The sequence below is a fragment of the Oncorhynchus keta genome, chromosome 32 (assembly GCF_023373465.1).
Source record: "Oncorhynchus keta strain PuntledgeMale-10-30-2019 chromosome 32, Oket_V2, whole genome shotgun sequence".
Taxonomy (NCBI): domain Eukaryota; kingdom Metazoa; phylum Chordata; class Actinopteri; order Salmoniformes; family Salmonidae; genus Oncorhynchus; species Oncorhynchus keta.
The window spans coordinates 25,073,533-25,144,778 of NC_068452.1; the positions used below are offsets into that span (position 1 = coordinate 25,073,533).

Sequence of the window (71,246 nt, forward strand, 5' to 3'; positions counted from 1 at the left end):
CGTTATTTTACCAGGTAAGTTGACTGAGAACACGTTCTCATTTGCAGCAACGACCTGGGGAATAGTTACAGGAGGGGGATGAATGAGCCAATTGTAAACTGGGGATTATTAGGTGACAGTGATGGTTTGAGGGCCAGATTGGGAATTTAGCCAGGACACCGGGGTTAACACCCCTACTCTTACGATAAGTGCCATGGGATCTTTTAATGACCTCAGAGAGTCAGGACACCCATTTAACGTCCCATCCGAAAGACGGCACTCTACACAGGGCAATCACTGCCCTGGGGCATTGGGATATTTTTTTTTAGACCAGAGGAAAGAGTGCCTCCTACTGGCCCTCCAACACTACATCCAGCAGCATCTGGTCTTCCATTCAGGAACTGACTAGGACCAACCCTGCTTAGCTTCAGATCCAAGCCAGCAGTGGTATGCAGGGTGCTATGCTGCTGGCAAAATCAACTGCAAGATAGGGGTGGTATATAGAAGATAGCCCTATTTGGTAAAAGACCAAGTCCATATTATGGCAAGAACAGCTCAAATAAGCAAAGAGAAACGACAGTCTGTCATTACTTTAATACATGAAGGTCGGTCAATCCGGAAAATGTCAAGAAACTTTAAACTGTCTTCAAGGGCATTCGCAAAAACCAGGCCATGGTGAAACTGGCTCTCATGATGACCACCACAGGAAAGGAAGACCCATAGTTACATCTGCTGTAGAGGATAAGTTCATTAGAGTTACCAGCCTCAGAAATTGCAGCCCAAATAAATGCTTCACAAAGTAACAGACATATCTCAACATCAACTGTTCAGAGGAGACTGCATGAATCAGGTCTTTATGGTCGGATTACTGCCAAGAAACCACTCCTAAAGTACACCAATAAGAAGAAGAGACTTGCTTGGGCCAAGAAACACGAGCAGTGAACAAGACCGGTCGCAAATCTGTCCTTTGGTCTGATGAGTCCAAATTGGAGATTTTTGGTTCCAACCGCTGTGTCTTTGTGAGACGCAGAGTAGGTGAACGGATGATCTGTGCATGTGTGGTTCCCACCGTGAAGCCTGGAGGGGGAGGTGTGATGGTGTGGGGTGCTTTGCTGGTGACACTGCCAGTGATTTATTTAGAATTCAAGGCGCACTTAACCAGCATGGCTACCACAGCATTCTGCAGCGATACGCCAACCCATCTGGTTTGCGCTTAGTGGGGACTATCATTTGTTTTTCAACAGGACAATGACCCCATAAAAAGATATTTGTATTCGTAGAAAAAAGGTTTGTACCCGTAGAAAGCGATTTCCATAAATCGCTGGCAGCCTCTCATTCGGCCATGTTGATGCCTGCCTTACAAGGCTGCAGAAATTATAGTAAGTAACCACCATCGCTTTCTAGGGGTACTACAAATCGCTTTCTACACGTGAGAACTTTTAGTCTTTTTCTTGTTGTCAAAACCCTGCCAAAAGTCAGGTGACCTTAGCGCTTCCAAATATGGAGTTGCAGGTCTGCCATATCTGTCAACGTTCTAATGCAATATATTGATTTACAAATACAAATCAAAAGGTGTTTGTTTGTGGATAATGAATTGCATTTGTGGACAGTGATTTACATTTGTGGATAGTGATTTACATTTGTGGATAGTGATTTACATTTGTGGATAGTGATTTACATTTGTGGATAGTGATTTACATTTGTGGATAGTGATTTACATTTGTGGAAAGGGATTTACATTTGTGGAAAGGGATTTACATTTGTGGAAAGGGATTTACATTTGTGGAAAGGGATTTACATTTGTGGATTGGTACTTATTTGTACAGATCATGATACACGAATACAAAATGCATGCTGTGTGTTCACAATACATTTGGCATGATATTGATCCCGTACTGCTGAGTCAAGGAGACAGTGCAGCAAGCGTGCACATTGTGACAACATTTGACCAGTTGTAGGTAGGCTATTTAATATGTTTTCCATAAAACATATTAATGCACTAGAACTGATATAATGGCGACAAAGCATCGGAAAATAACTTTATGTGCTCTAGAGCTCTTTAGATAAATTCGCCCAGAGCTGGATTAAAGTAAACTGCATTCAAATGTCAACTTTTCCTATGGATAACCGTATCAAGCGAAGGGTTTTACTCATGCTCAGTTCCAGAGTAGCCTAGAATGGCATAGAAATGAATAGCCAACTTGATGGCCAACATATGCAAATGTAACCTATCATTCTCCACATTTAATGTCAGTTTCATAGAAGACAGTTTCACCATAAATTCCATTTCAAATTTCCACTCGGGCAGCACTCTCGAGTCCAGACTCTATACCCTAGAGTCTCATAGAGTCCAGGCACTATACCCTAGAGTCTCATAGAGTCCAGACTCTATACCTGCGCGGGTGGACATTTGAAATGGAAGTTATGGGGAAAAAGTCCACTATGAAACTGACATTAAATGTGGAGAATGATAGGTTACATTTGCATATGTTGGCCCTCAAGTAGGCTATTCATTTCTATGCCATTCTAGGCTACTGTGACCTACCATTTGACACAGTACAATAAATATTTTGAAATGACGATCACTGGAGTCATTGCAAATCAATTTGTGCCACATGTGTAGCCTACCTGGAGCTGGCAAATGGATTTAATAAATATAACTGCATTTTTTGTTGTAGCCTTGTGTTATTATGCTAATCTTAATGGCCATGTTTAGTTAATTAAATTGGAAGTTATCAATTGTGATCATGGTCACAGCTCTATCGCGTAGGTATCATTCTCCACATTTAATGTCAGTTTCATTGTGGACTTTCCCCTGAAATTAGATGATGGCCTTTCAGGGGCCGTAGGATACCTGCATCTAGCTCAGCAAACAATGGCAAAGTTGAATTGCAACTTTAAACCGAGATTTTAGTCAGTAGCCTATGTCTATTGAAAGAACAAGTCAATCTTGCAAGTAGGCCATTTATTTGTAGTCTTAACATCTGGCACATAAAGAAGGCACAATTATCAGAAAATAGCCTAACATTAGTTTTTTGAAGTTCGTCCAAGTGTTTCTTGCACATATTGAGATCATCTGTCCAACTTTCATCCCTCAAACTCTCTTGTCGGATATATCTATAGTTATGCACATGCACAAATGGGATTTTTTAAAGAAAATAAGGCCCGAGGGTGGTGTCGTATATGGCCAACATACCATGGCTAAGGGCTGTTCTATTGCACCACGCAATGCAGAGTGCTAGAAAACAGTCCCTGTGGTAATTAGAGCAGTACAAATAAATGTTTTGTCATACCCATTGTATACGGTCTGATACATACAGTTAAAGTCGGAAGTTTACATACACCTTAGCCAAATACATTTAAACTCAGTTTTTCACAATTCCTGACATTTAATCCTAGTAAAAATTCCCTGTTTTAGGTCAGTTAGGATCACCACTTTATTTTAAGACTATGAAATGTCAGAATAATAGTAGAGAGAATGATTTGATTCAAATTTTATTTTTTTCATCACATTCCCAGTGGGTCAGAAGTTTACATACACTCAATTAATATTTGGTAGCATTGCCTTTAAATTGTTTAACTTGGGTCGAACGTTTCGGGTAGCCTTCCACAACCTTCCCACAATAAGTTGGGTGAATTTTGGCCCATTCCTCCTGACAGAGCTGGTGTAACTGAGTCAGGTTTGTAAGCCTCCTTGCTCGCACACGCTTTTTCAGTTCTGCCCACAACTTTTCTATAGGCTTGAGGTCAGGGCTTTGTGATGGCCACTCCAATACCTTGACTTTGTTGTCCTTAAGCCATTTTGCCTCAACTTTGGAAGTATGCTTGGGGTCATTGTCCATAGACTGCTGCGCCAGTAGGAGCCAATTAGCATTCAGGGCTCGACCCACCCACTTTACAATTATTAATTTTACTAACAAAATGTTTGTTTGAAATTTAAACTGATATGACACATACATGTCAAAATAACATGCAAAACGTATATATATATATATATATATATATATTTTTTTTTTTACTAAACAGGTGGGGCTACTTGTCTGAATGACAGGTCGCCACTGCACCTACGATACTTCGCTCTGATTCACTTCTATTTCTCCTTCCGTCTTCGATCCTGCATACAGCTCACTCTACCATTCTTATTTAACAAACCATCACCCTTTCCCCCGCCATTTTAACCGATTCAAGCTCACTCTATTTCTTCCTCTCTCTTAATACCTCCTCTGCCTCACTTTTTCCCTCCTTATAATACTGCACTTCTCCTCACATACATCTTGTTCTTGCCCTCTCGAGGGATGACATTTATCCGGCTGTCACAATCTCCATACAACCAGCACGAACCCCTCGGGATGTACCGCTCAACAGTGCATCCCACTTCTAAAGCAGCTGCATCGTCTTGATGTTCCTCTTTATCAATAGCTACAGGGACTCTTTTTCATGTCTAACTAGCGCGTTTTTCCATCCACCGTCTCCTAGGGCACGAAATGGCGGTTATATTAACTTTTATCCTGTGCTTTTGGTGTTCACGTTTTTCTCCTGTTCTGTAAGCTCATCAGGTGAAAACTGTAAGCAATGTAGGAATGTAGCTACATTTGAAATAGCTATTTTTTACATTTTTTTTTTTTTCAATTTCTATTATCCGATACTGTAATAATGAATATAGGAGAGGGCATAGTTTAGACTTTATGAAAGGAAACATGACGATCAGAACATTGGAAGGAAGTGCATATAGCTGCAGTTATTTACAGATAAGTCATCAACTGTGTGTAACACTTGCTTATCAGAAACACCATAAGTGCAAAGCTTCCAAGGATCAGAGAGAGCATCATTTAATTCATGTATTATTCATTGCCATATCAGCTGAGCTCCTTCCACAGCAGGCCACTCTGATGTTATCAAACACAGCCATGTAGAGCAGTGGATGGATGCACATGTTCAGTGTAGCCAGTCCCTTGGACACTTGGTAGGCCTTGTACACCCAGTCGCAGACCGAGCCAAGTTTGTGAACCTTCTGGTAGAAATAGTAGCTCTGGAGGAGGTGATAAGGCACAAAGGAAATGGCATACAGCACAACCACTGCAAACACCATCAGGGCCACCTTCCGTTTCTCCAGGGAGGTTATATTCACATTCCTCCACACCACCCTCAACACTGCGCAGTATGATGCAAATGTGACCAGGAAGGGAATAAAACACCCAACCACAGACAGAAAGACTTTGTAAAACAAGTGAGTGTATGCAACTGCATCACTGTTGGTGCAATAGGAGTAGGATACGCAACAGGTTTTGTTGCTTCCCTCTGGACATGTGGAGGCAAACTTCAACACAGGAGAGGAGATGGCTGTCACAAAGATCCAGATGGCGACACTGGCAGCCTTGGCTTTGTCTGGGTTCACATGGTTCCGGCTGAAGAAGGGATACACAATGGCCACATAGCGGTTCACACTGATACACATGATGAAGTAGATACTGACATACAGGTTGCAGGTGAAGAGGAAGCGTTCTATCTTACAGACCGCCACCCCAAACAGCCAGTTCTTGTCCTGCATGTAGTAGACTATGAGCAGGGGCAGGGTGAGGACATAGAGCAGGTCACTGATGGCCAGGTTACAGGACAGCACCACACCAGTGTGCCAGCTGTTCCTATCCCTGGTAGACAGGAGTCTCAGGGCAAACAGGTTACCAACCAACGCCACGCAGAACTCAACACCGTACACTGAAGGCAATAGTTGCACTTGGAACTTGTCACCATGACAAGAAGAGTTGTAATCCATCATGTTTGTTGTGTATTGATTTCTGTGGGAGATTAGAAAATAGGAGGGGAAAAGGCTGTGCAAACTGGCTCCCAAAAGTGGTATTTGTTCATCTCTGTGGAAGAAAAAGGATAAAGATATGAATTATATTCTGTTCTGAAGTGGAGAACCATTCTTTTACGCAGTTCATCCTGATCCCCTAACAGGAACTTTGCATTGTGCCAGCCAATACAGTCACAACAGTTCATAAAATCAATCAGTATCATTCTGTCACAATACATGTAATAAATTGATAGTATTAGTATTAGGTTTAAGATATCTTCAGAGCTGTTGTCTTATCAGAAATATACATCTGTGGTCAAAAATAAATAAAAACACACTGCAGTTCTCCATACTAATGTTGTGCAATGGATAGCAAATAATAATCTAAAGTACCATGGACCAAGGTGGTGTAAATCTTAAACCAACAGAATGTCTGTACAAAACACCCCACGGAGCCAAAAACATGTTAAATCCACAAGACCGTTTGATGTCTGTCTACTCAGACACAAAAACCCGAAGTATGCACCAGTACTCAAAAACAGGCACCAGTACTCAAAAACAGGCGGGTCAATTATAAAAAGTCCACATTCACAAAATGTACTTTACAGATATTTAAATGTATGACGGCAATGACCTCAGAATAAAGTCAGATTAGTACTTACTCATTGACAGATAAGGCTACAGCTCCTGGGGTAGATGTTCAGAGACCAGTAGAACTTCCCATGATTGGTTCGTTACATGTAAAGGTTTAAAGCAGTCACTTCCCTTTTTGACCTTCCGCCACCCTCACAAATCAGCCCCTTCGTAGGCATTTTCAAGAAGTGTGACTAACACTGCATGCCCCTTGTTCTATTTGTAGCACAGTACCAAATGAAAATGTCACAACTCAAGTCGCATGCTCACCAGCCTCGGTTCCAGTTAACGCTCACACTTTTGAGGTGAAAGCCTGTGGCAGAGACGACACGAGCCAGCCCCAAGAAAAAAAGGCTACACACAATTGAGCTGTACTTTGCATCCAGCAATTTATTTGCCAACGCTTATAACATTTATAGAAACATGTTCACAAGGTACAAAATTACATCATTGCATTTTCATCCAGTCCTCCAGCTGACTTGTAGCAATAACGAAGTCCTATCATGAAGGAATACATTCCTGTTCATGTTGATCAGAGACTGCAGACCACAATAGTGAGTCAATACTGCCATCAGGTGTTCTACCAGGGTAGAGCGCTCAGCATGCATCAGTCCAGGCTTTCGAAGGGTTATGAAGCTCAGCTCTTCCCCTTCCTCTGTTTGAAGCCCCCCTTCACCCCTCCCGGACCCTTCTTGAAACCACCAGGACGAGGTTTGCCCTTAAACTTAGAACCCCCATCACCCCCAAATTTCTTTCCCCGCTCAGACTTTCCTCCAAATCTTTTATCCCCATCACCAAATTTCTTCCCTCCAAACTGTTTGCCCCCATCCCCAAATTTCTTTCCTGCAAACCTCTTGCCCCCAGGTGACATCTTTCCAAAAGATTTGCCCCCATCCCCAAATTTCTTTCCCTCTTTCCTGTCCCTGTCACCCTCCATTCGGTCTCTGGGTTTCCCTCCCGGACCAGACCTATGAGGTGACTTGGAACCATATTTGTTTTTTCTGTCGTCACCAGAGAACGGTTTCCTCTTCTTGAAGGGTCCTCCTGAGGGCCTTTCAGGCCTTTGCCTCCTCTTGGCTGCAGGGAACATATCTAGATGGGGGAGGGAGAACAATATAGAATGTGCTTTTGTCGGTCAAAGTAGCACAAAAATATAGTACAACAAAACAAACTATAGACTTGGTTCAGTACTGAAAGAGCACTTACCTTCATCTGGCTCCTCCCCTACAGCCTGTCTGTAGTACTCTGCCTCGTCGTCAGATTCAACAACCGGAGGCCTGTTATCCTGGTTCCCAGGATCCTCCACTTCAGGGTCATGCTCTTCCTCCTCCTGGCGCTTCCTCTTGATGCCTGCCATGCTTCTTTTCCTGCCATTACAGAAACAAACATCACTGTTCCACTCCAACTCAGGTAGAATGAATAGCAGTTACAATGTACTATAACGCTCACTTGTTCTCCTCCCGTAACGCTTTCTTTTGGGCAACATCCTGCTCTTGTTTTTTCTTCCGTTCCTGCTTTTCTTTCATCTGCGCCTCTTTTCGGACCAGGATCTCCTGAAGCTCTTCCTCAGTCTTGGCGACTATCAGAAAATACATTGAGGGCCTGTATCAGCATTTTACCATGACCAATCAACAGAAACAACCATTCTCAGTGGATGTGTCAGTAAGCGTTTACCTTTATGTTGTTGAAATATCACAGGTAATCATTGTTATCTTTTCATCATGTACATCCCATAGACATCTAAATCAACAGGAAACTGACAGGTGTACTTACTGACTGCATGGTAGAGTATGTTCCCCTCTCCCATTCCCTCCTCGATCTTCACCAGTTGCATGGTGATGCGTGGGCCAATCTGAAGAGAAAACAAACTGACGCTGTAGAAACCTACCAGAACTGCTTACAATGTCACATCAGTAGGATCAACTGCTGAAGGCACCATGGTGATAAATGTCAGGATGTGTCAGTAAGCGTTTACTTTTGTGAAATATCACAGGTAATCATAGAAATCTTTTCATCATGTACATCCCACGGACAGAAAATGACAAGACAAACTGATGCTATAAACCTAGCATTTATAGTCACTGCCAGCACAGGAGTAGACAATTCTATTGAAATGCTAGTTACAATGTAATATCAGTAAGATCAGCCACTAAGTCACCATGGTAATCACCTCAGTCAGTCTCACAGCGCTCTGTTGAGACGCCATGTTACCACGCCCAGAGTAGATCTGTGGCAGTTCCGTTATGTTGTGATCTCCATCTTGCTCTGCTTCACTTTCTGAAAGATTAGCACCTCTGAAAGAAAGTTAGCAGGGTAAGAGAACACATAACAGCTGGCCAAATCAGAATTACTTTGTAGGTCGCTCACATCACCCAAATAACTTTATGATACAGCTCAAATTCATCAAAGCAATACTTAGAACCCAAACACATGCAGACAGACCAGGTAGATCAAGTACAGCAAGCGATACTCTGCAGTCTGCTAGGACTACAACAACCAGGGCTCTTACTTAATCAGCAGCTCACTGATGTCCTCAAACTTGCTCATGTTGGGGAACTTTTCCTGCATCAGCTTCTTCACTCCTCTACTCATGCCCACAGGGACTACTTTCAGGCTGCTGCAGAGGGGGACAGGGAGAAGGACATGGTTGAGTGTGGTCTGAACCATTTAGTCGGCTACAGGATCCTGCATGATGGGCGCATCAGTGCGTTTACTTTGAATATACATCACTAAACAGTCAATTCACAACGTGTCATCCTCTGAGCCCAAGCAGTCTTCCTATAGAGTAACCAAGCCACACTTGAATTAAAATGAGTGCACAAAACATCTTGTATACGTACTAATGGCGAAATTCAATTTCTTGAGACACTGGATCGTAGTTCACCAAAACACATCTCTTTATGGCGTTGAGGGCTACCTACAAGAAGCAAACCTGTTAAAATGCATACTAACCCAATTCTCGTCAATATAATAATAAAGGATAAAAGGATTGTGGGATATCAGAAAGCGTTTACTTTTGAGTGATCGTCACAGATAATCAGAAGACTATACTATCATCATATTTCACAAATCCTCAATCCAGCAAAAATCCAGGTACTGCTGCCTTTGACATACCTTGTGCACATTGATGGAAGGGAACATGTTTTGGAACATGGTGGCCATAAGTTTGACATGCATGCCCTCCGAGCCAAAGTTATTGAGGACCAGCAGTGCATGATGTGTGAACTGCTGTTCATGCATTCTGTGCCTCTTCAGTGACGAGACCACATCTTTAATAAGGGAGTACTGAAAATGAGAAAGACCATATTCAGGAAAAGCAATTGAAGCCCAAAACCCCATATTTGCTTGTTTCTAGTATTGGGGCTCATCAGTGCGTTTACTTTGAACATATATCACCAAACAGTCACGTCAAAATCTGTCATCCTTTGAGCCCATTTCTCCCAGTAAGTAATTTGGGTTTGTGTACTCACTTTGGTCACCCGGAAATGGAGCATAGGGCCTTTAGGCAGCCGAGCAAGCCTCTGGAAGAAAGAAAAACATCTCAAACACTCACTCATTTACCATTAGGACCTGGTAAACAGCACAACTGTAGATATTGATGCATCAGTGATAAAACATCTTAATCATGAATTCAGATATTCTCGTAACTCAATCATCTGCATCAGCAATTGGATAACCAAGGAGGTGGCTGACGCAGCATATACCTCATTGATCAATAGTGATAAATCATAACATTCCCTTTGAAAGGCCAAGGGTTTAGAGAGCAGCTGTAAAAATAGGGACTGTGTCTACTGTTAAAGCCCCTCATAGTACAGTAAAGCAACATGAGTGTATTCATTACGCCGATTCTGTTGCAAAATAAAGTTTACTCCAAAAATAAAAAAATAAAAAGTATCTCTCAAGACAAAAAACCGAGTTTCTACTGGACAAATTCAAGTATGTCCCTCACAGTTTAGTTTGGTTCTCAAACAGTCAAACGTTTTCAGAGATTAATACACCCTTGGAGTTGGCAGACTTATTTACCATGTTGACACTACTGGGAGTCTTGGTGAAGATCATGAAGTGTGTCACTCCCAGTGGCCCTGCTACAGCCACAAAGTCCTTCAGCACATTCTTCTTCCTCACCTGTCAATCAGACGCAGGCAAGCCATCAAATCCATTATGGGCACATGTATGTACAGGCTCAGAGCGAGTGCAAGATCACAGAATTATGATTCGTTTCATAAATTCACAAAATATATTAAGTAACAAAATCTGGATTGCAGTAACTTCACTCTGATTCAAGTCAGTTATAAATACTAGTTTAGCGTTTCATGACATGAACAAACGGACCTTAAGGGATTCTGCAGTGAAGGGCTCCATGACCCGCCGCATGTCCTCAACTAGCTGACCGACATTCTTGCCGACTTGGCCACGGTGAAACACGAAGGAGTGAGGGACCGCACCGAACACCTCTTCCGCCACATGGTTCGCACTCAAACGTGACTTCTTCTGGTTTTTGGTCTGAAATTGAATTAACACGTTAGTTTTGCTGGCCAAGATACTTTTCTATGTTACGAGCTAACTCCGGTACTGTAGCCGTTGTGGATGTAATCAGTTACAAAATTTTAATCATTGTTCAGATATTCTCATAAAAACATCATTTTATCCACCTAGCTACACGTCCACATGCCGATGAGACGACCTCCAATATAATTACAATAATCTGAATCGTGTCAATAACTAGATACTATAGCTAACGTTAGCCAACAACTGCTTACCTTGGACTTCCCCATACTGGCAGTTTAAGTTTGACAAAATACTATTATAAAACGTCGTTAATGAACCTAGCTATGTAAAATCTAGCATATTCCGCTATGCCTCTCCGTGTCCTCCATTTCAATCAGATACTGCTTTTCAACCACGTGGATCTCACTGCGCCGGCGCGGTGTCACATTGAAAAACGTTCGTCTTATTCAAATGCCCAACCAAATTTTTGTTTCCACCTTCCAGCATGTGTATTTGGCAACCAACCTGGTGTTGCTAGAGGAATTGAAAGAACATTTGCAATATGAAGTCTAAAAGGTAAAACTTCATTTTAAGGGGTCCTTATTACAGTGTAATTACATGTAACAGGTGTCGTAGTTAATTGTAATAACTCAGTTACATTGTAATAACATGTAACTGGTGGCAATTGCAGTCTGTAATTACAGAGGTGTAACAACAAATGCTTGCACCATGTTTGTTACAAAGGGGCAAGTTTCCACTAAATTCACCAATTTAGTGTTTAAATTCACCAAATTTAGTGTTTAGTTTCTTCTCAGCTGCATCTGATTCAGTAATAACTGTCACAAGATTGTAATCTCCTGTGGACAGATACACTGGGTTTCTGAGATTACAACGGTTGGAGGCTCAATAGGCTCTAATTACCAACCCTTAAATCTGCACCCTTCAGAATCTCACATGCTCATGTTTAGCAGATGTTATTGCGGATGTAGTGAAATGCTTGTGTTTCTAGCTCCAGTGATGTAACATCTAACAATACACACAAACCTAAAAGTAAAAGAATGGAATTAAGAAATATATAAATATTAGGACAAGCAATGTTGGAGTGGCATTGAGTAAAATATAGAATAGAATACAGTATATACATATATGAGTAAAACAAAAATATGTAAACATAATTAAAGTGACTACAAGTGTTCCATTATTAAAGTGACCAGTGATTTCAAGTCTATGTACAGTATATAGGGCAGCAGCCTCTAAGGTACAAGGTTACATAACTGGGCGGAAGCAACCTAGTGATGGCTATTGAACAGTCTGATGGCATTGAGATAGAAGCTGCTCCACTCAATGGTGTTGCTTGCACTTGCCCCCAAAGTGTACCATCTGGGTTAACTTGGTTGAGTTTATAAAAACATGTTATGTATCATGGCTCAGGCTAAGACCCAGATGCAGACACAGGAGGCAGATAGTACGAGTATCAGAGTTTATTACAGAACAAGGGGCAGGCAAAGAGTCATAATCCAAATCAGAGTCAGGCAGGTACAGGACGGCAGGCAGGTACAGGACGGCAGGCAGGATCAGGACGGCAGGCAGGATCAGGACGGCAGGCAGGATCAGGACGGCAGGCAGGATCAGGACGGCAGGCAGGATCAGGACGGCAGGCAGGTACAGGACGGCAGGCAGGTACAGGACGGCAGGCAGGATCAGGACGGCAGGCAGGATCAGGACGGCAGGCAGGATCAGGACGGCAGGCAGGATCAGGACGGCAGGCAGGTACAGGACGGCAGGCAGGTACAGGACGGCAGGCAGGATCAGGACGGCAGGCAGGATCAGGACGGCAGGCAGGTACAGGACGGCAGGCAGGTACAGGACGGCAGGCAGGATCAGGACGGCAGGCAGGATCAGGACGGCAGGCAGGATCAGGACGGCAGGCAGGATCAGGACGGCAGGCAGGATCAGGACGGCAGGCAGGATCAGGACGGCAGGCAGGTACAGGACGGCAGGCAGGTACAGGACGGCAGGCAGGTACAGGACGGCAGGCAGGTACAGGACGGCAGGCAGGTACAGGACGGCAGGTATATGACGGTCAGAACTGGGAAGACTAGAAAAAACTAGAGCACGGGAATATGCTGGTAGGACTTGATGGGACAAGACAAACTGGCAACAGACAAACAGAAAACACAGGTATAAATACACAGAAGATAATGGGGACAAATGGGAGACACCTGGTAGGGGGTGGAAACAAGCACAAGACAGGTGAAACAGATCAGGGTGTGACAGCTATATATAAATCAACCTCAATGACTGGGGTCTACCATACGGGTGTCGTCCCAGATTATAATACAAAAATAATGTATAATTCATGTTTACGCTACCCATTATGAAAACCTGAATCTCCTTGCCATTCAAGTAAGAAGATAAACCCACAAGTATACCACAGAATAACACAATCCAATTACTAGGTGTTAGACAGGATTTAGCTAGTTGAAATGAAGTGTATCTTTAGCAGGGGTGTAAAGTACTTAAGTAAAAATACTTTCAAGTACTACTACTGGTGGTATCTGTACTTTACTATTTATATTTTTATGACTTTTACTTTACTACATTCTTAAAGAAAACAATGTACTTTTTACTCCATACATTTTCCCTGACACCCAAAAGTACTCATTACATTTTGAATGCTTAGCAGGACAGGAAAATAGTCCAATTCACACACTTGTAAAGATAACATCCCTGGCTATCCCTACTGCCTCTGATCAGGCGGACTTACGAAACACAAATGCTTCATTTGTAAAGATGTCTGAGTGTTGGAGCGTGTCCCTGGCTATCCGTACATTAAAAAAAAACAAGAAAATGGTGCCGTGTGGTTTGCTTAACATAAGGAATTTGAAATGATTTATACTTTTACTTTTGATACCCAAATACTTCTAGACTTTTACTCAAGTAGTATTTTACTGGCTGACTTTCACTTTTACTTGAGTCATTTCTATTAAGATATCTTTACTTTTACTCAAGTATAACAATTGGCTACTTTTTCCACCACTGATCTTGAGGGGTACTTACTTGTAAATAATGTGTAATAGTACGTTGCCCATCCTGACAACCTGGCCCTAATTTTAAAGCTTCTGGAAGCACCATCCAAGTGAAGAAATCAACACACTAGTACTCCACAGAGTACATGTAATATCTGTATAAGTACAATGTAATTACTATGCGTTACACAATTTAGCCAGTTAAAATTAAGTGTATCTTAAGGTGTACTTACTTTTAATTATGGTGTACCTACAAAGTACGTTACCCATTCTGACAATCTAATCGTTACCCAAGTGGGACAATAAACACACTAATATACCACAGAGTATAACTATATCTGTAATAGCTGCATAAGTACAAGGTTGTTGCTATTTGTTACACAGGATTGAGCTTTTTAAAGTGATGTGTAACTTTATAGTTACCTATGAGCAATTTCGATATTACGTATTCTCATTACCAAGTGAAAATACCTACAAACAAAAGATGAGCTTCTACTTTAGTCAACTTTATTGCAACATGTAAAAAGACCTTACATTTCTTACAAAATAATAAGGATTTCTATTGTTAGATTCATAATTTGATTAATTATATTAAACAAAGATATAGGCCTACTCAATAACATAAAAATATCTATTCTAGTGGTGACTTGGTCGCATACACATACACTATACACTACCATTCAAAGTTTGCGGTCACTTAAAAATGTCCTTGTTTTTGAAAGAAAAGCACATTTTTTGTCCATTACAATAACATCAAATTTATCAGAAATACAGTGTAGACATTGTTAATGTGGTAAATGACTACTGTAGCTGGAAATGGAAGATTTTTTAATGGAATATCTACATAGGTGTACAGAGGCCCACAGAGGCCCATCACCAGTAACCATCAATCCTGTGTTCCAATGGTACGTTGTGTTAGCTTCATTAAATAGTACCCGCAAAACACCAGTCTCAAAGTCAACAGTGAAGAGGCAACTCCAGGATACTGGCCTTCTAGGCATAGTTGCAAAGAAAAAGCCATATCTCAGACTGGCCAATAAAAATAAAAGATTAAGAACGGCAAAAGAACACAGACACTGGACAGAGGAACTCTGCCTAGAAGGCCAGCATCCCGGAGTCGCCTCTTCACTGTTGACGTTGAGACTGGTGTTTTGCGGGTACTATTTAATGAAGATGCCAGTTGAGGACTTGTGAGGCGTCTGTTTCTCAAACTAGACACTCTAATGTACTTGTCCTCTTGCTCAGTTGTGCACTGGGGCCTTCGCAACTCCTCTTTCTATTCTGGTTAGAGCCAGTTTGCGCTGTTCTGTGAAGGGAGTAGTACACAGCGTTGTACGAGATCTTCCGTTTCTTGGCAATTTCTCGCATGGAATAGCCTTCATTTCTCAGAACAATAATAGACTGACCAGTTTCAGAAGAAAGTTCTTTGTTTCTGGACATTTTGAGCCTGTAATCGAACCCACGAATGCTGATGCACCAGATACTCAACAAGTCTAACATGTGGAGACCATTCGTTCACCTACTCTGCGTCTCACAAAGACACGGCGGTTGAAACCAAACATTTCCAATTTGGACTCATCAGACCAAAGGACAGATTTCTACCGGTCTAATGTCCATTGTTCGTGTTTCTTGGCCAAAGCAAGTCTCTTCTTATTATTGGTGTACTTTAGTAGTGGTTTCTTTGCAGCAATTTGACCATGAAGACCTGATTCACGCTGTCTCCTCTGAACAGTTGATGTTGAGATGTGTCTTACTTGAACTTTGTGAAGCATTTATTCGGGCTGCAATTTCTGAGGCTGGTAACTCTAATGAACTTATTCAGCCCCCTGAGGTTGAAGATGTGCTGTTGCACCTTCTTCGCCACACTGTCTGTGTGGGTGGACCATTTCAGTTTGTCCGTGATGTGTATGCTGAGGAACTTAAAGCTTTTCACCTTCTCCACTGCGTCCCCATCGATGTGGATGGGGGCGTATTTAAGTAGTCTTTATCAAGTCATGTATGTTTCCCGGGGCAGGAGGTAGAGTGTGGCTTCGGCGATGGCATCCAATAGTGAGTCCGATAGTGAAAGTGATGTAGATACTAATGGGGTATGCCTATCCAAGATCGAGGATGATGGATGAAGATGTCGAGTTTGAATCCGATGACGCCGGCAACAATGGGAAAGAAGTTGATGAAAATATTGGATTGACTACTGTCGCTAAAGGTCGGATAAAGAAAGCAACATTTACAGTTAAGATGCCGTCTAATAGGCCTCCCACCACTCTCTTTATGGATATGAATATGATCATCTTCATGGTGATGTATATACAGTGGGGCTAAAAAGTATTTAGTCAGCCACCAATTGTGCAACTTCTCCCACTTAAAAAGATGAGAGAGGCCTGTAATTTTCATTATAGGTACACTTCAACTATGACAGACAAAATGAGAAAAAAAATCCAGATAATCACATTTTTTATTAATTTATTTGCAAGTTATGGTGGAAAATAAGTATTTGGTCACCTACAAACAAGCAACATTTCTGGCTCTCACAGACCTTCTTCTTTAAGAGGTTCCTCTGTCCTCCACTTGTAACCTGTATTAATGGCACCTGTTTGAACTTGTTATCAGTACAAAAGACACCTGTCCACAACCTCAAACAGTCACACTCCAAACTCCACTATGGCCAAGACCAAAGAGCTGTCAAAGGACACCACAAACAAAATTGTAGACCTGCACCAGGCTGGGAAGACTGCAGCTTGTTTTGAAGAAATCAACTGTGGGAGCAATTATTAGGAAATGGAAGACATACAAGACCACTGATAATCTCCCTCGATCTGGGGCTCCATGCAAGATCTCACCCCGTGGGGTCAAAGTGATCACAAGAACGGTGAGCAAAAATCCCAGAACCACACGGGGGGACCTTGTGAATGACCTGCAGAGAGCTGGGACCAAAGTAACAAAAAGCCTACCATCAGCAAGGGCATTGAAGATGAAACGTGGCTGGGTCTTTCAGCATGACAATGATCTCAAACACACCGCCCGGGCAACGAAGGAGTGGCTTCGTAAGAAGCATTTCAAGGTCCTGGAGTGGCCTAGCCAGTCTCCAGAACTCAATCCCATAGAAAATCTTTGGAGGGAGTTGAAAGTCCGTGTTGCCCAGCAACAGCTCCAAAACATCACTGCTCTATAGGAGATCTGCATGGAGGAATGGGCCAAAATACCAGCAACATTGTGTGAAAACCTTGTGAAAACTTACAGAAAACGTTTGACCTCTGTCATTGCCAACAAAGGGTATATAACAAAGTATTGAGATAAACTTTTGTTATTGACCAAATACTTATTTTCCACCATAATTTGCAAATAAATTCATTAAAAATCCCACAATGTGATTTTCTGGATTTTTATCTCATTTTGTCTGTCATAGTTGAAGTGTACCTATGATGAAAATTGCAGGCCTCTCTCATATTTTTAAGTGGGAGAACTTGCACAATTGGTGGCTGACTAAATACGTTTTTTTTGCCCCACTGTAAATTAATAGAGGATATATCACCATAATGGTAGAAATATTACTTTTCCTTATTTACCAGATTTGGGTATTCTACACACAGGCTACTCCTGTAATGAGCTCTGGCCCAAAGAAGACCACATTTGGTTGGTCCCAACTGTGGTTTATGACAACTACAGTATGATCACCCGTTGTAGCCAATTGAACTGCAGTAATTCCGTTACAGATTTTTCAGTAATTACATGACCAATTTCAGAACAGAATTAAATCAGATTTTATTTGTCACATGCTTCGGAATCAACAGGTGTAGACTAACTGTGAAATGTTCACTTACGGGTCCTTTTCCAACAATGCAGAGTTAAAGATGAAAATAGAAATAGTGACACAAGGAATAAATACACTGTGAATAAAGAATAAATATAATGAGTAAAAGCCTATTCCCCCTCAGGAAACTAAAAAGATATGGGTCCTGAGATCCTCGAAAGGTTCTACAGCTGCAACTCAGAGAGCATCCTGAACGGTTGCATCACTGCCTGGTACGGTAATTGCTCGGCCTCCGACCGCAAGGCGCTTCAGAGGGTAGTGCGTACGGCCCAGTACATCACTGGGGCAAAGCTGCCTGCCATCCAGGACCTCTACACCAGGCGGTGCCAGAGGAAGGCCACCCCAGACATAGACTGTTCTCTCTACTACCGCATGGCAAGCGGTACCAGAGTGCCAAGTCTAGGACAAAAAGGCTTCTGAACTGTTTTTACCCCCAAGCCATAAGACTCCTGAACAGGTAACCAAATGGTTACCCGGACTATTTGCATTGTGTGCCCCCCCCCAACCCCTCTTTTTACACTGCTGCTACTCTGTTCATCATATATGCATAGTCACTTTAACCATACCTACATACTACCTCAATCTACCTGACTAACCGGTGTATATAGCCTTGCTACTCTTATTTTCAAATGTCTTTTTACTGTTGTTTTATTTATTTTCTTTACTTACTTCTTTACTAGTCAGTGTAAATATATGTGAGTGTGTGGATAAAGTCTAGTGTGTGTGCATAGAGTCAGTGTAAATATATGTGAGTGTGTGGGTAGAGTCTAGTGTGTGTGCATAGAGTCAGTGTAAATATATGTGAGTGTGTGGGTAGAGTCTAGTGTGTGTGCATAGAGTTAGTGTAAATATATGTGAGTGTGTGGGCAGAGTCTAGTGTGTGTGCATAGAGTCAGTGTAAATATATGTGAGTGTGTGGGCAGAGTCTAGTGTGTGTGCATAGAGTCAGTGTAAATATATGTGAGTGTGTGGGCAGAGTCTAGTGTGTGTGCATAGAGTCAGTGTAAATATATGTGTCAGTGTAAATATGTGTGAGTGTGTGGGTAGAGTCTAGTGTGTGTGCATAGAGTCAGTGTAAATATATGTGAGTGTGTGGGCAGAGTCTAGTGTGTGTGCATAGAGTCAGTGTAAATATGTGTGAGTGTGTGGGTAGAGTCTAGTGTGTGTGCATAGAGTCAGTGTAAATATATGTGAGTGTGTGGGTAGAGTCTAGTGTGTGTGCATAGAGTCAGTGTAAATATATGTGAGTGTGTGGGCAGAGTCTAGTGTGTGTGCATAGAGTCAGTGTAAATATATGTGAGTGTGTGGGTAGAGTCTAGTGTGTGTGCATAGAGTCAGTGTAAATATATGTGAGTGTGTGGGTAGAGTCTAGTGTGTGTGCATAGAGTCAGTGTAAATATATGTGAGTGTGTGGGTAGAGTCTCGTGTGTGTGTGTGCATAGAGTCAGTGCAAGAGAGTTGGTGCAACAAGGGTTAATGCAGGTAGTCCGGGTAGCCATTTGACTAGCTATTTAGCAGTCTTGTTTGAAGTCTTATGGGTTGGGGGTGGAAGCTTTTCAGGCTCCTGGTGGTTCCTGACTTGCATCGGTACTGTTTGCTGTGCGGTAGCAGAGAGATCAGTCTGTGGCTTGGGTGGCTGAAGATTTTGATAATTTCTTGGTCCTTCCTCTGACACCGCCTGGTATAGTTTTAATCACTTAATAATTCATAAACAAACTTGATCTCAGTAAAAACACTGTAACTAATTGGTAGGTCTACCTTTACTTGTTACTTCTGTGACCTTTCATTATCCTCCCTCCTCATGAGTGAGAGAAATGAGAGATTTTTGGTAAGGGAATTACAAGGCAGAAGGAATGTAGTCTAAACAACAAAATATAAGTGTTGATATTCGTTGGCAGAGGTCTTTACATTATTGTTGTTTTGATGTATTTCTAAAACATTTTAATACTTTTTCTTGTAGATGATTTCTGAGACCCATTTTCCATCTGTTTGACCAGAAATGAAAACCTTTGCTTATTCCACATTTTTAGGATGAAAATGTTTGGAAAATGTATATATGCCTTAATTTGTAAAACCATAGACTCTTAACTTTCATTTGACACCACATTTGCCATGTTCCTGTGAACTTCACATGTTGCGCTCATGGGTCCTTTTCAGATGAAATGCCGTCTGTACCGTATCTACTAGCACACAGCAGTTGAAAGAGACTATCCAGGATGACTGACAGAATTATTCCTCGTCTTAACGGTGGATATTCACCTTCATCTGCATCTTACCCATATTATAACCCTCAATGTATTGTTTTTATGTTTGGCATGGTTCAACAAATTATATCGATTACTCATAGGCTACATTTTCAAGCTGAACTACAGTAAACAGATGGACCGCCTGGGAGTAGGTCTCAGTGAGAGAACAGCAGGCTGAAGGGAGGCAACGGGCCGAGACAAAGAGAGGGCTCCTGCCTCCTGCACTGAGGGCCAGAGGCAGCTGAGCTGAGAGGATGGGAGGAGAGAGAGGGGGGGTGTCATTAGGGTAGTTTGTAATTATGTCTCTCTTTGTTTAGAGGGCCTGTGACAGGGATGAAGTGAGGGGGAGGTCTTGCTGCTGAAAAGATGTTGTGTATCAGTGTTGTGTGTAGTTATCTTTCTCCCTTGAGTATTTCTTACTGTAGCTCAGTCTCTCTGGTCTGCCTGTCTCTGTGAGGCTCAGACACACCAGGAAAAAGGGTTGCCGGGCTGCATGCTTCAGCCACAGCAGTGGACTTTCTCATTGGAGGCAATTCTGAGGCAGTAGACCATTCTGAGGCAATGCTAAGGAAAGGTCCAATAGTCCTGACATCTGGATTCTGGATGAAGATGCTTTAAAGAAGTCCATTCTGTACCCATTGAAGCTCGGGATTCTGGGATACACCCAGGAACACAGCTGACAGAGTTTGCCAACAGATTCTATACCTCTGAACAGGACTGAGGTAAGTCATGCTCCCTCACTTTGAAAGTTACAAAGATAGGATCCCCTTTCAGATTTAAGAACAACAGTGCTGCTATTATAATGATAGATGATCAATGGTTAATGTTTGGCGATATGGTACAGGGCTTCTATATATATATGTATGTATATGTATGCCATTTAGCAGACGCTTTTATCCAAAGCGACTTACAGTCATGTGTGCATACATTCTACGTATGGGTGGTCCCGGGAATCGAACCCACTACCCTGGCGTTACAAGCGCCATGCTCTACCAACTGAGCTACAGAAGGACACTACAATTTGTCAATCATGTGATGTATTCTTTTTCTTTGGTATTCCAGTTTACTTACAGACACTTGTTGGTACCAATAATGTGTTTCACCGAGGTTGAGGAGTAGTGACCCCTGCAAATATAGTGTGTTGTGTCAATGTTGAGGTATATAATGGTGTTTACGGTGTTGACAATGGTGGTAGCCAGAGTTGACCCTGAAAGGATTGTGTTGACCAATGGGATGGAAGTGTGAGTTGACTCTGTCTGGGTTTTGTTGACCAATGGGATGGAAGTGTGAGTTGACTCTGTCTGGGTTTTGTTGACCATTGTCACCCCAGTGCTGACTTGCTAATAAACTCCAGCCAGGCAGACAGTGTTAAGGGTACTTTCCCCTTCCAGGGGAACATCTGGTGGGCTGTCAAGGCTTCAGAGACAGTCTGAGCTGCATCTTAGATATTGTGGTGGCACTTTTACATGCTCTTCTTTCCACTGAAAATGCCTGTATGAAATGTTGCATCTGTGTGGCCACTGTCTGACTGTGATGTACTTGTTGGTGTACAATTATAGTTGTTTGAAATGGGGAAAAGCTATTTTTACTGAATGAATACATCTCTACATGTTCTAGATATAGAGTATCATGTTTTATTGGGGAAATCTGCTAATGACTCTCTATCACTGCTTATTTCCAAGGACAGAAGAGCAGTTGAACAGGTAGATGGAGAAGCAGCTGACTATTGGCCTGTTTCTGTTGCTGGGGCTCCTCCTAGTCATGACTGAGGTGGGGGGGCGGAAGGAAGAGTCCCAAAAGCGCCTTTCCCGCTCCTCAGAGCTAAAAGCAGGCCGCTGCTCCTACACATTCATTGTTCCCCAGCAAAAACTGAAGGGGGCGCTGTGCGTGAGCACCGAGTCTACCACCGGCGCCGCCAACCACTCAGAGGTAACGGCTCTGCGGGGGGAGTTGAACCATCAGCAGGAACAGCTGGAGAAGCTGAGAGGCCAGCTGGAGCAGGAGGGCGCCCTGGTTATGGAGGTACGGGCGCTACGGAAAGAGAGTGGCAGCATGAACTCCCGCATCGCCCAGCTCTATGCCCAGCTGCTGCACGAGGTTATGTACAAGAAGGACCAGGTGGTCAAACAGAGGCGGGTCGAGAACCTACTGCTCAACGCCACCGCACAGGTAATCAGACAGAGAGCATTGTGGGAACAGCCGTGTTCATAAGGAGGGAAGTTAGAATCATATAACTGTATACCTGCTCCTACTACTGCTCTTTACCGTCTTAGTATCCTTTACCTATTGATGACAGGCATGTAGCACCTTGATACATCCCTGATTGGCCCGTTGTCTGTTGCTCGGTCATGGTGGACCAACATCCCAGATGCTGCAGATCTCCACTAGTTACAGGGAGCTAGAGAAGAAGTATGGAGCCCTCACCTCCATGATGAGCAACCAGAGTCAGCTCATCGCCCGGCTGGAGAAGCTGTGCCAGGCCACCAAGAACACTACCCCACCTCCACAGGTAGGGGGAGCTCTGTATTTATCAAACCACTGGCATTGTTCTCAAGCACTGACCCTGACCCATGAAGCTAAAGTGGTACCATAACATACTACAGTACCCACAATGCTGTGTACAAAATTCTTTATATATTTATGTTGTATTGGACAGATGACCTCTGAACCCCTGAGTATCCAGTCCAGTGGGCCCCTGAATGACAGCTCAGAGTCCAATGCGATGGCTAATGATGTTCAGAGAGACCAGGGCGCCCCTCCACTACAGCCACAGGAGGAGAGAGAACCCCTGCAGGGGACAAAGGTGCTCCCCACCACCAAGGCTGACACCCCTACCGACGCCCCCTTCATAAGCTTCCCTGTCACTAAGACCCCAGGTAAATTAAGGCACCCTCAGAGTTTACAACTGCCAACGGCGCTTTCAGCTTAACCAACACTGTCTATGTAGGAATGAAAGTCTGTCTTTGTAAGACCGTGTGAAAGAGTAACATTATGTATCTTCCCCGGACAGCGTTATCACACATTATAACACCTTGTTTCTATTTCAGTCAATACATCGCATATCTCATTGGTTCCTGCTTTGTTTCGATATTGTTTTTCACTGACACGTCTGACAACAATCATCAACATTAAGCTGTTTTCTTTTGGCCCTTCAAATGCTTCATTGTTTGCTGTTGGGACCTTGAGTTTGTGTTTTGAAACAGTGTCAGTATTTTGTCAGTGTTATTTACACTCCAGAAGACACTGTGCAGAAGCTCGGGGACTCACTGACCCACTGATAGGACTTTATCTCTCTGGGAATGCCTAAACAATGTCTAATAACTGCCAGATGTTCTCATCAGAGTAGCGAAGGGGCTTTGTTAATGAGTAACACACACACAAGGTTTGACTTTGATATAACATTTGCACATTCATCAATAATAGTTGTTATAAATAACAATTAAACGGGCCAAAATATAATCCTCTCTTTTAGGAAATAAACCATAAAAAGTAGCTAATCCAGAACTTGGCACCAATAATCAGATTTGTCAGCACCTCCTCTTTAGAAAGAGCGATTAGGATCAATTCCAAATTAAAATATATTTGAATCTAAGAAAATCTAATTTACCAGCAGTACACACACACACACACACACACACACACACACACACACACACACACACACACACACACACACACACACACACACACACACACACACACACACACACACACACACACACACACACACACACACACACACACACACACACACACACACATCAAGCCACCCTAGCAAACACACACCCTAATCACAGCCCTCTTTAGGACACTGCTATGTCACCTTGAATTACAAGGCGATACCCCCATACAATGCACGGTGTGCGCCACAACTGGAATGTGTAAGATTACAAGGCAGAGCATTCAGATGGGTGACACCACCTTGTGTGGACAGGCTTTCTGTGTCCGTTCCTGCGGGGTATGCTTATCTCTCCCAGTGTGACATAAGACATACAACATGTGTGGTGAAAGAATGTCTTCGGGCAATAAAGAGATAAGCTGAAGCAAAGCAAGAGAAAACATGTATCTGTGACCCTGTTGGCTCTAACACAAACACAATTCCAGACCACTCTCCCCATTACATGTCTCACTCACTCCCTCATTTCCAGCAGTTGGTTGAGCCTACCTAGTGGCAGGTGGGCAGAGTTTGGACGTTCTGGACTCCCATTAGTTCCATTGCACCAGACAGGCTCAATCGAGCACAATTATGACTATTTGAACCCAGGTATGTTTTCCCGAAATCCTAACTGCCTTTGTGAGCCACATACCTACACCATCTCTGTCCCTCAGGACCCTGGAGGGACTGCCAGCATGTGCTGGACTCGGGCGAGACCACCAATGGGATCTACCTGCTGCGCCCACAGAGCGCCAACCGGCTTCTGCAGGCCTGGTGTGAACAGACCAAGGCCCAGGGAGGCTGGACCGTCATCCAGAGGAGACAGGACGGATCAGTCAACTTCTTCAGGACCTGGGAGCAGTACAAGGTGCTCTCACCTCCTGTTTGCAGTGAGCCACTAAAAGTGAAGCGCTCAAGAGCTTGTTATGACATCAGACAGTGTGCTATTACCATTGCAATACAAAACACACAGTGAGTGTGTGCACTGCAGACCCATAATCCTTTCCCCTCCTCCATTTGCCTTTCATTTCAGCTGATTATATGTGATGAAACATGAGCTGTATAGTTACTGTAATTGGCAACCATCACAGTGGGCTATAAAACCAGAAAAACAGCTGGTATTAGAGCTCAGACTCAAGAGCATCCTTCAGTTGAGGACACCACAGAAGTCATGAAAACTATTGCTACAGTGAACATAACCCTAAACTATCTGTCGTACCCCTCCACCACAGCAAGGCTTTGGGAACCTGGATGGAGAGTACTGGCTGGGTCTGGAGCACCTCTACTGGCTGACCAAGCAGGCCCACTACAAGCTTCGGATGGCCATGGAGGACTGGCAGGGCCGCCAGGTGTTTGCAGAGTATGACAGCTTCCGCCTGGAGCCTGAGAGCGACTGGTACCGTCTGAGGCTGGGGAAATACCAAGGCAACGCCGGAGACTCAATGTCCTGGCACAATGACAAAGCCTTTACAACTCTGGACAAGGATAAGGATGCTTATTCAGGTGAATCGTCTCTCACTCTCTACTACCCTCTCTCTTTTCATTTCTGCCTCTTTTCATGGCTACCTGTTTTAACACCCAGGTTTGGCTTGATGAGTTGGTTTCTCTCTCCATTTCCGCATTAGGGAACTGTGCCCACTTCCAGAAGGGGGGCTGGTGGTACCACATGTGTGCCCACTCCAACTTAAACGGCGTGTGGTATCGAGGGGGTCACTACCGCAGCCGCTACCAGGACGGGGTTTACTGGGCAGAGTTCCATGGGGGCTCCTACTCCCTCAAGACGGTCACCATGATGATCAAACCCACCTAACCCTCTCCCCATTGGTGGCACCTTAATTGGGGAGGATGGGTTCGTGGTAATGGCTGGAGTGGAATAGTTTCAAATACATCAAACATGGCTTCCTTGTGTTTGATGCCATTCCATTCACTCCGTTCGAGCCATTATTATGAGCCGTCCTCCCCTCAGCAGCCTCCTGTGTTAAACACACATGTCCATCAGGCATCAGGGTAATATTATGGTTCCGTCATGGATAAGGAAGGATGTTAATGAAGTTCTTATATGTTAAACAGGTATGTTAATGAGACAGTGTTGACATACCAACACAGATTGACATACCAAAACAACATGTGGAATTGGTTTCTAACTGCAATGTATTTATTTAATAAAAAATTGCAAAACAATGTTTGAACATTACTTTTTGATATTATCTATCTATCCTCTCACAAACATACACACACATACACTCGCATACACACACATACACACACATACACACACCACAAGGTGAGTTAGGAGTCCGTTTATTTTGCTTATGAGAACTGACTTTGTGGTTTAATGCAGTGGTGTAAAGTACTTAAAGTAAAAATACTTTAAAGTATGACATACATCGATTTATGGGGTATCTGTACTTTACTATTTAGATTTTTGATGACTTACTTTATTACATTCTTGAAGAAAATAATGTACTTTTTACTCCATATGTGTTGGAGTGTGTACATTTAAATAAAAAAAACAAGAAGATTGTGCCTTCTGGTTTGCTTAATAAAAGGAATTTGAAATGATTTATACTTTTACTTTTGATACTTAAATATATTTGAGCAATTCCATTTAGTTTTGATACTTAAGTTTATTTAAAACCAAATGCTTTTTTACTTATACTCAAGTAGGACTTTATTGGGTGACTTTCACTTGAGTCATTTACTATAAGGGTACCTTTACATTTTCTATAAGGGTACCTTTACATTTTCTATAAGGGTACCTTTACATTTTCTATAAGGGTACCTTTACATTTTCTATAAGGGTACCTTTACATTTTCTATAAGGGTACCTTTACATTTTCTATAAGGGTACCTTTACATTTACTCAAGTATGACAGTTGGGTACTTTTTCAACCACGATGTCATGTTTCCGTTTTAGCAGTTTCCTCTTTGCTCAGCATCAGGGCAGGGTTTGAATTTCCTCTTCGAAACACTTGCTTCACACAGTAAGCTCTCTGCCTGAGATACAGTAACTGGCATTAGCACAGTGTTAAGACTGAGCCTGGACCAACGGGTGGACCATCAGTCAGGGCATCCTCTCTTACGACATCCCCCATCCCCCTCACCTTGCTCAGCATCACCCCCACCTTGCTCAGCAGAGAACTACCATGATCTCACTCCAGAGGATGTTGGGCCTCATGCTCATGCTGTTACATGGAGGTGAGTGTTTAATTTGTTCCATACTTATCTATTAATATCTATTGTTGAGATATCTGTGTGGATTATGTTTATGTTGACCGTAGTTATTATCTACTCTGGTGATATAGTAACTGTTTGCTGTCTCCCAGGGTGGTACTTAAACATGTGCTCGCCTCACACTAACCGAACTTGAACGGAAGTTGGTTGTTGATAAAGGAAATTAGTTTTAACCCCACAATGGTCAATTTGAAGACTAATATTTGAGAGCAATTAAAGTCAAGAAATTAAAGTATTTCATGAGCAATAAAAATAATAATATTGATATGTAGCAATAATGCAATAGGGTAACAGTCATCAGTAGACAGGGCCCTTAGACAGTAGACAGAGTTTTTCCTGGTCAGGTCACATGGATAGGAACAACTCATGACCCTAATTAAATAATACAATTACATAATAACATAAAATCACAAGAAATACACTTACACTCACTCAGGTAAAACACAGACACTGTTGATGTCATTGAGTGATATGACATTGTCTAAACGGGTGTGGTGGGTGTGAATGTCCATGCTGTGCAACATTGAGAGCAATGTAAATGACTTCTGAAAACCACTGATGGTGGGTGTGGTGCATTGTAGTTAGTATGGTAGTTTGTCTTGTATGTGCTAACCTATGGATGCTCCATATTTGACAGATCCACCATTGTCAAAAATAAGAATCCTTTGACCTTCATTTTGGAACACATAGGGATGGACTATGTGCTTTCCAGTGCCCTTTTAAGCAATTGTTGTTCCATGATATACTGTGTATCGTGGTTATTTTATTAGGATCCCCATTTAGCTGCTGCTTTTGCAAAAGTCATGACATTATACAGAACATTAATAGACAAGAACAGCTCAAAGACAGAACTACATACTTTTAAAACTTCTTCGGATGAGCTAACGTAGGCTAATGCGATTAGCATGAGGTTGTAAGAAACAAGAACATTTCCCAGGACATGGGCATATCTGATATTGGCAGAAAGCTTAAATTCTTGTTGATCTTACTGCACTGTCCAATTTACAGTAGCTATTACAGTGAAAGAATATCATGCTATTGTTTGAGGAGAGTGCACCATTTTTAACATGAAAAGTTATTAATAAACAAATTAGGCACATTTGAGCAGTCTTGAGCCAACATTTTGAACAGAAATGCAATGCTTCATTGGTTCAGTCTAAAACTTTGCACATCACTGCTGCCATCTAGTGGCGAATCTAAATTGCACCTGGGCTGGAATAATACATTATGGCCTTTCTCTTGCATTTCAAAGATAATGGAACATAAAAATACAAAATAACATTTTTTTTTATTGTATAAGCTTTTACCAGAGCTATTGTGTTATATTCTCCTACATTCCTTTCACATTAACACAAAATTCAAAGTGTTTCCTTTCAAATGGTACCAATAATATGCATATCCTGCCTGAGCTACAGGCAGTTAGACTTGGGTATGTCATTTTAGACATAAATTGAAAAAAGAGCACACACAGCCTACATAACAATACATATATACACACAAACTATCAAGGTCAAATAGGGGGGAGGCGTTGTGCAGTGAGATGTGCTCTGTCTGTTTTTTTTAAACCAGGTGTGCTGTTTATTTCAGTAATATGAGAAGGAATGGAGTTCCATGCCATAATGGCTCTATATAATACTGTACGCTTTCTTGAATTTGTTCTGGATTTGGGGACTGTGCTTGCACAATAGGAAATAACATCTGAATATTTTGGGCAAGGCGATTCCCCTTTCAACACATTTTAGAAGAGATGAGATCAACAACAACATAACGTAATATTTTCCTCACAGCACCCTCAACTCCAGGAACTATGACCACCCTACAGCAACAGCCAAGTCAAAAGCTATTTTCCAGCTCATCTCTGTGCTCACATTATTTAATTCACCCTCGCTTACCTCACAAGGCAGAACAGTTTATATTTGATGTGGATTTCACATTGATGTCTTCATTCTTGTATGTTTTTACAGTAGTTACCTTTCCTCTTGAGCTCAACTCTCCCAGAGTGGTGGTGAGATATGGAGACTCAGTCTCAGTCAACTGCAGCACATCATCCACAGACCATGATGGGATGGGCTGGGAGGCCACATTCGGAGGTACAAGTTTAGAACAAGATGTCAACGTTGTCACCTGGACTGTGGATAACCTTACTGATTGGACAATAGAACCCAAATGCTACATCAATCTCATTGATGGCAAACAACCCTCAACAGTACTTCCAGTCATTCTCTACAGTGAGTATTTTCCTCCTTGTGAATGTGAAAGGTATGTTTCTATTTAACTGTATATCAGCATTGAGTTTTTTTTAACATTGTTGACCTCGTCTACAGAGACTCCAGACAGAGTCTCCATCTCTGTTCTGAACCACTCTGGTCCAATGGTGGAGGGGACACAGTACCAGCTGCAGTGTGACATTCAGAACATCGCTCCTCTACAGAACCTGGTCGTGAAGTGGTACAAAGGGAATGAATTCTTAGATAATGTAACTTACAGTCACGTCAGTAAGAGACCAGAGGATGTGTCAGCTACTCTGATGATCAGCCCCAGTAGAGATGATGATCGAGATCAGTATAGATGTAGAGCAGAACTGGACCTGGGACCAGAGGGACCACAACCCCATCCTACAGTGACATCAGAACCTCTCAGCATTACTGTTCACTGTGAGTTGGCTATTAATCTTGATCTTTTTCATGATCATAAATAAAAAAACATGGACAAGCCTCTCACAAGCTTGTTATTGACGTCTTGTGTAAGTCATGTTTCTATCCTTCAAGTATGTTATTATTGGACTATTTTACAAACGTTTAACTAATTCTAGTGACACATGCTATCAGCTTTACGCTGTTCTAACCAATCTTAAAGGTACAATAGGCCTAATAGTGATTGAGACAGGTTTTACATAATTGTTTACCACCTTTTAAGTTGCTGTATTTGAGTCTCAACTGAACTGCATGGCAACCCATCTGACATCCCATAAGTTGCATAGTTTTGAGTGGTCTACTCTAAAAGCACCTCCTTTTCTCCTCAGATGCTCCTGAGTTCCTTCCAGGAAATGACACGGTGGAGGTGAGTGCAGGCAGTGATGTGTCTCTGGACTGCAGTGCTGAGGGGAACCCTCCTCCTGAGCTGAGGTGGACCAACAACATTTCAGAGGGAAATGCCAATGAGACCACTGTGGGGCGCCTGCGTACTCTCAATATCTCCAGAGTAACAGCTAATGCAACTTACAACTGCACAGTCACAAATAGACTGGGCTCCATCACCAAGCAGATACATGTCTTAGTAGATGTACCTCCACAACAACACCCAACGATGTTCTCCACAGCACCTTCAACTCCAGAAACTATGACCACCCTTCCAGGAACAGCCAAGCCAAAAGGTATTTTCCAGCTCATCTCTGTGCTCACATGATTTAATTCACCCTCACTTACCTCACAAGGCAGAACAGTTTATATTTGATGTGGATTTCACATTGATGTCTTCATTCTTGTATGTTTTTACAGTAGTTACCTTTCCTCTTGAGCTCAACCCTCCCAGAGTGGTGGTGAGATATGGAGACTCAGTCTCAGTCAACTGCAGCACATCATCCACAGACCATGATGGGATGGGCTGGGAGGCCACATTCGGAGGTACAGGTTTAGAACAAGATGTCACCTTTGTCACCTGGACTGTGGATAACCTTACTGATTGGACAATAGAACCCAAATGCTACATCAATCTCATTCATGGCGAACAACCCTCAACAGTACTTCCAGTCATTCTCTACAGTGAGTATTTTCCTCCTTGTGAATGTGAAAGGTATGTTTCTATTTAACTGTATATCAGCATTGAGGGTTTTTTACATTGTTGACCTCATCTACAGAGACTCCAGACAGAGTCTCCATCTCTGTTCTGAACCACTCTGGTCCCATGGTGGAGGGGACACAGTACCAGCTGCAGTGTGACATTCAGAACATCGCTCCTCTACAGAACCTGGTTGTGAAGTGGTACAAAGGGAATGAATTCTTAGATAATGTAATTTACAGTAACGTCAGTAAGACACCAGTGGATGTGTCAGCTACTCTGATGATCAGCCCCAGTAGAGATGATGATGGAGATCAGTATAGATGTAGAGCAGAACTGGACCTGGGACCAGAGGGACCACAACCCCATCCTACAGTGACATCAGAACCTCTCAGCATTACTGTTCACTGTGAGTTGGCTATTAATCTTGATATTTTTCATGATCATAAATAAAAAAACATGGACAAGCCTCTCACAAGCTTGTTATTGACGTCTTGTGTAAGTCATGTTTCTATCCTTCAAGTATGTTATTATTGGACTATTTTACAAACGTTTAACTAATTCTAGTGACACATGCTATCAGCTTTACGCTGTTCTAACCAATCTTAAAGGTACAATAGGCCTAATAGTGATTGAGACAGGTTTTACATAATTGTTTACCACCTTTTAAGTTGCTGTATTTTAGTGTCAACTGAACTGCATGGCAACCCATCTGACATCCCATAAGTTGCATAGTTTTGAGTGGTCTACTCTAAAAGCACCTCCTTTTCTCCTCAGACGCTCCTGAGTTCCTTCCAGGAAATGACACGGTGGAAGTGAGTGCAGGCAGTGATGTGTCTCTGAACTGCAGTGCTGAGGGGAACCCTCCTCCTGAGATGAAGTGGAACTACACCGCTGCACGCAATGTGAAGTTGTCCACTGAGGGGCGCCAGAGGACTGTTAGAATCACCACAGCTACGTTTACCAACGCTGGGATCTACATCTGCACTGCCACGAATATAGTTGGGACGGCCACCAGAACAACAACATTATTAACTATGAAAGGTATTATACCTGACCGACTGTGGGACATGTTATGGTAGAAACGTAGCTAACCCTGATGTAGTGATTCATGTTGTAACAAGACATACTTCATATTCTTTCAGTAAGATGAATGAATGGATCGCATTCAATTCCACAGAGCTGAATTGCGAAACACGAATCCTAGATCACGAGCTAGCCTGAATCAATTTATAAACAGAATTGGTCTGAATTATGTCTAAACTCTCCTGTTCTTCTTCTATTTCCTCCCCTTCAGGTGGCTCCTCGAGTATAATTTATATAATTTGGGTGATTGTATTTGTTTCCCTGGTCATTGTCCTGGTAGTCCTGATAGTCTTCTGTATGATGAAGAAAAGACAAGGACATTATGATTTCATACCAGTCAACCAGCCAAACAACATTCCAATGATGCCAATGTCTACAACAGGGGAAGGCAACCATGATCCAGAGGGGTATCCTACGAAGGTTTGAGGAGTTACCTCAGTAAATTAGATAAACTCGGAGTTCAACTCGGGATAGCCAGTCATAGGAAAGTGTCTCACCCTTTAGCCAGGTACATTTCAGAACTAATCTGCTCCTGGGCAGGCTAACTCCAGTCCAGTAGAGGTTACTGAGGGGAGAACGGTCTATAATAATGGCTGGAACGGAGCGTGGATACCATTCCACTGATTGCGCTCCAGCCATTACCATGAGCCCGTCTTCTCCCGATTAATGTGCCAACAATCTCCTGTGAACTCCACTTACCCTGACTGAAGTGACTGAGCCACGAGTTGAAGACCAATTAAATACGAATCCCTCTCGCTTGTAAAGATTGCGTCATCATCTACTGCATTTGAGGAAGACAATCTTTTATTCATGAAATGTTTTTTTGTGTGTAGATGTTTTTTTTTTTTTTTTTGGGGGGGGGGGTTCAAATATATCACATTCCAAATTTTGTAATGACAGAATGCATTTTAAACTTCACGCACAGTAACACTTTTGTACAACATTAACATTATTTGGTCTACATGCAACACTGGGATTTAATAAATAAAATCCTTAAAAATACATTTAATCCACATCATTGAACAATTCTGAATGAAAAACTAAATTGATTTATTTCAAACAACAATGAGACTGCGTGATCTGCAAAAGTATTTAAAATGTAAGATTAGGGTGGCGATTCAATCGGAGTAATGTATTTTACTTGACTTTGAATGTGACTTTGAGTAACAAATCTATGTGCGTTTACTGTTATTACACTTGTATAGGATTTGGAGTCAATGTCAACTATGTGTAGTCTAGACTAGTGCCGCAACTTTGGTTCAAGTAGTGGGGGGACATAATATTATAATTTGTTTTAAAATATCCAGTCCGATAAACACTACAAACAGCCTATGCGACCGCTCGGAGACATCCGCGTGGTCGTAAAGCAAGCCGCGCCTAGTTTTGTATCACATTCCAATGATAAAACTGGGGAGGACAAAATTGAATTTCAGAATGTGGGGGGGACATGCCCCCGTCTCCAGTGAAGGTTGTGTCCTTGCTAGGAATTGCACTGTATAAGAAAATAACAACATGAAATGTATTACTGCCATGTGCTGGCTGCCCTCTTGAACAAATAGTGTTGTAAAATTTGAGGATTTATGTAAATATGAAGTAGCTATGTGTGTGTGCTTACCTTAGTCTAGAAAATGAATCAGAATACTGTTGATACATAGGCCTTGATTCAGTGGTACAGTTTGTTGAATTGTGTTTACACAATCTAACTATGAGCTTTTTTTTAGTGTGACTAGCGTTTTTTAAATGCTTTTGTAGATTTTTGCCTGTTCAAGTGTCTTGCATCTGACAACATACAAAGGAATTTAATAAGAATGTTCATATTTCTATATCAATAGTTAATTGTATTGCTTGCTGTAGTCTAATTACAATAGAATCTGAACATTCATTTTCCTTTATAAAACTATTTTCAAATATGTTTTTAAAAGTGACTTGTGTATGCCCATAAATAAACAAGATTCACTGATTATGACATGCCACTGCCAGTCTGTCGCCAGTGAACATTTTATTGAAGGAAAATACATTAGGGAACTGTCCCTTTAAGAATTAGGATTTGGGAGTGACGCGGATATGAAAGCTAGTTTATCCCTCTTTCCTTTGCAACGAATATTGTTTAGATGAACTAGATTAGTTTGCTAAATTATAGGGAGAAATGATTCTCACTGTTTAGAAACGGAAAGGATACAGAAGGGGTATTTGAGCGTCCTCGGAATTCATCTCCCAGGTTTGAGGCGTCCTCCAAATTGGGATAACTTTGAAGAAGTTCTTTGTATTCAGGGATCCGCTGATTAGAAGACGTTAAACATGGACTGGGGAACGGATCTCTGGGTGAGTATGCGAGCAGTCTGGGATCTGCCAAGGGCTTTAGCTCTCGTGAAGTTTTGCAAAGTATTGTTTTTGCCACTTTTAATGTGATGTAGCATGTATGTTCTTCTACGACTATGAGCATGCCAAGAGACTGGGTTTGATGGAGGTAGTCAAACTATGCTGAGATTTCTTTCCCTCTCAGAACATCTGTCCCAGGCATACTCAACTGGACCCAGAACAGGGTCAAAATTGACCGCGTGTCCCAAGTGTACATTTTTTGGAACTCATTTGGGCCTCGTCCTCTGGTATCATATAAACATGCATACGATATCGTACAATTGCAAGGAAATACGCTTTAAAAATACATCTTGGAGCGGAGATTTGCGTGTGAATTTCATTGCCCCCTGGCACAACCCCTAGATGGGACCCTGGAGGTCTTCCTTCAAGAAAATGTTATGTTTTAAAACAAATTTCCAGCAATTCTATGTATTTTGATATGACGTTGGCCGATGACCGGGGTGGAAAAACAAATCAAATTAAACCACAGGTTATGTGTATTGAGGATGCTTTGAACATGAAATGAACACTCAATTTGACGACGTTGTTACTTTGAGATTTTTGGGGGGGATGATGTATTTTTGTTTTTGTGGTTTGACACTTTCAGACAGGAATGAAATGGAGATTGGGACACAGGCAAATGCTAGAAACAGTGGGAAGGTTGGAAGCAGGGATTTGATCCCTGTTCTCGGGTGGAATGTTGTATGCAACACATGCGGTGGAGTGTCACCAGTACACCAAGGCTCTGCACTGCACAGGAATATTTAATATTAGTGGGTAACTCTCTTTAAATAGGGCTGGAAGAAAATCCTGCTTGCTCTCCGGGAGAGTTGGCCACATCTGATTTATGTTTTTCAAGTGCTGGGTGTTTTGAAAATGTTCTTGTTATAACAATATTTCATTTAAATCACCCAAACTTGATGAAACATCGAATACATATCAATATTCAGGTGGTTTGTGCCTACTCAGGAGATAGATTGGAGGTAAGGCTCTGGAATAGACTAGCGTCTTATCCGGGGGGTGTACTTTACATCAAGCTGCCTCACGCTACAGAAACAAGAGTTGGGCTCCTGCCCTGTGAGCCGTTCCGACTCGTGCGAGACTACCTACTTACTTGCTTACTATATAGTTGAAGATCCTTGCTGTCATCTTACTCTACCATCGCTGCCTAGCTTGTGCACAATACTAAAATATTTGGTTCCTGGAGCATTTAATATTAATGCTTATTTGTATAATTTATTCAAAACTGTCCATGAATGGCTGCAAACACACAAGTAGCCATATCAGACTTCAAATGTGTGATTAATACTGGCAAAATCGGGAAGAAGTGGAATAATAAAATGTGTGGGGAATACCTGTAGTGTTCTTGCCGACAAGCATAGTTATTACCCTATATTTTAGCCCATTGTTAAGAGTGAGAATTGTTCCACAGATCAGACTAAAGTAAATGCATAATAAAATCTCCTGAAGACAAGATGACATACATCTGCCCCTACACCCTTAACCAAACAATTGTTCTATTCATTGTCCCCCCCCTCTAGAATCAAACATACAGTTTTCGGGTTCACAATCTTTTTGACAAAATGATTGATCACCAAACGAGGGGACTAATGCAAGTGTGGATGAAATCGACTTTAGTACATGCTGTCTAAAGGCTGCATTCTATGAAGCTGATTCCTACTCCCAATATGTGATAGATGCTGTTTGAACACTAATGCACATGTTTTGGGAATGTCCTGTCACGTCCTAGTTCTGGTCACATGTTTTGGGAATGTCCTGTCACGTCCTAGTTCTGGTCACATGTTTTGGGAATGTCCTGTCACGTCCTAGTTCTGGTCACATGTTTTGGGAATGTCCTGTCACGTCCTAGTTCTGGTCACATGTTTTGGGAATGTCCTGTCACGTCCTAGTTCTGGTCACATGTTTTGGGAATGTCCTGTCACGTCCTAGTTCTGGTCACATGTTTTGGGAATGTCCTGTCACGTCCTAGTTCTGGTCACATGTTTTGGGAATGTCCTGTCACGTCCTAGTTCTGGTCACATGTTTTGGGAATGTCCTGTCACGTCCTAGTTCTGGTCACATGTTTTGGGAATGTCCTGTCACGTCCTAGTTCTGGTCACATGTTTTGGGAATGTCCTGTCACGTCCTAGTTCTGGTCACATGTTTTAAATTGCCTTACTAAAGTTATGGGTTTCCCTGTGAACAAAGATCCACCTTTTAGTTTTTTTTTTTGAATGATGACTGCATTTGTACTTCAACTGGTTCAGAAAATGAATAATTTATGTGGTGTTGACATCGGCAAAAAAAAAGGTTATCCTTAGTGCTTGGATTACCCCTACAATCCTCTCACCTCAAACATTTTCTAGATATGGTTCGTATAGAGTGATCAGTGGCCGTGATAAATAAAGCTCGGGCAAACCCAGTTGAGGCATGGGATGTATTATGCAAAACTCTATCAGATATCAACTCTTGACTGAGCAATGGACCTACATGTTAAGGGCCAATGTGTGAGAGTAGGCAGCTCTGAGTCTGCTTTAAGTTTGCTTTAAAACCCCCTAGAGTTGATGTCCGCGCCCTGCAGAACTCTAATTAGCATAATAATACAAAGCTGTCAATTCAAGCAAGAGATCAGTTTTTTTTTTTTGCATTGGATGCGTCTCAATCCACCGCATCTGATGTCGCAGTTCTGCATCTGCGGTGGAAGGTGGCAGAACTAGAGCAGGGTTTGTCAGACCATGAGACATCCCTCGAAAAGCTGTCTTCTCACAAAATCGTATGTAACATCGGAACGGTGTGGCCTACGAACTATTATCACTCCTATGGAAAGATCACTCTCACGAACACCATGGGATGCGTCTGGCTGTACCAACTTCAATCTGCCAACTTCTGTCTGTAGCATCCAAACAGTCTGGGCTACACTAATATGACCCCTCTGTGGAATGGTTAGACTCACAAACATGTACATGTCAGGTTGTTTTGCTCTAGGATGCCCACGGGCCTCACAAGACTCACCTGAAGGTCCCCCGGCACCAGTTGAAAAAATGTATGGAAGCAGATACTCAAAGTATTCAGAGCCCTTCCCCTTTTCACATTTTGTTACATTACAGCCTTATTCTAAAATGGATTAAATGCATTTTTTCTCATCAATCTACACACGCTACCCCATAATGACAAAGCAAAAACAGTTTTTACTTTTTTATTTTTTTTATTTTTTTTACCTTATTTACATAAGTATTCAGACCCTTTGCTATGAGACTCGAAATTCAGCTCAGGTGCATCTTGTTTCCATTGATCATCCTTGAGATGTTTCTACAAGTTGATTGGAGTCCACCTGTGGTAAAATAAATTGATTGGACATGATTTGGAAAGGCACACACCTGTCTATTTAAGTTCCGTTTAAGTTCTGTTTAAGGTCCCCAAGAACACAGTGGCCTCCATCATTCTTAAATGGAAGAAGTTTAGAACCACCTAGACTCTTCCTTGAGCTGGCCGCCTGGCCAAACTGAGCAATCTGGGGAAATGGGCCATGGTCAGGGAGGTGACCAAGAACCCGATGGTCACTCTCACAGATCTCAACCTCTGTGGAAATGGGATAACCTTTCAGAAGGACAAACATCAATCAGGCCTTTATGGTAGAGTGGTTAGACAGAAGCCACTCCTCAGTAAAATACACTTGACAGCCCACTTCCAAAAGGCACCTAAAGGGCTCTCAGACCACGAGAAACAAGATTCCCTGGTCTGATGAAACCAAGATTTAACTCTTTGGCCTGAATACCAATCATCACGTCTGGAGGAAACCTGGTACTATCCCTACGGTGAAGCGTGTTGGCAGCATCATGCTGTGGGAATGTTTTTCAGCGGCAGGGACTGGGAGACTAGTCAGGATCGAGGGAAAGATGAACGGAGCAAAGTACAGAGATCCTTGATGAAAACCTGCTCCAGAGCGCTCAGCTCCTCCAGACTGGGGTGGCGGTTCAGCTTTCAATAGGACAACGACCCTAATCACACAGCCAAGACAACACAAGAGTGGCTTTGGGACAAGTCTTTGTGACCCAGCCAGAGCCCGGACATGAACCCGAACGAACATCTCTGGAGAAACCTGAAAATAACTGCAGCAACGCTGCCCATCCAACCTGACTGAGCCTGAGAGGATCTGCAAAGAAGAATGGGAGAAACTCCCCCAGGTGTGCCAAGCTTGTAGCGTCATACCCAATAAGACCCGAGGGTAATACTTAGATAAATGTGAGATTTTTTTTAAAAGAAAGAAATTAGCAACATTTTCTAAACCTGTTTTTGTTTGTGATTGTTTATTTTCCTTATCAATGTAATACATTTGTGATTGTTTATTTTCCTTATCAATGTAATACATTTGTGATTGTTTATTTTCCTTATCAATGTAATACATTTTTTAATAAGGCTGTAACGCATCACAATGTGGAAAACGTCAAGGGGTCTGAATACTTTGTATACAATGTACACATACGCATGCATACTGAACAAAAATATATAAACGCATACGGAACAAAAATATATAAACGCATACGGAACAAAAATATATAAACGCAACGTGCGTTTCAAACATGTTACTGTTCATATAAGGAAATCAGTCAATTGAAATAAATTAATTAGGCCCAAATCTATGGATTTCACATGACTCGGAATACAGAATGCACCTTACCTAAGGTAAGGGCATGGATCAGAAAACCAGGCATTATCTAGTGTGACCATTTAAATTTTTTTAAATTTAAAGTAAGCTTTATTTAAATGGGCAATGTGCCTCATGCAGCGTGACATATCTCCGTCGCATAGAGTTGTCAGGCTGTTGATTGTGGAATGTTGTCCCACTCCTCTTCAATGGTTGTGCGAAGTTGCTTGATACTCCCCTGTAGTAATTTTGTGGCCTTATATTGTCCCCAGCACAAGGTGCACCTGTGTAATGATCGTGCTGTTTAATCAGCTTCTTGATATGCCACACCTGTCAGGTGGATGGATTATCTTGGCAAATGAGAAAAGCTCACTTACAGGGATGTAAACACATTTGTGTACAACCAGAATCAAGCTGTTAAAATATGAATCTCATACTGTGGACACGGAAGCCATTGCATGCAATTCCCTGGTGCATTTAGTGCTCAAATCTCTGACAGCTGAACCGTGAGGTGGACAATTGTTTTAGGAAAGTAGCCTCAAATTAGTCTATAAAGTGTTGCATATGCTACACATCGAAACACAAGGAATAGTGTTTTTGTAATTTGTTTAAGGGTGGTTTTTAAGGACTCGTAAATGTGGCTAATTTGGCCAATATCCCTAATTTATTGATGCTGTTGGCTGTGCCAGGTTGGATCTGAATGCATATGGATGTCCATAAAATTTCTCAATTGTCTGGTCAATAAAAATGTTCCCTGTTGTCCGGTGCCAAATTGTCCTGAAATGACTTATTTTTTTAATTTTCACATGAAAATCTGTTGCCAATTGGATGGGTCCATATCATTTTTTTGACACCTTGAGTTGGACCAGCATGTCACTCTCTGAACAGATACAAATGTTACACTGTTTACACAGGCAGTCCAATTCTGATATTTTTCACTAATTTGTCCTTTGTTCAATCAGATCAGTGTGTTTTGCCCATAAATGTAATAGTGTGTAATTGCTGCACGCAATTTGTGACGTTTTTGCACGTGGACATTTCTGAATCTGCATATAAGCCCCCCCCCCCCTCCTTAAATGGACAAAAGAGCAGAATTGTCTGTCTGTGTAAACGCAGCCATTGTAGCAGGTACATAAGTTGTAGCACGATTCGTAACTCAAATCAGAGTGCTGTCATTTGGGGACCCTGAAGAACAACGCAGCTTGTGCTGGTGTCTTGTCTCTCAGATCATTATGCTATCAGCTAGCTAGCCAAGTTCAAGTCTATGTTTAATTCCTCAAGAAAAAGCCTATGACCCAGATGGTTGTGCACAAACTGCCAGACATTCAGAATGTCTAGGGCCTAGAGGCCTTTGATGTTTTGAGCTTGAGTGAATTTAATTGACATTCCTTGCCCCAAGACTAGTTTTGTCCTAAGGAAGGATCCACTTTTGGGAGGGCCATGTCCGCAACAAGTTGTCACACAGTTGGGCGCTACTTGATTCCCAGAAATAGGACATTTTTGCCTCCTGCTACCCACCGTGCACATGGATGGAGCACACAGTCTCACACACACAGTTGACATATTGAATGATATCAGTTACATGATGGCACATTTACTCCAGATCCTTCAATGTTTTCAACAGTGCACTGTACTGAGCATGCCAGTGGTCACCAATCCAACTCTAGTCCTGGAGAGAGGGTTTCCCAACCAGGCTAATTACTGACCACCAATAACTTTTTATTGAGGAATTTAAAATAGCCTGGAAAAACACTGTAGTGAACACTTGCTTTCCAGGACCAGGATTGGTGCCCACTAGAGTACCGTGTGACAACAAGCAATAGCTCACTTTTTAACATAGATGGCTGGATGGATCTTTGCTCTCGCTCATCGATCTCACATGGTTATAATGAGTATACTGAGTTGATTTCAACCTCTGTTGACTGCCACTGGTTGTCATGGATTCCCCAGCCAATGTGCACAAGAGTGAGTTACAGTGGGAGCTGGTAGGCGACACAATGGACAAGACAAACAGAGAAACAAGCAGTCTTTTCACTAGAAAATCAGGCCGAGAACACACTGCCTCTCAATGTTGCTACACGGTTTATCTGAGAGCCAGGCTATGGCTACTCCACCACCCACCCAGTGATCTGACCTCCTACACACACACACACACACACACACACACACACACACACACACACACACACACACACACACACACACACACACACACCCCGTATAGTGAATATGTAAATGGTGTGTTACAGAGAGGAGGGTGGGACGGTAGGTTCTGACCTCATTACCCATGTCCCCCCTCCCCCGTGCCTCTCTCTATTCCTCATGTCCTCTTTCCATCCTCAGTGCTGTGCTGCATGGAGCACCAGCAACCTAATTAGGTTTGACCTCGTTTAATGAACTCAAAACATCTCATCTATCCATGCTCTTGTATGTATTTATTTATTTATTTATTTATTTATTTATTTATTTATTTATTTGCCACATCTGTTTCCCTTTTTAACCCAAGAGACATTTCTTCAAACCTCTACTTTTCTCTGAAAACATGTAAACTCAAACAGGTTTTATTAGCTGGTAGTTTACTGTACCTTCTATCAGGTGTTATTAGCTGGTAATTTAGAGAATGACTTCAATTTGCACACAGATCTAACCATGTTTTCATATGTTTGTATTTGTGTGAGGGAGACTATTGGAAAACATTCATTCAACATTCGTTCCTTCTCTCGCCACAATGTCCAGACTGCCTAATTGGTTGTGATTGTGTTTGGCCAGTAACGTTCGTGGCCAACTGTGCTGCCTGCTCTGTGGCATCTGTCCCCTGCTTTCCTTGCCGTTAATCCAGCAGTTATTTTAGGCACCTTAGTGTTCAGTGTGTAAGATCAGTGTATGGGCATTAGCCCTGGCTGCTAGTGTGACTGAGTGAGGACAGGCTGTGTGTGTGTGTGTGTGTGTGTGTGTGTGTGTGTGTTCCACACAGAGCCTGTAAAGAAATGTAGCATGGCAGACGGTCCCTTTATAATGTTCATGAAAGATAGCGACTAAGGTAGGAAACCCTCTCTGTGGTCATGGAGTAGGATACTTAAGTCATTTTTGGAGGTATCTGTACTTTACTATTTATATTTTTGACCGCTTTTACTTCACTACATTCCTAAAGAAAATATGTACTTTTTACTCCACACATTTCCCCAGACACACAAAAGTACTACAAAATAAATAGCCTAATTCACACATTTATCAAAAGAACATTCCTGGTCATCCCTACTGCCTCTGATCAGGCGGACTCACTAAACACATGCTTGGTTTGTAAATGATGTCTGAGTGTTGGAGTGTCCCCCTGGCTATCCGTATATTATAATAATAATAATAATAATAATAATAATACAAAAAACAAATGGTTCCACCTGGTTTGCTTTATATAAGGAATTTGACATTACATTTTTTACTTTTACTTTTGATACTTAAGTATATTTTAAACCAAGTACTTTTTGACTTTTACTCAAGTAGTATTTTACTGGGTGACTTTCACTTTTACTTAAGTCATTTTCTATTAAAGTATCTTTTACTTTTACTCAAGTATGACAATTGGGAACTTTTTCCACCACTGAGCAGGATGACTTCCCATGCCTAGGGTGATGCCTTTACAAGTGAATCTGTCTGGAGTTGGGGGGGTGGAGGTAGAAGACTGGGTTGAGGCAGGGCCAACATGGATGGATGGGCCTACAGTCATTGGAAGTTTACGGTTCTTTGATGTGTCCTAAATTCTATCATGAAGCCAACAGTATGCTCATGAAAAACCCAACTGAATGTCCTAGCTTTACTGAAACTTTAAATTGGAACCAATTTCTAAACAAAAGTGTTTTATGGAGAGGGCAAACAAGGTTATGTTTGTGCGGTGGAAGACATCCACCCCAGCCAGTAGGCCGAATGGTTGTGAAACAACAATCGGCTTGGTTTATTTACAACTTAACCTCGAAGACCGGCGGACTCTGTTAAACTGGAATGAAAACCAACCAGTTTGTTGTGTTCTCTCTGCGTCTCTTGGTGGTGTTTCGGGTGAACACAAAAAGAGCACACTGTGTGCTGTGGCCTTCATTTTCCTGCCCCGAAACATTTGATCAGACTTCTAAAAATGTAGTCCTCTGTGTTCTACACATGCACACATACAGCAACTCGCTCGCAATGTCTCATACAAGTCTCTTCTCAAATCAAAGGCCTTAGGTGTTATTTGTTCACTCTCTTTTTATCGTGTGCCCTTTGAAGGGGTAGGATGGGTCAAGAACATGGCCCAACATGATAGGAATCTCTTCCCATTGAATGGCCCTCCTCCATACTTTAACTACAGAGTTCCTTGATATCATCCTCACTCTCTAACAGGCTTGTCTGTGCTTGAAGTGGCCATAAAGCACCCAGCCAAAAAAGGAACTAAAGAGACTAGAAGAGTCCTCACTGCATATCAAAGTGTGGGAATTTCTGTTCATGATACGTGTGGTAGCAAGCCTATTTGAGTTTTTCTTGTGTGAGTTGACGATACGTTTGCTTATGAAGTGTAGGGAAATCAAATAACGATGTGTTACGTTTTGTAGTTTCTTTAGTTTGCCCCGTCCACCACCCTCTTCGGAGGACAAAAATAAACGTTTTTTTTTTTTTTTACGGCTTTTATTTTTTTGTACATTATATACACAGTTGACAAGCATGGCACATTTCTTTTCTTCACAGTAGTTACACAGCAAGAATATACACCGATGAACACAAAATATTAACTCAACATGCAACAATTTCAAAGATTTGATGAAGTTACAGTTCATGTAAGGAAGTCGGTCAACTGAAATAAATTCATAATCTATGGATTTCACATGACTGGGCAGGGGTACAGCCATGGGTGGGCCTGGGAGGGCATCAAATCAAACTTCATTTGTCACATGCGCCGAATACAACAGGTGCAGTAGACATTACCGTGAAATGCTTCCTTACAAGCCTGTAACTAACAGTGCAGTTCAAGAAGAGTTAAGAGAATATGTAGTAAACTAAAGTAAAACATAATAACAAGTAACACAATAAAATAACAATACCGATGCTATATACAGGGGGGTACCAAGTCAATGTGCGGGGGGTACAGGTTAGTCGAGGTAATTTGTACATGTAGGTAGGGGTGAAGTGACTGCTGCTACTCGCTGTTTATTTTCTATGCAATGTACAAACAAATGGAGGGGGCGATTTTAAATAGTCAGGTGGCCATTTTGATTTCCCCAGCCAATCAGAATGAGTATTTTCAAACTTTATTACAGACAGAAATACTCCTCAGCACCCCTTCCTCACCACCCATTGGACGATCCTGCAGGTGAAGAAGCTGGATGTGGAGGTCCTGGGCTGGCGTGGTTACACGTGGTCTGCTGTTGTGAGGCCTGTTGGATGTACTGCCAAATTCTCTAAAATGATGTTGTAGGCAGCTTATGGTAGAGAAAGGAACATTAAATTCTCTGGCAACTGCTCTGGTGGACATTCCTACAGTTAGCATGCTAATTGCACGCTCCCTCAACTTGATTTCAACTGTGTTGTGATGTTTCACATAGATTCTGAACCTTCCTAATCCCATAGTATCTACAGATTGTAAATTAAAGATTAATATTTTTATTGAAACTATCATATTGATTGATTGACTATGGCTTTCCAAATCTCCCAACAGTCCTATTTGTAGGGTAAATTTGAGGTAAATGTTGTGATTTTTTTTTTTTTCAGCCATTCCTGAACCTGTGACCAGAAACAAGCTACATAAGGGCAATACCAGAATAAATGATCTAATGATACTGTCTCTTCGCAGCAAAATCTGCAGAGCTGAGATGTCTGTATGCCCTATAAACATAACATACTGTTGGTGGCAAGAATTTTATACATACATTTTTTTATTGAAAAAAATCTTTCAAGTTGTTTTGTATCAGTTCATAAACCATGTGCCATAGAATCGGTACATCAAATCTCTTCTATTTTACAATCTGTATGGCACCGCTGTCAACATTTTGGTCCTCCAATGAAACTGGTATGTTTTTCAATTTATGACGATTTCTTTTAGCCAATTTTGGCCTTTTAAAGGGTAGACAAACAAGTTCCCTACCTTCGCTCCCTTCCACTTGCCTCCTCCAATTTTTCAGTTTTGCGGTAATCAGTTGGTTATTTAGTGTTCTATGCAATTCATATGTGGGGTGTTTCTACGGAGTCCATGTACCACAGGAAGAGTGGGGCGCTTCCTATTTCCTGTCGGTAGAAGGTCGTCCTCCTCCCTGTGGCCTCTCGCTCTCTCTCTGGCCCTGTTCCAACTTTCTCCCCCCCTCTTTAGTAGCAGAACGCAGCATGATTTAGCACCTCAAGGCTGGGGGTCAATGGTTGTGTATATGTGGAGAATTCTTGGAAGGCATAACATTTGGGTAGATATGGTGACTTGAGATTCAGTATCAACAGTCTGTAAACTAAATGTTGCCTCGGACTAATTTAATATCCAGCATTTCCTTAGATGACGTCACTCACCCAAATGGAACGCACCCTGTCATTCTTATCGAATGGTGACGAGCTTTTCATGCATCTCGTGTGTATCGTCCGTAATATCTCTCTCTCTCTCTCTCTCTTCATGTTCCTTCTCCCCAGGACCAATATGACATCATCGACAAGCACACGCAATCCGGGCTGGAACTGGTAGAGAAGTATGTCAAGTTTGTGAAGGAGAGGACAGAGATAGAGCAGAACTATGCCAAGCAGCTGAGGTAGGCCTCATTCTTCATGGTTCCTCATTCCTCAGGCCTCATTCCTGCCTGTGTGCCCACAGCAGTTGATGTTTGTGCTCAAAAGCTGTTTTATGAAATGTATGTGGTGTCTTATGACTAGTTTGGGGCAGAGTTGAACTTGTCTCCCCCTGTTGGCATTGCCCCAGCCCAGACAGTCCCAGAAACACTGCCCTCATTCTCAAGCTCGAGCCTATATTACTGCCTCCCCTTTTCTCTGATCCTCACTCTCACTCCGTGTGTGTCTGTCAGTATCTGCTGCTGTGCTCTGGTGGAGAGGAGAGGAAGTGGGAGCAGACTGGCACATGACGGACAGGATGTGGTCAGAGAGAGCTCTAATGAAAGAAGGAAGAATAGGAGAAGTGGTTGTGTTTTAACAGATGTTATTATTGACTGTAGTTTTGCATTGGCTTTCCCTTAAAGGGGCAGTGCAGTCAGAAACATGATATTCTTAGTTTTTTTTTTATATATCTCCACACTGAGGTTGGAATCATACAGTGAAATTGTGACAATTATGATAATGTCCTTTTAGTGCAAGAGCTGCCTGAATTTTCAGCTTGTTTGGCTGGGTGGGTTTTTTAGACCTAGATGATAATAGAATATCAATAACTGCTAGCTTTCAGGTTACACATCCTTCCCATTAGGCTCCTCTCTGACCACTCCCAGGCTGTACCACTCCCAGACTGTACCACTCCCAGACTGTACCACTCCCAGACTGTACCACTCACAGTCTTAGTAGAATTCTTGCTTGAGCTTTTTTTGTTTCTTTTTGACCATTTGAATTGAAAACCATTTACAGGTAATTAATTGTTACCTTTTATATTGAGATAAAAATGACAAAATGTAAAGATCAACCGTGCCAGTGGACCGGGCAAGGCTGGCCTACAAGATGCAAATATTTGTGTGTGTTGTTTCTTAGAGGTGTGGATTGATTTTTAAATTTAAATCATTTTTATTAAATGCAAACTGTAACCAATTTAGGTTAGTAGAACGTCTTCATTGAGATTTGAATAGACACCCTCATTTGATGCGATGTGTGTCCCTATCATTTAGGATAATTAAGTTTGCATCTGTGCTTTTGACATATTCTATCTTCCAGACTACTTACCATATCTTCCCCCTCTCCTAATATTGACAGAAATCTAACAAAGAAATACAATCCTAAACGAGGCTGTAAAGAGGAACAGGAATGCAGGTGGGCTTTTTGTGTGTGCAAATGAATGTGTGTGCAAATGAATGTGTGTGCGAATGAATGTGTGTACAAATGAATGTGTGTGTGCATAAAATAAATGTGCTGAATTTGTACCTGCCCAGGCCAGCTGTGATCTTCAACATGACTTTCAGTTCCTAATCAGACATAGAGAAGGAAAACAAAGCTTGACTAAAATAATACACAACGTAATTTCAATGATGTCTTTTCAAACTGCTTTCCTGTCTATAGTACTGTAGTTGGAGAGGCTATGCCAGCACCTGCAGAGCAATGCAAATGACTGCTACTATACCCCCTGAGAGGGAAACGGGAATAAGGAAGTAATGGACCTATCATTACCTGGCTAATACAGCTATTTAAGCAACAGTGTATGTAACTTCCTGTCAACGCCCAAATCCATTACAGATCTCCTCTCTTCTCTACCCCCCTCCCCCCATAGGTTTTCCAACCACCAGTCCTTCCTGGACATCCTGAATGAGATGAACGACTACGCAGGACAGAGGGAGCTGATTGCTGAGAACATGATGATGAACATCTGCATCGAAATCACCAAGTACCTGCAGGAGCTCAAGATGGAGCGCAAGACGGTGAGAGAGAGAGAGAGATCCACACTGAGAGGGAAGGATGGAAGATTATTATAGTGAGGGCGAGTGAAGATGGGTGGGATCGAGGGAAAAGGAGGGAGATTGTGAAGGAGACAGGAAGGACCATCAGATATTTGTAGGTTCCTCTGTTATGGCACGACGGTAGCCTTGATTGGGTCGTCTCGTAGGGGATGGTCACTGTCGTGTTGTCGTCCTCTGAAAGCAGAGGAATGCCGTGGCCCAACCCCAATGGAATATAGAACACACACAAACACTAAAAAGCCTCCCAGTAGACATGACCCACAGACAGACAGACTGCTATTTGTTTACCATCTGTTTTGTTCAGTGGTTTTTGGTGGCTGTTGTTTATTCTGTACCCAATGCCAATGGCCCTGTCTAAGTAGGGACCGTCATGTCATCATCCTAGTGTTCTTGGTGTCTCATGTGTCCTCTCTCTCTCTGTTTTTCTGTTTGCAGCATCTGTCGGAGGCCAAGAAATCCCAGCAGAGTTTGGAGAGCACCTATAAGCAGCTCGACAGTGTACGTTTGTTTACATGTCAGGCCGTCTGCCAATAACTCCTCTCTTCCAAAGGGAAAATCTACGTTTTTGGTAGAATACTAATGTATACATCCTCTCTATACAGTAGGCCTGTACTTTGCTTGTCAGTGAACAACTGTTTATTCTTTCTGTTCAGTCAAAGGGAAATGTTTTTGTCCAGTCACTGTCCTTCATTGTCTATAGTGGTGAACGTTGTCAAATGTTTCTGAATGCTCTCTCATATTGTCTGCTTTTTGTCTGCTATAAGTGGGGTCATTGTTACATCGGTGAAAGGGACGTTTGTTCACTAGTTGTGAGTGCGTGTGTGTGGTGACTCAGGTGACCAGTATTTGTAATATACAGGAAAAAGAGACGAGGAGCTCTTTTTAAAAGCAGGGGTAGGGAACCACCAAAATGAGACCAGAAACCAGCAGCACTCCTGCCCATTGCTCATCACTGTATGGGTCAGCACCACTTCAGTAAAGTCAGGTGCAAGTGTTCACTACCCTTGGGTGAAGCAGAGGTCTCGCTTGTACACAATAGTAGAGTCTATTCTCTTCCATTCAAAAAATGCCCACTGAGCACAGTATTGGGTTTAGCTAAGATCAACATGGTGTGTTTCTGTCTCTCTGTGTTTTAGAGTAAGAAACGTTTTGAGAGGGAGTGGCGGGAAGCGGACAAAGCTGCTCAATATGCCGAGAAAACTGACCAGGACATCAACGCCACAAAGGCCGACGTCGAGAAGGTTAGAGGACACCAACACAGAATAAAAAGAACACAAGTTTTCATTTTCCGTTGCAGAACGTTTTCCTACGGTGTGCCCTACTGAACACATTCCAGCTGTCCTACTTGGCCCGTTTCCCCTTTAAACAGTGGAATGTGAGCCACCATTACCGGCCTGTGTGTGTGTGAGACCTGTGTGTTTGTTTTGTTACCGGTGTCCAGGCCAAACAGCAGGCCAACATGAGGACACACATAGCGGAGGAGTGTAAGAACGACTACGCAGCCCAGCTGCAGAAATACAACAAGGAGCAGAGCCAGTTCTACTTCAGCGACATGCCTCTCATCTTCAACGTAAGGCAGAGCCTCTCACCCGTCCATCCTGACCGTAACCTAGCTTTCCTTCCTTCTGCTGGAGCTATTTTAAATGCTAACGTTGGGTTCAACAGACACTAAAAACACATCTGACCTTTTTGAGATGGTTACTCTGTAATCAGGCACCAAGACATGGCAGATCTGATTGGGTGACGTCATGTATGTGCCTCCTTGCCCTATAGAAACTCCAGGATATGGATGAGAGGCGGGTGAGGAAGCTGGCGCAGGGCTACGTCTTGTTCTCAGACACGGAGAGGCACGTGATGCCCATTATCGGGAAGTGTCTGGAGGGCGTCACTAAAGCGGGCACTAATGTCAACGAGAGGAATGTGAGTCGGCCGTACTGTACTGCATGTATACAAAACAAACCCAGACCTAACGTACGTAGATGCATGTGGTCCAATGAAGTTTGACAGAATTTTGAGGGAAATGGGTATGAAACACAAATGCTTTGAAACGTTTCGCTATTGTTAGTCTGTGTTTCACTGTCATAATGTAACCTACTGTCCCTGCAGGACTCCATAGCTCTTATAGAGCAGTACAAGTCAGGCTTTGAGCGTCCTGGGGACCTGGACTTTGAGGACTACAGTCAGGGCATCAACCGTGCCTCCTCAGACAGCAGCCTGGGCACCCTCAGTACACCCAAAGGCCCCCTGGAGCTGCTGGGCAAGAACAGGAGCAAACCGTTCTGGCTGTTCAGCAAGAAGAGTAAGGTAGGCTGCTAGTACCAAGCCTCCTCGCAGACACAATGACTAGTTTACACTCCCTGATACAGCCCACTCCCATGACTCAGTTCTGACTAGCTGAGTGGCTTTCTGAGTTGGGAAGAGACATTATTATCCTGATCTATAATTCATGCCCACATCAGGTTATTTCCCTCTTCTGAAAGCGTGGATTTCTCAGTGTTTGAAATGATCAGTGCTCCAAGGTGCAGGTAGATCAACCGTGAGCAGTGTGTGTCAGTGTTGAGGCAGAGGGGCTGAATCAGGGAGACAAGAGTCTGGGGACTACCTCTATCACTATGGTCCTGAAGCTGTGCTCTCCGCACACAATCTTTCCTGTTCCCAGAGCTCTGCATGTACATACTGCATGGCTCCCCTCTCTCTCTCACACACACACACACACACACACACACACACACACACACACACACACACACACACACACACACACACACACACACACACACACACACACACACACACACCTTTCTAGAACTGGTATGTGCATGGCTGTGTCCCTGGCCTGTCTGGGAATAAGCCCCCTCTGAATTCCTGTAGCGTGTGACTGATGTGGTTTCCAATAGGTCAACTCTACTAGCAGGCAACGTTCTGCAGAGCTTGTTCTTTCATCAGCACAGACGGGCACAAACGCATTGAATTTGCCGCTACAAACACACTGCTATTATACTGTATTATACTGGCCCAGACTAAAATATTAGCAGTCAAACCACCACAATGACACCTTTGGGAAATGCCAAACATTAGGGATGATACTGGGACAGGGAGGGATGACTAGTTCCAGGTGAACTCATTTTTTCGATGTTCTCTCTACACCGTCATGGCGTTGGACCACTAGAGGCCGTCTAGATCTAGAATATATTGGATGTCCCTTAAACAGGCCTCCTGAGCCAGTCTGAAATGACTGAAAATAAACTAGACAGGAATGTTGCGAGTACAGCAACCCAACACCGAGCTAACCTACATCATGGCCGGCCTCCGTCCCCTGCTGCATCTCTCTCTCCTCCCCCCAGTCTCTTCCAGCACTTTCCTCCTGCTGCATGTCTGATTGGCTTACACTGCTGACTGCTGTCCAATCCTGCTCCTCTAATACACCCAGCCTACCTCCCGTCCTGTCTGTGTGGTGCACCGCTCCTGTGTCATCGCTCCTGCTCTCCCCAAAGTGGTGGATCAGTAATGATCAGAGTTAACTTTCATATTGGCCTGTGAGAAAGAGCTTTGGATGTCATTTGTAAAAAGTCTCCCCACTGCACAACACTTGACTCAAACAGCTCCTAGTTAAAGTGCTTCTTATTCCAGGACTCCTGTAGGTCTAGGCTGATCTGTGACTGAGAAACCAGCCTGTAGAGTTGACTATATTCTCCCTCACTGCTCCTCACTTGGTCATGTGGTTACACCATCATGCCAACGTTCAGTAGTTCCCACTAGCTTAGAGACCTGCCATGCGTCTTATTACAAGCACGTATACCAGGTCCAGACCTATAGGGTGTCCTTTCTACAATGTTCAGTCTACCTGTGTATCTGTGTCCAGATTGAGGTTAACCAATGGAACCTCCCATTGGTCTGCTCCAATCTGTCAACCTTGTTCCTCACGTAGGCTCACTCTACTCTACCCTTCATCGTGGCTTGTGTTTTGTTGCTGTTGGGGCTCTGGTGCTGTACTGGTGTTTCATTGCTGGTGTTGTGGCGCTATGTGAATGATCCGGTGACTGTGGGCTTCTGCAGGAGTAACTGCTGCAGTGTCGTCTTCTCTGTGTGGTGTGCTTAAGGTGTTGATGGTGTCTCTCTCTCTTTCCCTTGTCATCTGTTTTGTTTTTGTCCTCCCCTCCCTCTCTCCCTCCATGCCACCCCCTCCCCGGGTGTCTGTGCTTCACCCCACCCCAGTTCTCTCCCGCCCCCTCCTCACTCACCCCCTTGTCCACGCCGCCCGCCCCCTCGCCCGCTAACGGAACCCCCTCCCCCAAGTTCGGCCGGGACCCATTGTCGTACTGTTTGAAGGAGATCAATAAGACAGTCAAACCCAGAATATCCTCCTTCCGGACCCTCGGGCGAATGGTGAGTCATCAGGGTCAGGGGCCACAACGTCTCCTCGCAAAAGCCTCTGTTAACCTGTTTGGTGGATCAACCTGTTCTGTCTTATTGTTCCAGGAAATGACTGAATTACGTTCAATCAAAACGGACTCGATTAATGAGCAAAATGTTTCATGTTTCAGGTGTTGACCTTTCAGAGTGGAAAGTCCGACTCTTTGAAGGTGTCAGACACTGATTACACCAAACATTATGAACACCTTCCTAATATTGAGTTGCACCCCCCCGGGCGTCCCCTTTTTTCGCCCTCAGAATAACCTCAATTTGTCGGGGCATAGACCTTCTAAGGTGTTTAAAGCGTTCCACAGGGATGCTGGCCCACGTTGACTCCAATGTTTCCCACAGTTGTGTTAAGTTGGCTGGATGTCCTTTGGGTGGTGGACCATTCTTGATACACACGGGAAACTGTTGACTGTGAAAAACCCAGCAGTGTTGTAGTTCTTGACACAAACCAGTGTGCCTGGCACCTACTACCAGACCCTGTTCAAAGGCACTTCAATCTGTTGTCTTTCCCAGTCACCCTCTGAATGGCACACATACACAACCCATGTCTCAAAGCTTAAACATCCTCCTTTAACCCTTAGAGCAGGTTTCCTTCATGTGTTTTGTACTCTGGATACACAGTGCATTCAGAGTATTTAGACCCCTGGACTTTTTCCACATTTTGTTATGTTACAGCCTTTATTCTAAAATTTAATTACGTTGTTTTGTTTTTTTGCCTCATCAATCTACACCCAAATATGAAATTTACATAAGTATTCAGACCCTTTACTCAGTACTTTGTTGAAGCACCTTTGGCAGCGATTACAGCCTCAGTTCTTCATGGATATGACGCTGAAAGCTTGGCACACCTGTATTTAGGGAATTTCTCCCATTCTTCTCTGAAGATTCTCTCAAGCTCTTTCAGGTTGGATGGGGAGCGTCGCTGCACATCTATTTTCAGGTCTCTCCAGAGATGTTCAAGTCCGGGCTCTGGCTGGACCACTCAAGGACATTCAGAGACTTGTCCTGAAGCTACTCCTGCATTGTCTTGGCTGTGTGCTTTGGGTCTTTGTCCTGTTGGAAGGTGAACCTTCACCCCAGTCTGAGGTGCTGAGCACACTGGAGACGGTTTTCATCAAGGATCTCTCTGTAATTTGCTCCATTCATCTTTCCCTCAATCCTGACTAGTCTCCCAGTCCCTGCCACTGAAAAACATCCCCACAGCATGATGCTGCCACCACCAAGCTTCACTGTAGGGATGGTGCCAGATATCCTCTAGACGTGACGCTTTGCATTCAGGCCAAAGAGTTTAAATCTTGTTCTCATCAAACCAGAGAATCTGGTTTCTCATGGTCTGAGAGTCCTTTAGGTGCCTTTTGGCAAACTCCAAGCGGGCTGTCATGTGCCTTCTACTGAGGAGTGGCTTCCATCAGGCCATTCTACCTTAAAGGCCTGATTGGTGGAGTGCTGCAGAGATTGTTCTCCTTCGGGAAGGTTCTCCCATCTCCACAGAGGAACTCCCGAGCTCTCAGTGACAGTCTGGTTCTTGGTCACTGACCAAGGCCCTTCTCCCCCGATTGCTCATTTTGGCCGGGTGGCCAGCTCTAGGAAGAGTGGTGGTGGTTTTAAACGTCTTCCATTTAAGAATGATGGAGACCACTGTGTTCTTAGGGACCTTCAATGTACACTGTCAAATGTAGGACCTGTATATAGACAGGTGTGTGCCTTTCCAAATCATGTCAAATCAATAGAATTCACCACAGGTGGACTCCAATTAAGTTGTAGAATCATCTCAAGGATGATCAATGGAAATAGGATGCACCTGATCTTAATTTCGAGTCTCATAGCAAAGGATCTGAATACATATGTAAACAGATTTAGATATTTGCAAAAATGTCTAAATCTGTTTTTGCTTTGTCATTATGGAGTATTGTGTGTAGATTGATGAGAAATGTTTTATTTAATACATTTTAGAGTGAAGCTGATAACATAACGGCTAAGGGCTGTTCTTATGCGTGACACAACACGGAGTGCCTGGATACAGCCCTTAGCTGTGGTATATTGGCCATATACCACAAACACAGAGGTGCCTTTTTGTTTGCTATTCTAAACTGGTTACCAATGTAATTAGAGCAGTACAAAAAAAATGTTTTTCAGTCTGATATACCACGGCTTTCAGCCAATCAACCTTCAGGTCTCGAACCACCCAGTTCTCTCGCTCGCGCACACACACACACGTGTTGTCTGTCTGTTTCTCTCTCCCTCAGAGGCTCTCTCCAGAGAGGATCATAGTAATGGTAATACTAGAGTGGTGTCTGTGTGGGGTGTTAAAGGGTGTCTCAGCTTCTCACATTGACGGGGGAATCTCACACATGACCACCTCTCCATCAGTACAATTGAACAAGCATCTTGGTCTCAAACGTCACACTAAAGTCTGCTTGTTTACCTTTTCAAATCAATGCTGGAATGTTCACGCTCTAGTTTAGCTGCTAGCACATGAACTGGAACACAGCCAGATTCAAATTCAACATTGGATGCAAAGCAGAGGGCTGAAAACATGGCCTGTCTGTCTGTTTGGAGTTAGAGTTGAAGAGGTGGCCACCTGGTGGATTAGGGGTGTAACAATACTTAACTCAAGTCACTGCAGCAATGGGGCAACATGGTATAATTTGACCGATTTTTATATTGGCTTCAGTTTACCTCCATTGTTTTACTGGTCTGTCACTATGATAAACTCCTTCCTTTAAACGTTCACCACAAAACACAATGGAAGAGTTCCTAAAAACAGGTTCTTATTTGGGTGGGTGTGCTGACAATGGGATGGGAATGATTATATGGGTGACAATGGTGGTGGTCTTGGGTTCAGCTCACTGTAAAAAAACGAAGCATATCTGTTTGTTCACTCTAAAGCAAAAACAATGTCATTACTAGAGGTTAAAAATGCTTTCTTGTTGTCAACCATTTCCCTTGGGCTGAACCCTAACCACAGACCGGCATTTCCTCTAGAGGTGGTTGTGGGTGGCGGGGTGTGTTCCTCTCCTACCACGTGCCATGGTGATGGAGAATGTGTGTGTGTGTGTGTGCTAAAGTGACTGTTCCGCCCTGTGCGTTTTCTCAGCCCACGGTGACAGAGGACTTTGGCCATCTCCCCCCCGAGCAGCGCAGGAAGAGGTTACAGCAGAAACTAGATGACATTGGCAAGGAGTTGCAGAAAGAAGTGGACCAGAGGTGTGTGGGGGAGTTTTGACTGACTGCATTGACAACCATCTCTGTGACAACTGACAACTTCTCCCAACATAGTATTCCTGTGTGTGTGTTGTTTACCAATTACTGCACTTCACAGGGGATGCATTACCACAGAGAATCAATCCACCTCTCATCTCCTCTCTTTCCCTCTCTCTCTCTGTGTGTGTGTGTGTGTGTGTTGCTCGGTCTCTCTGTGTGTGTTGCTCGGTCTCTCCAGTGAGGCCCTGGAGAAGATGAAGGATGTGTATGAGAAGAACCCCCAGATGGGAGACCCTGCCAGTCTGTCTCCCCAGATCAACCAGACAGCCCAGAACATGGAGAGACTGAGAGGAGAGCTCAACAAGTATGAGGTAATGGACTCCCCTCTACTGGCCACAGTCATGTACTGCATGCAATGTTCCCATATGCAAGCTAGAATACATATTGTTTGTTACCTCTTCACATAGTTCTTTGTAAACACAGACCTCGTGTTTTTCTTAATGTAATATACTAACCCTTCCCTCTCTTTGACTTGGTCTCACTCACAATCTATAGGAAACGATGGTAAATGTCCTCTGTGCTTTGTTTCGTAGTCATGGTTGACAGAGGCAGGAAGGCGAGGGGACTCGATGCTCAGGAGAGATACGTTACCAGAGGATGCATTGAGCTACGGGTCTCACTCCAACAACAACGGCAGCACTCACGAACCATACAGGTTAGCAACCAGACGCTGAGGCTTCACTCGTGGCTGTCAGTGAATGTACTGTAGTCGTATACCTATATTTATTATTAAGCATATGTGTGTTTCTCCCTCCAGCCCTGACGGAACCCACTCTGAAGAAGGCACCCCAGATCCCTCTCAGGCCATCTACACCGAGTTTGACGACGACTTTGAGGAGGAGGAGAAGGAGGAGGAGCTTGTCGCTCCCATCGGCCAATGCACAGCCATGTACAACTTCCCAGGTAGGTGTGGATGGGTCACAATGACACCAATGTACTCAACACTATTATGGTATAACACACTTGTACGTGGCGATAGTGTAACATGCTGTCATGTCCCTGCTAGGTGCCAGCGAGGGGACCATCACCATGCAGGAGGGGGAGGTGCTGTCTGTAGTGGAGGAGGATAAAGGTGACGGCTGGACCAGGGTCCGCAGGGCCAACGGGAACGAGGGCTACATCCCAACATCCTACGTCAGCATCAACCTCAGCAAGTGACCCGACACACATCCCACCCACACGAGGCCTGAGGGAACGGCCAGTCATCACTGATGATGATTCCAAAATACTGTGGCAGCTCTCTCATGGGACCAATCAGAAAGAGGGAAAAAAGGCACTGTGGGCGGAACCATCTGGGTGTCCATAAGGAGACTACTAGGGCCAATCGAGTCGCTTTGATTTCCTCGCTGAGATGCGCACCCATGATTTCTTTCCCTTGCTGGCCAGAGAAGATGCAGTCAATTGTGCTTTTGGTTCCTTCTGGCTTGCACGTCTATACCAGGTCACTATACTTACCACAAGCCACACATTTTCATCATAGCTCTCCTTGATAATATCACAGTGCGTTTGTGGTTGTGGTTTAGTAGTGGATATCATAGCAGTACTGATGATATAGATTAGAATGCAGCACCAACCAACATGTCCATATGCCCTCACCTCACTGTGGGAAGGCTTCTCCTTTTCACAGTGAGAGGGAGAGAAGTGCTGTTGTCAGGGCTGTACTGGAGCATTTTGACATTAGGGTTGTGTTCAGTAAGGATGAAACGTTTTGAAACAGAGATACTACCTGAACTTGTCCAATGAGAACACAGTGCTACAGTGTGCCCTACTGAACAGGAGCCGGGATTAAGAGGAGGTTTCCCTGACACATTAGTAAGCATAAACCTGCTCTGTCTATCACTCCCATGCAGCCAGAATGTAAAGGGATCACATTCTTGCTCTTCGTATTTGCGCACAGCGTTTTGGACAAAGAACATTTTCTCAGATAAAGGAAGTGTCTCAACACAGGTCTATGGGTACTGCATTTCAGTAGGAAAGCCCTGTTGACACAGCCCCACTATTCAGATCAGATATACTCACCAGTTAGCGTGACTTAATTTTCTTGTAGCTCTGCGGTATAAATAGATTAGCCACCCACAAGGCCAAAGACTGCCAGTAGAGGCCCCTTAGAGAGACATGCACATACTGATGGCAATAAAGAAATGTTTGAGACAATCACAGCCGTAGCTTCACTACAGCTCAGTTTCAAGCCATTGACATAAATGGCCTTTACGAGAGCTCTTTTATACCTCTTGATTCTGAATGGTAAATAATGAATTGTTTGTATTGAGAATATAATTTATTAAGCATGTGTAGGTTGCTACATTTAAAAAGAGTTCAAGTTTAAGGCATGTTTTGGTTTATATCATAGGAGTTAACTCTCATTTGTACTTTTCCCTGCAAACACGGTGGACTGTCTGTATCCAGAGGCGAGAGCGATACCAATACATTGTTGCAGACAGAATATGAGCAACGTTAAGACTATTTTATTTATGTTATAAAATAATATATTTTTAGCTATCACTACACCACTATTGTCTTATTGGCTTTTTTTAACCTGATGAATAAAGATGTGTACCTTCGTCAGGTGAATGTGTCCATTTTGTCTGGAGTTTAATAGCCGCTGCAGTTTTGAGCCACGCAGGAATATTCCTAACGTAAGAACTCACTCGCATGTCCAGGTGCCTTTTCTGGTTAAAAGCATTGTGTGTATATATATACCTAACATCCAAATGTCTTCTGTTTTTTAAGGCTAATAAATGTAACGCACATTTCAAAGTTCGAGTGGTTGTATCATTTATTCATGTTCTTTTTATTGCGAATATTTGTCTTGCATAGAGCCATCCGTTGTATTATTAATAAGAGAGCAAGTTCTTCCCCAAGAAATAAGATCATTTTGAATGAGATGAGGAAATGCCTAGAAATATCAGGCGCATGTCCATACTCTTAAAGGGAAAGGCTGTTGGAGTCTCCTCAGGGGGTTCTTCAAATTGAAACTGGGGGAACCCCTATAAGTTCTTGGAAGAACCCCTTTTAATGGATCCTCAAATAACCTTTTGGGGTACTTTTTTTTTTTTTTAACGATTAACTGTTGTTATTAATAATATGCGTAACAATATTTTAGCTATCAGTGTTTATTATTATTTTAGTGGCGATAGCAGAATAAAAAAATATTTCCAATGACAGCCGACCAGGGAACAGTGGTTTAACTGCCTTGTTCAGGGGCAGAACAACAGATTTTTACCTTGTCAGATCAGGGATTCAGTCCAGCAGCCTTTCGGTTACTGGCCCAACGCTCTAACCACTAGGCCACCTGCCACCCCAAATGGTTAATGTGTTGATGTATCCATAGCCAGAATGATTTTTCAGTGCATAGTGATTTAACAGGTGTCCTGTTATATTCATCAGAGGTGGAGGGAGGGTCTGTGAATCCCAAAAATAGTCATTATACAGATGATTAACAAAACATACACATGACCAGTATTCATACCTTGGTTTTTCTGGTAAATGTGAATTTAAAACAACCTTGTGTTAGTGGTTTTCATACACATACCATGTCCATAATGTTGAGGCCTATGGTGTGTTCTTTAAAGAAGCAAGGGAGGAGGATGCTAAATGTGATCTGCATACCAATACCAATTGACATGACTTTGTATGCCTCACCTGTATTCCCGCAGACACAAAACTGAGCAGTTCAGTCATCTGCACCCAACACAGCCTTCAACATATTGTTATAGCCCACATATTCTTACCTCTTTGTTGATTGATATCCATTGAATTGTCCATCTTCTGTTTTAGAAAGATTTGCACAAATATAAAAAGACAGACGGTATCATAAAACAATATCAATTTTGATCATACAGGGGACAAACCTTAACTTAAATGGAGTAGATCTTTACATTGTTCAGTTAAGTGACTTCCCTTGCTGTCTCAAATTAAAAGCCAAATGTTTCTGTTGGGCAGTTAGGTTCCTGCAAGAACCCCCAACAACTAAGGAGGTTCCTCACAGAACCCAACCTCCTACAGGGTTCTTTGAAGAAACTTTTAGGGGCAATTTTCAGAACCCTAAGGTTCTTCAAAGGACTTCGAAGAACCCTTGTTGAACCCCTCATTTTTAGAGTGTATAGCAGAGTCACAGCAGATGGCACTATTGCTGTAGTGTATCATTTCTTGTGATCTGATATCCAAACAGCCTTGTCCTCTATCCTGCTCTCTCTGAGCAGGGTATTCAAACAATTTATTGAGCCCTCCTAAACCTGTTTATTATTATGTACACCAATAATTTGCATGCATCATTAACACCTATTCACTTGAAAACATACCAACTACAGAGGTTATTGTCACGCATATCCTACTAATCACGGTGCTCTTGCTCTCATTCCGAACATTGGCCTCTGCTTGATCAAAACGAGGACTTTTTTTTTGTGTGATCTAAAAGTCCTTCAACAACTGATTGATCTTTTGAATAATAATGATTCTCTGTATGGGGGGCCCTCACAGAGGAAATGATTACGTTTCCTTTCTAACACCTAATTGGCTTGCTGCTGCGCTCAAGGCCAAGTGACCACAGGGCAGCATTGACCGGTCAGTTGATTGAGCTTGGTCATTTGTATGCACTAGTCTTACTCTCAGGAACGATAAAGGTCAGATGGTACATAAAACTGCCTGTCTTCGCATTGGGGTTGCCCGGGTAACAGGATCAGCCTCTCCTGTAAAGAAGCCATCCTCACTGTGACTGATAAACGGTCCGATGGTTCCTCTGTTGTCATAATTGATGTGTTAACGATGACGTTGTCCTCTCTGTTGAGCTGGGAGGCTGAATCGCTCCACTAGGTTGGAAAGTTTGGCCTATGGTCAGAATTCTTTGGGATGATGCAAGTTTTTTTCTTTGTTCAAACTAGGCACTGGAAAACTTAGACTGTGGCTTTAAGAAACCAATCAGAAAGGAACATCCGGTTGTTTGCCCTCTGAAGGTCAAGGGATAGCCTAATATTTAAAAACTGCTGTGGTTTAAAATATTTCCCTGCATGCAGCAGTGGTTGACAGAGATCAGGGTGCTCGACATGGGCAGAGTGCTAACCTGTTGTCTGTGTTCTCATGTAGCCTAAGCCCATTGCACCAATGCATGTTGGATAAACAGTCAACAAAATACACTGCTCAAAAAAATAAAGGGAACACTTAAACAACACAATGTAACTCCAAGTCAATCACACTTCTGTGAAATCAAACTGTCCACTTAGGAAGCAACACTGATTGACAATACATTTCACATGCTGTTGTGCAAATGGAATAGACAACAGGTGGAAGTTATAGGCAATTAGCAAGACACCACCAATAAAGGAGTGGTTCTGCAGGTGGTGACCACAGACCACTTCTCAGTTCCTATGCTTCCTGGCTGATGTTTTGGTCACTTTTGAATGCTGGCGGTGCTTTCACTCTAGTGGTAGCATGAGACGGAGTCTACAACCCACACAAGTGGCTCAGGTAGTACAGCTCATCCAGGATGGCACATCAATGCGAGCTGTGGCAAGAAGGTTTGCTGTGTCTGTCAGCGTAGTGTCCAGAGCATGGAGGCGCTACCAGGAGACAGGCCAGTACATCAGGAGACGTGGAGGAGGCCGTAGGAGGGCAACAAGCCAGCAGCAGGACCGCTACCTCCACCTTTGTGCAAGAAGGAACACTGCCAGAGCCCTGCAAAATGACCTCCAGCAGGCCACAAATGTGCATGTGTCTGCTCAAACGGTCAGAATCAGACTCCATGAGGGTGGTATGAGGGCCCGGCGTCCACAGGTGGGGGTTGTGCTTACAGCCCAACACCGTGCAGGACGTTTGCCATTTGCCAGAGAACACCACGATTGGCAAATTCGCCACTGGCGCCCTGTGCTCTTCACAGATGAAAGCAGGTTCACACTGAGCACATGTGACAGACGTGACAGAGTCTGGAGACGCTGTGGAGAACGTTCTGCTGCCTGCAACATCCTCTAGCATGACCGGTTTGGCGGTGGGTCAGTCATGGTGTGGGGTGGCATTTCTTTGGGGGGCCGCACAGCCCTCCATGTGCTCGCCAGAGGTAGCCTGACTGCCATTAGGTACCGAGATGAGATCCTCAGACCCCTTGTGAGACCATATGCTGGTGCGGTTGGCCCTGGGTTCCTCCTAATGCAAGACAATGCTAGACCTCATGTGGCTGGAGTGTGTCAGCAGTTCCTGCAAGAGGAAGGCATTGATTCTATGGACTGGCCCGCCCGTTCCCCAGACATGTATCCAATTGAGCACATCTGAGACATCATGTCTCGCTCCATCCACCAACGCCACGTTGCACCACAGACTGTCCAGGAGTTGGCGGATGCTTTAGTCCAGGTCTGGGAGGAGATCCCTCAGAAGACCATCCGCCACCTCATCAGGAGCATGCCCAGGCGTTGTAGGGACGTCATACAGGCACGTGGAGGCCACACACACTACCGAGCCTCATTTTGACTTGTTTAAAGGACATTTACATCAAAGTTGGATCAGCCTGTAGTGTGGTTTTCCACTTTAATTTTGAGTATGACTCCAAATCCAGACCTCCATGGGTTGATACATTTGATTTCCATTGATAATTTTTGTGTGATTTTGTTGTCAGCACATTCAACTATGTAAAGAAAAAAGTATTTAATAAGAATATTTCATTCATTCAGATCTAGGATGTGTTATTTGAGTGTTCCCTTTATGTTTTTGAGCAGTGTACTATCGATCTTATTTCACTGTACTGCTCTTTCTGTGAAAAGGTGCTAACGACACATCTACTCAGGACATTATTCATCAATCAATAAGGTGGGAGAGCAGGAATGAGCTCCTGCGCTTAAAACAAACTAAATGATCCCTTCTTCCTCTAAAAAGAAGATGTTCACAGACTAAATGACAGGAATAGATGGGGGATTCCTCAACAGGCATGTGAGACTGATGGAACAAGAGATGTGGTGGCCAAGGCAGAGGAAAAGTAAACAGGAGAGACACGACCAGAGATAGCTGGAGATCTACTAGGTAATGTATGATAGGCGATCTGCTTGCATAAGGGATTTGTATCGATGTGTGTGCATTTGTTGTACTTGGGCTCAATGTCAACACTGATGTTCATGTTCTCAGATATCCATGTGTGCATTAAGTGTAGATGTTTGCTCTATTCATGTTAGGATGTAGATTGAAAAGTCAGAGAAAATGAACAAAACAGGCTTCACTTATGAGGAAACCCTAGGTACATGTGCTTGGTCACTATATTTGTCACTCTCAGCCACCGGCCCTCCAAGAGCTGACCCTCAACTCCCCCCATCCCAATACAATAATTCCATGATTGTACGCCACCGATATTCAACATTTTGTTGGTGACAAGAATACAATAATTTTAGCGGAAAAGCACAAAGTCTTGAATCTTGCGTCGTTTTATATATCGACTCATACACCCTGTACCATGGAATCAGTACAGCAAAAATCTCTTCCCAACTATTTTGCAATCTGTATGGCACAGCTCTCAACATCCTGGTACTCAGATGAAACTGGTATACTTTCCTATTTCTGCTATTTTATTCCTCTAACAGCTTTGATCCTTTATACTGGGCAGACAGACCAGTTCCCTACCTCCTCCCACTGCCACCTGCCTCCTCCATTTTGGGGGTAATGCTGTAATCAATTGGTTGTAATCTTGGATTGAGCAGACCTTCTCATACTCTGTGAAAGACATAACTCTACCATTCCAATTTACAATATAATTTAAAAACAAAATACCCTTTTCCCATAAATACAGGTTCTTTATCAACCAGCACATTTGAGTTCAGCCATAATATTTATTCTATCTTTTCAGGGGAATGAAATTGAAATTGAAATTGTAGCCAGCCCTGCAATGCTTGTTTGAATGAATCGAAAATGAGACATGGCAAGCTGCACAAAGGTCAAAAGGTCATTTTTTAAACAACGGATGAGCTTTTCTTAGTAACCTACATGAGAACCATTTAGGGTTCAAGTAAAGCATTTGTATAAGTGAAGCTTTTAGAGAGAGGTTTAGTGCTTTTATATTTAATAACCTCAGCCCACCCAGTTCATATTCATTATATAGATAGGGAGTGTTTGTGTCAGGGCGGATCATGGAGCATCACCCGCAGGAGCTTTCGAATTCATAGGTAAAGAGTACAACCTCAACTCCCAACTGAGATGTGTCGTGGAAGATTCAGAATTTGTTGGTAACATTTGTACTATGTTTTATATTTATCAAATGTGTGTAAGTTTATTTCTCATCAGAATGGTATTTTTGTATAATACTGTGGCGAGGTTGCAGTTATCTGTTCTATGTCAAAACTAAGTTGCATGGGCCGCAGAGAGGGGAGAGGTCAAAGTGTCATCATGTGTAAACATATCTTTTACTCCCTACCTTTCCCAGTGGGGAAAGGAGGGTGGCAGTGTCTGGGATCATTCTATGCTCCCTCTAATGTTGTTCAGGTTTGGTTGTATTTTGAGTTGGTTGTATCTAAATGACTATTTGATATATGCCTGTTGATTTGGAGGATTGGTTTATGGTTCTGGGGTTTGGGAAAGGAGACAAAGCTGAACGATGAATTATGTCTATGCTGTCTGACTATGTGTGATCTTTGCTATAAAGGATCCCATTTTGCCATTGTGTGGGGACTCTCAACTTTTCATTAGAGATACTGAACTGTTGAAAGTCAAAATGCTACAGAGCTTATATAATTAAAAATGGACGTTGATAACTAACTCTGACTTGTGTGTGTGGCTTGCTCCCATGATTTGGTAAATAGAGGACATTTCCACGACAGATGTCCTGTGGTTTTGTCGGTAGCTGTTTAAATATCCGAGTATCCATTGAACAACCAATAACTGATGATTATTGATTATGATGATTGATTATTGATCAGCTACTGTAGATGTAGAGCTACATGGGAGCATATAGATATGTAGATATGAGTGACAAGCTGATCCTCTGTAACTATCTCCAGGAGAAGTCTGTCTCCGTCAGCCACCATCAGACTTTCTATCACACTCACTCTTTATTCCTGCATGTTCCAACAAAACAAGATATGATGTCTGTGTCGAGCACAGTACTGGTGATTAAATATTCAACAACCAGGTCCACCATCAGTTACATTTTCCTGGAGAAAGAGGCACTGGAGAAAATAGGGAAAAGCTTCAGGTTTCTGGTATAGCTGTGTGTGTGGGGTTGGAACTTTAGTCAGTGGATTCTCAATCACAGAAACGATGTACTGTACTGCACGATTGATTTCCAGAACACCAGACAATTCTGAGAATGCTATGCTGGAACTGTAAACAAACAAACAGACAAACATCAAACTTTACTCTGCTTATAATAGTCCACATCTTTATGCTCTGGGCCAGCCCTTTCCTCAAACGAATGCATATCCAATCTCTCGTTATGCAATCATTCTGAAAGGAGCTGCTAGGCCTCTGAAAGAAAACCGAGAACAGCAGAACTAAAAAGTGGGGGATGGAGGGAGAGAAGGTAAATTAGAGAGAACATTCAGTTAATCTTTCCCTCTTGCCTGATCTGTGTTGTCTGCTCTGTGTTGCCTGCCCTGTTGTCTGCCTGGTTGTATGTCTGCCAGCCTGGTTGTCTGTCTGCCTGCTGTCTGGTTGTCTGTCTTCCTGCCTGGTTGTCTGCCTTTCCTGGTTGTCTGCCTGCCTGCTCTCTGGTTGTCTGCCTGCCTGCTCTCTGGTTGTCTGCCTGCCTGCTCTCTGTTTGTCTGCCTGCCTGCTCTCTGGTTGTCTGCCTGCCCTCTGGTTGTCTGCCTGCCTGCTCTCTGGTTGTCTGCCTGCTCTCTGGTTGTCTGCCTGCTCTCTGGTTGTCTGTCTGCCTGCTCTCTGGTTGTCTGCCTGCCCTCTGGTTGTCTGCCTGCCTGCTCGTCTGCCTGCCTGCTCTCTGGTTGCCTGCCTGCCTGCTCTCTGGTTGTCTGCCTGCCTGCTCTCTGTTTGTCTGCCTGCCTGCTCTCTGGTTGTCTGCCTGCCCTCTGGTTGTCTGCCTGCCTGCTCTCTGGTTGTCTGCCTGCTCTCTGGTTGTCTGCCTGCTCTCTGGTTGTCTGTCTGCCTGCTCTCTGGTTGTCTGCCTGCCCTCTGGTTGTCTGCCTGCCTGCTCGTCTGCCTGCCTGCTCTCTGGTTGCCTGCCTGCCTGCTCTCTGGTTGTCTGCCTGCCTGCTCTCTGGTTGCCTGCCTTCCTGCTCTCTGGTTGTCTGTCTGCATGCCTGCTCGTCTGCCTGCCTGCTCTCTGGTTGCCTGCCTGCCTGCTCTCTGGTTGTCTGCCTGCCTGCTCTGCCTGCCGAGGGGGATGAATGGGATTCCTTAAATAGCTCTGATTAATTAGAGGTTTTAATTGCAAGAGTGCCTGTAGCAGCAGCAGTACCAGAAACAGCTGGACTCATACTCCATACAGTAAGTACTGTTTATATGTTCCCTCTCACTCCACTACCGTTGATGTGCTGAAGTGGTGTAACCCACAATACACACCCCCACACCAGGCTTGTTTTTTTGCCCCCATTCCCCATATCTTGCTCTTTCTATCCTGTTGCGTCAGCACCCTCCTTTTTGTTCTTATCACCACTGTAGTGTGCACTGTCTCAGGTCTCTCTCTTCCTTGCATCAGACAGTTGGCTCCACCCGTTTTCACTCACTGCATTGAGCACACAACCCCATTTTATACAGTTTGAGAGAATATCTCCAACCGTGGAGTTTGACAGTATAAATACTTGGTCATTTAATCCAAAAGAAGCAGTGTTCTGTATGTATGTGTTTATCACCTTAGTGGAAGCTGCCTGGCAGGTTGGTACTAGTAGTTGTGACATTACCTGGTCTTTCCCACCCTATCCTCTCTGTGCTGTTTGGGTATGCAGGGGAGCCCGTGGTGATTGATGAGAGGGCCGGGGAAGCGGAAATATATCCCCTGGCTGCGGGGCGGGACCTGTGATGGATGGCCCCTCAGAGCTATGCTCTGGGTTGGACCGATGGGCCACGGGCCTGAGAGAGAGAGACCACTGTTGCCTGCCTGCCTGGGAGAGGGAGGGAGGGAGGGAGGGAGGGAGGGAGGGAGGGAGGGGGAGGGAGGGAGGGAGGGAGGGAGGGAGGGGGAGGGAGGGAGGGGGAGGGAGGGGAAGGAGGGAAGGAGGGAGGGAAGGAGGGAAGGAGGGAGGGAGGGAGGGAAAGGCCTCAAGCAGTCCATAATATCGGCATTTCTCACCAAGCTGAGATTTCATCGGTGCTGTTATGAATGCAGCAGAGCAAACACCAGCTGTAGGGAGTCCTTACTAAGGATCTTTTATCACCATGAATGTACAAAAGTATGACTTTGCTTTGAAGGTATCTCTATACTGCTTATGAATACTTCATAAATCCTTTATACGTTATTGTTTGCAGGGATATCAGGCGGACCATGTTGACGTTTACTTAGCTTCGGTTAATAACGACTTGACTGAACAGAACTGTAGCAGCAGAAACAGGTCAGTTAGTTAGACAGTAGTTTTGCCCAGTCAGCCACACTCTAAAAGGGCAGGTGAATGACTTTCTCACCACCAGTTGCATCCATCATGTGCTTCAAATCATTACGGATAAAACTTCCGCACGGTGTCCTTTTGTATATGCTGTATGGCTGACAGGGATGATTTGTAAGTGTGGTTCTACAACCAGGGAGGAAGCATGTTCAATGATGTCAGATAGATTGGCTGTCAGAGAAATGTGTCCTCTTTCTTGACTGTTTTCATTCTCCCTGCAGTATACACATATACTGGGAGGGGTCTATGAGCTTTTCTCAGTGAATGCGTGACACCTTGAATGTCAACGTCAGCCAGAACATTGCTTTGTGTGGGAGAGACAGAATCCAGACTGTCACACACACAGACATTAATGTGTTGGTAGAACCACCTATGATTCCTCCTCTCTGAAGCCCCGGGCTGAACGTCTCACTGTAGCGAATAAGCTGAAAATCAATCACAGTGATGCACAGAGTGTGGGTAGAACCTGACAGAAAATTAATATAATCTGTGTTTTTATTATCTCAAGAGAAACACTCCCTAGGCTCTGAGACGAGTTTGGTGGGAGGCACTGTATTCGTCCTGACAGTTCCAGCTCTGTGTACATAAACACGTAGCTCCTGTTGGAGTCGTACTCCCTGTTAGTGCTGACGTCGCCTTTGATAAACACATTACAGATGCTTCCACAGTGACCTGCTGCACTATTTATGACGTCCCAAGGGATCCCCTGACTACCTCCTCAATGCAGCAAAGAATATGCTAACGAATGTCTGATGGGGGGAACTTTGCGACATCACATCCTGCTATTCAAATAGATTCATAAATACGTCTTGGTACCGCGGTTAACCACGGCCACGTTGTTTGTTCCTTTTACAGTTACACGAATCAGCTCTTTATGAAGAGGCTCCTGTCATTTGTATTCAAATACAAAACACCCACGTCTCACATGCACACACATTGCTTCTCATCCGCAATATGTCAGTGGTTGCGGTCGATTTTGACTCGCCTGCCATCCAATATTGTGTGGGCCAACGTTGTGATACATTTGGATGCTGACATTTAACCTGGTAGGGAGACACGGCAGCAACCTTCATCCTAGCTGGGTCTCTTCCTTTTCACCAGCTCTATCCTCAGCAGTCATGGACAAGCAGAAAGGCAATGAAGGGGCCATTGACCCAGGAGGGAGGAAGAGAGTGGGAGAGGGAGCGGATTTTAAGTGAGAGGGGCCAGGAGGACCACTGCTTTCAGACGGAAAGATCAATCATCAGAAAGTGACTTAATTCTTGGCTGCAGAAGTCCCAGGGAGAGGTAGAGGGAGAGATAAGTTGGAGAACTCTGATCCAGCAAACCTTATCTGCGGTCAGTGCTCTTCAAGCTTCAGCACAAAACTCTCCCTGCTCTCCCTACTCTCCCTGCTCCCCCTACTCTCTCTGCTCCCCCTACTCTCCCTGCTCCCCCTACTCTCCCTGCTCCCCCTACTCTCCCTGCTCCCCCTGCTCCCCCTGCTCCCCCAACTCTCCCTGCTCCCCCTACTCTCCCTACTCTCCCTGCTCCTCCTGCTCCCCCTACTCTTCTTCTGCTCCCCCTACTCCCTCTGCTCCCCCTACTCTCCCTGCTCCCCCTACTCTCCCTGCTCCCCCTACTCTCCCTGCTCCCCCTACTCTCCCTGCTCTCCCTGCTCCCCTACTCTCCCTGCTCCCCTACTCTCCCTGCTCCCCTGCTCCCCCAACTCTCCCTGCTCCCCCTGCTCCCCCAACTCTCCCTGCTCCCCCTACTCTCCCTACTCTCCCTGCTCCCCTACTCTCCCTGCTCCCCCTGCTCCCCCTACTCTCCCTGCTCCCCCTACTCTCCCTACTCTCCCTGCTCCCCTACTCTCCCTGCTCCCCCTGCTCCCCCTGCTCCCCCAACTCTCCCTGCTCCCCCTACTCTCCCTACTCTCCCTGCTCCTCCTGCTCCCCCTACTCTTCTTCTGCTCCCCCTACTCCCTCTGCTCCCCCTACTCTCCCTGCTCCCCCTACTCTCCCTGCTCCCCCTACTCTCCCTGCTCCCCTACTCTCCCTGCTCTCCCTGCTCCCCCTACTCTCCCTGCTCCCCCTACTCTCCCTGCTCCCCCTGCTCCCCCTACTCTCCCTGCTCCCCCTGCTCCCCCAACTCTCCCTGCTCCCCTACTCTCCCTACTCTCCCTGCTCCCCCTACTCTCCCTGCTCCCCCTGCTCCCCCTACTCTCCCTGCTCCCCCTACTCTCCCTGCTCCCCCTACTCTCCCTGCTCCCCCTGCTCCCCCAACTCTCCCTGCTCTCCCTACTCTCCCTGCTCCTCCTGCTCCCCCTACTCTCCCTGCCCCCCCTACTCTCCCTGCTCTCCCTACTCTATCCTGGTTTTTGCCAAGATTTTAGCCATTACATAGAATAGGTGCATCTAGCTGATCTCTCTAAGCTTGAGCCAACATATGTTTCAGCTTCTCCAGAACTGTGATAAATGTACATTGGTTTAGCAAAATTGCTTGTTTATCTAAACAAGCTTGATGTGTTTGAACTTGCCATCCCCAGGCACACGGACAAGAAGTTACAGAGAGCAGAATCCACATCAGCATATTTACTAAAGTATGTGGACACCTGCTTGCTGAACATCTGAGTTCCAAAATCATGGGCATTAATATGGAGTTGGTCCCCCGTTTGCTGCTATAACAGCCTCCACTCTTCTGGGGAGGCTTTCCACTAGATGTTGGAACATTGCTGCGGGGACTTGCTTCCATTCAGCAACAAGAGCATTAGTGAGGTTGGGATCTGATGTTTGGTGATTAGGCCTGGCTTGCAGTCGGCGTTCCAATTCATCCCAAAGGTGTTCGATGGGGTTGAGTTCAGGGCTCTGTGCAGGCCAGTCAAGTTCTTCCACACAGGAAATGGCCTTCCTCAAACATTTGCCACAAAGTTGCGGCTGCTTGGACATGGAAACCCATTTCATGAAGATCCCGACAAATAGTTATTGTGCTGACGTTGCTTCTAGAGGCAGTTTGGAACTCTGTAGTGACTGTTGCAACCGAGGAGCTACACGCTTCAGCACTCTGAGATCCCATTCTGTGAGCTTGCCATTTTGCGGCTGAGCCGTTGTTTCTCCTCTACCTTTTCCACTTCACAGTAACAGCACTTACAGTTGACCGGGGCAGCTCTAGCAGGGCAGAAATTTGATGGATTGACTTGCTGGAAAGGTGGCATCCTATGACAGTGCCTTGTTGAAAGTCACTGAGCTTATCAGTATGGGCCATTCTACTGCCAATGTTTGTCTATGGAGATTGCATGGCTGTGTGCTAGATTTGATATACTTTTCAGCAACGGTTGTGGCTGAAATAGCCAAATTCACTAATTTGAATGGGTTTCCACATACTTTTGAATATATAGTGTAAATTGAGGAGCTGATGTTTTTTGAGAATGTAAATGTGTTATTTTCTGACATCAAGTTCAGTTGAACGAGAAAGCAGAGAGTGAGATTTGGGGGAGAGATGAGAGATGGGGTGACAGTGAAAAAGAGAACGATAGATCAAGAGGGCCTAAGAGAATGTGTGTTTGGACAGGATATAGGGGAGAGTACTTATTTGCCCCCAGGCCGGATGATTTCCCTCGTGAAAGGCCATCAAAGAAAACTCTATGAAGAAGAAATCACATCAGGAATTCACTTTTGGAGGACCTGAATCTGTGTTTTTCTAACCCCAGGCAGGGTAGCGTAGAGCCTGCGCGCCCGCGTCTCTGGAGGATCAGGCTATACGGTCTGTTTTCCCATGCGGCTCTATCTCGTCGATTATATGCTGTGTAGAATGTAGATGTCATGTGATTTACCAGTTGGCCTCTTGTTAGAGGAGCTACGTAACTGGTTTAAGCTCTTGATTGTTTGTGTTTAAAACTGACCTCTGTACTGTGACAATTTAACACGGAGCTGCTGAAATGACTAATTGGCCACGCACTTAGGCTGCGTATACACAGGCATCCCAATTCTAATCTGTTTTTCACTAATTGGTATTTTTGACCAATCCCAGCAGATCTTTTCACATCAGATCTTTGTCAGAACTGATCTGACTGATCAAAAGACCAATTAGGGAAAAAAGTAGCAGAATTGGGCTGCCTGTGTAAACACATCTATTGGCTACTCTACGCTCTCTCCCCTAGTCATACAGTAACCTCTGTTCGAATGGCACACGTACATGCATGCACGCAAACCACCCAGGGGCTAGAGGACACATTACTGTTCTGTTGAAGAAAACATGTGAACCAGCTTAGCATAAATTAGTGCATAGACTGCCATCCATAATTTAAAGTCCCCAAGCAGCCTGTCAGACATACATGGTATCATTTTATTATCAAAAAACTTTCCATCAAAGGTTGCAGAAGCGGTGACATAAAATATCTTCTGCAGATGTAGATGATGTTGTCTAGCTGCCGGTTGTTCCCTGAGATGGAACGAGAGGGCAGAGATTTCTGCTGCTAGCTGGTTTGATGAGACAGGCCAGCTCTCGCCTGGGGAGTACTAGTTTGTCTGGCAGCGATGGCGAGGGGAGTAGAGCAGTCTGGGTAGAATGGCGGGTGAGTGGACTTGTGATGTGGCTCTGTGTGTGAGTGTGTGAGTGCATGCATGCGTGTCAGGAGGGATGGAGGGATGGAGGGACGCCCAGACCTAAGTTGTTTCTGGGAAAAGGGACTGCATGGGGGAGTGAGTGCTACAGTTGTTCAAAACGTC

General features: G+C 43.7%; 4 protein-coding genes across 8 annotated transcripts; 3 read left to right on the forward strand and 1 right to left on the reverse strand.

Annotated features, from left to right (window-relative positions):
* Positions 1-4,650: 4,650 nt before the first annotated feature.
* On the reverse strand, positions 4,651-11,335 carry LOC118365791 (suppressor of SWI4 1 homolog). Its single transcript, XM_052490267.1, has 14 exons — positions 11,167-11,335; positions 10,739-10,909; positions 10,430-10,531; positions 9,877-9,927; positions 9,521-9,691; positions 9,247-9,323; positions 8,916-9,023; positions 8,577-8,700; positions 8,180-8,258; positions 7,856-7,985; positions 7,613-7,773; positions 7,049-7,498; positions 6,436-6,472; positions 4,651-5,846 (listed from the first exon to the last, which is right to left on the reverse strand). The coding sequence occupies exons 1-14, from the start codon at positions 11,179-11,181 to the stop codon at positions 4,814-4,816; spliced, it is 2,709 nt and encodes a 902-aa protein (XP_052346227.1). The 5' UTR covers positions 11,182-11,335; the 3' UTR covers positions 4,651-4,813.
* Positions 11,336-18,767: 7,432 nt separating this feature from the next.
* LOC118365417 (angiopoietin-related protein 2-like) lies at positions 18,768-26,130 on the forward strand. The gene is made up of 7 exons (XM_035747593.2): positions 18,768-20,699; positions 21,660-22,146; positions 22,346-22,486; positions 22,634-22,853; positions 24,307-24,500; positions 24,865-25,135; positions 25,258-26,130. The coding sequence occupies exons 2-7, from the start codon at positions 21,685-21,687 to the stop codon at positions 25,440-25,442; spliced, it is 1,473 nt and encodes a 490-aa protein (XP_035603486.1). The 5' UTR covers positions 18,768-20,699; positions 21,660-21,684; the 3' UTR covers positions 25,443-26,130.
* A 457-nt stretch (positions 26,131-26,587) lies between these two features.
* icam5 (intercellular adhesion molecule 5) lies at positions 26,588-32,731 on the forward strand. The gene is made up of 8 exons (XM_052491033.1): positions 26,588-26,830; positions 28,831-29,094; positions 29,191-29,520; positions 29,889-30,239; positions 30,364-30,627; positions 30,723-31,052; positions 31,421-31,687; positions 31,941-32,731. Exons 1-8 carry the CDS (start codon positions 26,779-26,781, stop codon positions 32,153-32,155), a joined length of 2,073 nt encoding a protein of 690 aa, XP_052346993.1. The 5' UTR covers positions 26,588-26,778; the 3' UTR covers positions 32,156-32,731.
* A 1,035-nt stretch (positions 32,732-33,766) lies between these two features.
* On the forward strand, positions 33,767-57,781 carry LOC118365418 (cdc42-interacting protein 4 homolog). Of its 5 annotated transcripts, none has more exons than XM_035747594.2 (16): positions 33,767-34,051; positions 45,366-45,481; positions 46,638-46,694; positions 47,149-47,296; positions 47,771-47,833; positions 48,472-48,576; positions 48,777-48,905; positions 49,109-49,255; positions 49,442-49,639; positions 51,551-51,721; positions 54,004-54,033; positions 54,855-54,964; positions 55,200-55,332; positions 55,555-55,676; positions 55,779-55,924; positions 56,028-57,781. In XM_035747594.2, the coding sequence occupies exons 1-16, from the start codon at positions 34,028-34,030 to the stop codon at positions 56,177-56,179; spliced, it is 1,851 nt and encodes a 616-aa protein (XP_035603487.2). In that variant the 5' UTR covers positions 33,767-34,027; the 3' UTR covers positions 56,180-57,781. The 5 variants fall into 5 exon arrangements, with proteins under 5 accessions (XP_035603487.2, XP_035603488.2, XP_035603490.1 ...); XM_035747596.2 differs by lacking the exon at positions 33,767-34,051 and adding an exon at positions 46,941-47,029 and having other exon boundaries at positions 45,390-45,481; XM_035747595.2 differs by lacking the exon at positions 54,004-54,033 and having other exon boundaries at positions 33,768-34,051.
* The last annotated feature ends 13,465 nt before the right edge of the window (positions 57,782-71,246 follow it).

Excerpts from the sequence above, each read along its gene's own strand:
- LOC118365791 (XM_052490267.1), bottom strand. Across the intron at positions 9,324-9,520 it reads CTTCCATCAATGTGCACAAG|GTAGCCCTCAACGCCATAAA; the intron begins GTATGTCAAAGG and ends TGCTTCTTGTAG. Across the intron at positions 8,701-8,915 it reads ATCAGTGAGCTGCTGATTAA|AGGTGCTAATCTTTCAGAAA; the intron begins GTAAGAGCCCTG and ends ACTTTCTTTCAG.
- LOC118365417 (XM_035747593.2), top strand. The coding sequence starts at position 21,685 with ATGGAGAAGCAGCTGACTATTGGCCTGTTTCTGTTGCTGGGGCTCCTC. Across the intron at positions 22,854-24,306 it reads CCCTGTCACTAAGACCCCAG|GACCCTGGAGGGACTGCCAG; the intron begins GTAAATTAAGGC and ends TCTGTCCCTCAG. Across the intron at positions 24,501-24,864 it reads GGACCTGGGAGCAGTACAAG|CAAGGCTTTGGGAACCTGGA; the intron begins GTGCTCTCACCT and ends CCTCCACCACAG.
- icam5 (XM_052491033.1), top strand. The coding sequence starts at position 26,779 with ATGATCTCACTCCAGAGGATGTTGGGCCTCATGCTCATGCTGTTACAT. Across the intron at positions 29,521-29,888 it reads TCTCAGCATTACTGTTCACT|ATGCTCCTGAGTTCCTTCCA; the intron begins GTGAGTTGGCTA and ends TTTTCTCCTCAG. Across the intron at positions 31,688-31,940 it reads AACATTATTAACTATGAAAG|GTGGCTCCTCGAGTATAATT; the intron begins GTATTATACCTG and ends CCTCCCCTTCAG.
- LOC118365418 (XM_035747594.2), top strand. The coding sequence starts at position 34,028 with ATGGACTGGGGAACGGATCTCTGG. Across the intron at positions 51,722-54,003 it reads TCCGGACCCTCGGGCGAATG|AGGCTCTCTCCAGAGAGGAT; the intron begins GTGAGTCATCAG and ends TCTCTCCCTCAG. Across the intron at positions 54,034-54,854 it reads CAGAGAGGATCATAGTAATG|CCCACGGTGACAGAGGACTT; the intron begins GTAATACTAGAG and ends GCGTTTTCTCAG.